The following is a 72,089-nucleotide window of genomic DNA, read 5'->3' as shown; positions in this document are numbered from 1 at the left end:
CTCAATAGATAGTAGTTAAAACATGAATGAATAAATAACCTACTTTACCAGGTAATTGGGAATGGTAATTGTTGTTGATTAAGAGTAGCTGCAAATTTCTTATCATTTTTCCTCCCCTTGAATCTGGACCAGCCCCTTTATTCACATTGGCCAGTGGGATAAAGTGGATATGACACTGTAATTTCTGAGCCCAGACATCAATATATTTGCAATTTCCACTTTTGTATACTTGTAATTCTTCCTGGAATCTAGCACACCTGATGTGAGAAGCCCACACACATGACACAGCCATGTGGAGGAGAGCTGAGGATCCAGGGACCACAAGTCTGGCTGAACTCCCAGCCAACAGCAGAGCCTGATGTGGAGCTTAAATTCATGAACTGTGAGATCATGACCTGAGCTGAAGTCACTCAACCAACTGAGCCACCTAGGTGCCCCTGGATGGCTGGCTTTCTTTGGAGGAGCTACACTGACATTGGTCAAGGCCCATGACCCCAAGGAGCACTGCCTGCAGATCCTCCTATCTGTTAAATGTGACTGCTTTAAAGACATAACAACTGTAAATTTTATGCACCTAATGTGGAAGCACCCACATACATAAAACAGTTAATAACAAAATCTACAGTAATACAATAATAGCAGGGGACTTTAACATCCTACTTACATCAATGGACAGGTCATACAAACAGAAAAATCAGTAAGGAAACAGTGGCTTTGAATGACATATTGGACCAGATGGATTTATCAGACATATTTGCAACATCCTATTCTAAAACAACAGAAATACACATTCTTTTCAAGTGCACAGGGAATGATCTCCAGAATAGATCATATATTAGGCCACAAAACACAAAACACTTTCTGGACACAACGCTATGAAACTAGAAGTCAACCACAAGAAAAAAATCTGGAAAGACCACAAATATATGGAGGTTCAATAACATGCTACTAAGCAATGAATGAGTCAACCAAGAAATCAAAGAAGAAATCAAAAAATACATGGAGATAAATGAAAATGAAAACACAATGGTCCAAAACTTTGGGATGCATCAAAATCAGTTCTAAGAGGCAAGTTTATATCAATAAAGGCCTACCTGAAGAAGCAATAAAAACCTCAAATAAACAACCTAACCTTATACCTAAAGGATCTAGGGAAAGAAAAATAACAAACATAACTCCAAAACAGCAGAAGGAAAGAAGTAATAAAGATTGAAGCAGAGATAAATGACATAGAAACTAAAAGAAACACAATAGAACAGATCAATGAAACCAGGAGCTGGTTCTTTGAAAACATCAACAAAATTGATAAACCTTTAAAAAGAGAGAGACAGAAAGAGACAGAGACAAAGACAGGACTCAAATAAACAAAATTCAAAATGAAAGAGGAGAAATAACAACCAACCCCACAGAAATACAAAGGGTTGTAAAAGAGTATTATGAAAAACTATATGCCAACAAGTTGGACAACCTAGGAAAAATAGATAAATTCCTATAAACATATAACCTCCCAAAATGTCAACAGCATTGTTCACAGAACTAGACCAATCCTAAAATTTGTACAGAAACACAAAAACCCCTTGTAGCCAAATCAATCATGAAAAAGAAAAACAAAACTGAGAGTATCACAATTCCAGACTTGAAGTTACACTACAAATCTGTTGCGATCAAAACAGTATGGTACTGGACAAAAGTAGACACATAGATCGATAGAACAAAATAGAAACCTCAGAAGTAAACCCACAGTTACATGGTAAATTAATCTTTGATAAAGCAGGAAAGAATATATAATATATAAGCAGTCTCTTTAACAAATGGTGTTAAGAACACTGGACAACAACATACAAAAGAATGAAACTGGGCCACTTTCTTACACTACACACAAAAATAAGCTCAAAATGGATTAAGGACCTAAATGTGAGACCTAAAACCATAAAAATCCTAGAGGAGAGCACAGGCAGTAATGTCTCCAGATGTGTCTTCTGAGGCAAGGGAAACAAAAACAAAACTCAGTTATTGGGACTTTATCAAAATAAAAAGGTTCTGCACAGCAAAGGAAATAACCAACAAAACTAAAAGGCAATTACTAAGTGGGAGAAGGTATTTGTAAACTAATTATAGGGTAAAGGGTTAGTATCAAAATATATAAAGAACTTCTACAACTCAATACAAAATAACCAAATAATCCAATTCAAAAATGGGCAGAAGATGGGGCGCCTGGGTGGCTCAGTCGGCTAAGCATCTGACTTCTGCTCAGGTCATGGTCTCATGGTTTGTGAGTTCAAGCCCCACATCGGGTTCTGTGCTGACAGCTCAGAGCTTAGAGCCTGCTTCTGGTTCTGTGTCTCCCTCTCTCTGCTCCTCCTTTGCTCACTCTCTGTCTCTCTCAAAAATAAATAAATAAATTAATTAATTAATTAATTAAATAAAAATGGGCAGAAGATATGAACAAGACATTTCTCCAAAGAAGACATACAGATGGCCAACAGACACATGAAAAGATGCTCAGTATGACTCATCATTAGGGAAATGTAAATCAAAACCACAATGAGATATCACCTCACACCTGTCAGAATGGCTAAAATCAACAACACAAGAAATAACAGGTGGTGGTGAAGGTGTAGAGAAAATGGAATCCTTGTGCCTTATTGGTGGGAATGTAAACTAGTGCAGCCACTGTGGAAAAGAGTATGAAGGTTCCTCAAAAACTTCAAAATAGAAACTACTCTATGATGCAGTATTTGTACTACTGGGTATTTACTCAAAGAATATGAAAGCACTAATTCAAAGGGATATATGCAGCCCTATGTTTATTGCAGCATTATTTACAATAGCCAAATTATGGAAGTAGTGCAAGTGTCCATTGATAGATGAATGGATAAAGAAGATATGCTACAGGGGAGCTTGGGTGGCTGGGTGGCTCAGTCAGTTAAGCATTGGACTCTTGACTCCAGCTTAGGTCATCACCTCACAGTCACGAGACTGGGCCCCAAGTTAGGCTCCGGGCTGGGGGTGGACCCTGCTTAGGATTCTCTCTCTCCCTCTTTGTCGGCCTCTCCCCCAATTGCATGTGCTCTTTCTCTCTCTCGCTCAAAACATTTTAAAAAAAAAGAAGATCTGGTGTATATACACAATAGAATATTATTCAGCCGTAAGAAAGAATGAAATCTTGCCATTTGCAACAATATGGATGGATCTAGAGAGTATAACATTAAGTATAAATCAGTTAGAGAAAGACAAATACCATATGATTTCATTCATATGTGGAATTTAAGAAACAAAACAAAGAAAAAGGAACAAAAGGAGAGAAACCAAAAAACAGACTCTTAGCAAACTGGTGGATGCCAGAGGGGAGGTCAGTGGGGGGATGGGTGAAATAGGTGAAGGGGATTAAGAGTATACTTATCATGATGAGCACTGAGTGATGTACACAATTGTTGAATCATTACTTTGTACACCTGAAACTCATGTAACACTGTATGTCAACCACACTGGAATTAATTTTTTTTTTTAATGTGATTGCTTTAGTCTCATGTATAGCTCCTTGAGGGAAGTGACCAGAGCACTCAACACTCTCTTTAGCTCATAGTCAGTGTCCACAAGTACTTTGTCTTCTATTTGGCAGGCTTCCCCAGGAAAGGATTATCTGGTGACCTGAGGATAAAAGCACTGAACTCAAAGTGGTTTCATCAGAAACCTGAGGTCAGTGAATCAATGCTAGTTTGTTTCTTGGACCTTAATCTCTCACACTTCCCACATTGACCCCATGCTGGGAAGGATAAAGCAACCATGAGCTCACGTACCAGAAACCTGCAAGGTCTGGATAAATCCACAAACAGATCAAACTAGAGTAACCAGGGTGGTCTGCGTTGTCAAGCCTTTTCCTCACACTGCTCTAGAACAGTACAGAAGGTCATCTTTACTCCTGCCCTGTGTCAAGAGCCTGAGGCACTGATGAAGGTTGAAGTCAACTGCCACAATTTTTCCTGAATAGGTAACAAACACTTTTATTAGAACTTTCTGATATTCTCGGGGTGCCTGGGTGGCTCAGTCAGTTAAGCATCCAATTTTGGCTTAGGTCATGATCTCAGTTTGTGAGTTCGAGCCCTGTGTCAGGCTCTGTGCTGACAGCTCAGAGCCTAGAGCCTGCTTCAGATTCTGTGTCTCCTTCTCTACTCCTCCTCCACTCGCACTCTGTCTCTTAAAAATAAAATGGAAACATTAAAAAAAAGTAAAAAAAAAAAAAGGAATTTTCTGACATTCTTTTTTGAACTTCGTGTAAATTTGAAGTCACCGAGTATCTTTATTACAGTTCATGTTGGACCCACAGTGGCTGTGGGTGCTGAAGTCTCAAGGAACCTACCACTCTGCCTCATTTTGTCAGCGCTTTTGACCTATGCCCCTTCTCCTAGACTGTCCAGCGCTGGACTGGAGTGCTCTGGTGGGTTCTAACACACCCACGGGCTTCCCTGGCAGTTCTTCCCACCTAAAACATGTATCTTTCTTCCTAAAATAATTGGTTCCTTGCCATATGTCAAACATGCTGGATATTGTGGATACATAGAGGAAAAGACATAGTTTCTGTCACTAAGGAGCTTTAGTCTGGTGGGAAGGCATACATGCCCAAAATAGTATGAAATAGGGGCAGTTTTCGCCTAAGAATGCCAGGGCTGCAATGTCTAAGTGGTACGTACAGGACCATGAGATGGAACCAGAGTCTCCCCTCTTTTGCTTATAACTGACTCCAAGCCAGCCTGGCATCCTCTCAAATACAGGTGTCCAATCCCAGACACAGGGAAGGCTGTGGCCAGGGTGGGGATCTGAAAGCCAGGAACCAGAGTGATTGCTGAATCACTGAATCTCATGTGTACTCACTCAATTTATTTTTTTTTTTTTGGAAAAAACATTTTTTTAAATTTTTTAACATTTATTTATTTTTGAGAGAGAGAGAGAGAGAGACAGAGCATGGGCAGAGAGGGGCAGAGACACAGAATCAGAAGCAGGCTCCAGGCTCTGAGCTGTCGGCACAGAGCCTGATGTAGGGCTCAAACTCACAAGCTGTGAGATCATGACCTGAGCCGAAGTCGGATGCTCAACCAACTGAGCCACCCAGATGCCCCTGAAAAAATGTTTTAATGTTTATTTTTGAGACAGGGAGAGAGAGACAGAGCATGAGTGGGGAAGGGGCAGAGAGAGAGGGAGACTCAGAGTCCGAAGCAGGCTCCAGGCTCCGAGCTGCCAGCATAGAGCCTGACGTGGGGCTCAAACCCACAAACTGGGAGATCATGACCTGAGCTGAAGTTCAGTGCTTAACTGACTGAGCCACTCAGGTGCCCTGTATTCACTCAATTTAAATAGGGACCCTGGGGCACCGGTGGCTCAGTCAGTTAAGTGTGGGACTCTTGGTTTTGAATCAGGTCATGATCTCACGATTTTGTGAGTTCGAGCCCTGCATTTGGGCTCTGTGCTCACAGCAGAGAGCCAGCTTGGGATTCTCTCTCTCTCTCTCTCTCTCTCTCTCTCTCTCTCTCTCCCCCTCTCCCTCTCTCTGCCCCTCCCGTGCTCACGCTGTCTCTGTCTCTCTCAAAAATAAATAAATAAACTTAAAAAAACTCAATAGGGACCCTAACAGGAACTGATGAAGTTGAGAGCATTCCAGCTCACGTGTGTACATTAAGTGATGCAGAGCACGGGGTACTGAGGACCGGCTCAAGGACTCGGCCTCCCCCATGCCAGCATAAGTAGGGCAGACCAACGTCCTTAGGTGAAGCTGGTCCAGGACCACTCTTTCCCTTTGGTCCTACACTTGAGTGTGGAGAGGATTTGACAAAGCCCTACCCCTCAGGGGCGGGGCCTCATATTTCAGTCCAGATGGAAACTTAACTGCATAGCCCTGAGAACTAAGAGTCTGATTTTCTACTTTTGTTTGTTTCAGTTTCCTCTCTTACGGATTATGACGCATTTACTTTTTGCCATTATTTTATTATGCACTTTTACTAGGCAGGAAATAAACAGATAAACAGAGAAGGAGGGAGGGAGCTATGACGGACATACAGACAGATGTTGATAGATAAATGGATGGATGGAAGAAAGATAGCTTCAAGCTGGCATGCAGAGAAGAGGGTGAGGGATGAGCAGAAGAAAACAAGAGAGACTCAACATGTCAACATGACAACTTTGTGAGCTTGTATTCACCCCCAGCTCTGCCCTCAGGAACTTTCCTGAGCATTCAGCTCTTGAAGGCAGCTGAAGCCGCCCACTGCTGCGTGCCAGGGCTTGGCCTTTCCATTCCCCATGTGCAGGCAGCCAAAAGCTATGCTCACAATGGAGGCAAACGAGTAGCCAGCCAAGGTGTCCTAAGTGCTCATCAGGTGGGGCAGCTCCTGGAAGTGCGGCAGGTACTGTCAAATTGGTTTCAGGACAGGCTCACAGCAACCCCACCGGTGGAAGTGGAGAGCTGGCAGATATCACTAAAGCTGACACCAAAATTTGAAGGTGATTCCCCAGAATCATAGAACCTCAGAGCTCCATGGTCACGCGTCCCAGGGAGATGGTATGATTTTGCCTGGGTCAGGATACATGCTACTATTTCATACTTCGCTATTTTGGTCACACACATGCACAAATCTGGATGGTTTTGTGATGATGTCCTGAATGGCCAAGGAAATTGTACAAGAGTGAGTCCTGGTTTTGAGTCTTGAACTAATGTTTTATCCTGTGTTTAATGAATGCTTATTGGGTGAATGAGTGCCTGGATATATACAATAATATACACACCTCTGCATTCCAAAATCCTGAACAAATTAGACTTTTGATTTTATAAAGTCACAGTAGAATTGGTTTTTAATATTTCAAAATCTGGGTTTCAATATCTCAGAACTTCCCATATTGACACCCTGTCCTCTCTCACACCCTACCCCTTCCTCTTCTGAGGAGTCTCATCCCCCCACTCCCTAAGTCTCTGTAGTTTGTAACATTTCTTACCAAACACTTACTTAAAATTATTATTTTCATGGACTCCATGATTTGAAAGTTTTTGTGTGACAAATTATATTTATTAAGAAATAATTTCTTTCCTGAGATTGAGGGGTAAAAATGGTCCCCAAATTCCTTTTCCATCCCTTGGATGGGTGGGTTGATTTGACCACTAGGATAGAGTGAAAGAGAACTTTTGAAATTTCTAGATAAGACCTCAAAAAGCCTTGAAGTCTTTTTGTCTTGGAATATTGCTGTCCTTATAAGAAGCCCAGGTTCTCCTTCTGGAGAGCCTATGAATAGCTCCAACTAACCAGCAGATGTGGGAGTGAGGCCATCTTTAACCAGCCTGAGCAGACCCTCCAGACGGCCACAGCCACATGAGTGACCCCAGACAAGACTAGAAGAACAGCCTAGCTGAGCCCAGACCAAATGGCAAAATCTTAAGCAAGTATGCAACTGTTGCTTTATGGTACTGAATTTTGGGCAGACATGTTATGCTGCCTTAATAGATAATAGATAGTGAAATTATTACCAGAAATGAGGTACCTGCATAATAAAAACCACAAGTATATGGTGTCATCTTTGGGACCAGACCGAGTCTGGAAAAAAAATGAGGTAACACATGTTATGTAGTGGTGGAACAATGGGGGGAAATGTCATGTGTAGCAACTTAGAAAATAGAAAATGTATTTAATAAGCTTGTAGCTCTGGGCAAGAACATCTCTACATAGAGTGCTGAAATTCAGTTGAGTGTTTTTGCTGAGTAGAAAAACATACTGCGAAAGCGAGGTGAGCTGAAAGAAATCGTGAGTTTGCAAGCAGAATTCACAAAGAATATGGAGGGCCCAGGACTTACAAGGTGGGAAAATCAAAGTCAGCCAAACAAAAAGGCATTGTCCCAGAGCAGCCTGACCCAGTAGCAGATCTGTCTCAGGACACATGGACAGGTGTGGCTTAAGAATATCAGAATCATGGGGGCACCTAGGTGGGCCAGTCGGTTAAGTGTCTGACTTTGGCTCAGGTCACGATCTCATGGTTTGTGGATTCAAGTCCCATGTCAGGCTCTGTGTTGACAGCTCAGATCCTGGAGCCTGCTTTGGATTCTGTGTCTTCCTCTCCTGCTGCCCCTCCCGCACTTGTGCTTTCTCTGTCTCCCAAAAAATGAATAAATGTTAAAAAAATTTTTTTTAAAGGAATATTGGATTCATTGGAAGCCCACAGAGTCTCTAAGAGAGTTGTACTGAAAAAGCACCAACAGCTCAAACAGACAATGGCTGAGACGGGGCAAACGCAAGAGATCTCTAGATGCCCAACTTTCTATGGGCAGGAATCAGACTGAGAGAGGGGCTGAGCTACCACCATGGACACTTGCTATGGAAAAGGAAGGACTTCTCAGTGAGTTATAGTGAGTCCAGAGGGCTGAGCCAAAAGGCCAGAGAACAGTGGCCATCAGATCCACTCCCAAGGAGCAGAACTAGGCCCAAAACACAAAACATGCCCAACCCCCACTCCCAGCTGGACTTCAGAACTTCTGTGTGTACCCAACTGCCATGTGCCCCAACCCTCCCCCTTTTAATGTGAGGGCCCTGTTTCCCCATTATATATTGGGTAGTAAGGGGTAGGGGATTCAGTTTTTACCTCATAACTGTCCAGATCAAAAGAAACCGCACCTGACAAGCTGCCTCCAGGGAGGCTCACGTGTATCTGGACCTGCTCCAGAGCACGAGATGATAGGTTCTAAGCCCAGTGCCCTGTGGGGTGAGCCTTCAGGGACTCTCAGGCTGAGTGAGTGCTTTTTGGGTGTGGGGACAATGTAAATAATTGTGGCCAAAGAGCTGAATGGGTGGATTAAAAATAGCCACAAATTCTTTGCAGCTCTTCCCATCAAGAGATGGAGTTTGTGTCCCTGCCCCTTGATTTTGGCCTGGCCTTACCACCAGCTTCAATTAATAGAAAGTGCTGGAAGTGACACTGGACAACTTCTAGGAGCGGCTGTAAGAGACCTTAGACCCTGCACTCCTGCTCCCGTGGAATCTGCAGCTGCTGCCTCCACGTAGGAAAACCACTTTCACCTGGCCGCATGTGGTGGCACCAAGGCTCCCCAGACAACATGGCAGCTGACTGCCAGACCTGAGGCCATTGCAGACCACCCACCCAATGGCCACCACTGCGAGAGTGACCCCAGTGAGACTATCAGAAGAAACTCCCAGCCAATTCCAGCCCAAATGGCTGAACCACAATGGTTCAAATAAATAGTGGAATTTGAGCAAATAAATTGTGATTTATGTGAGCAATAAGTAGTTGTTATTTAAACAAACAGTTATTATTTTAAGCTACTAAATGAGGGAACGCTTTGTTACATGACAAAAGATCATGAAGACACAAGAAAATAACCCCTGTTGTCACAATGGTAATCTATTTTCACTGAATCCAAAGAACCATGGTACTGCTGTCAACACTTGCAGGATTTCACTTCAGCCCCCATTTCTATCCCTGCGGATGTGGGAACTCTGGGAAGCCTTGGAGGGAATCATCACCCTCATTCTGATACCTCAGTTTCCCAAGGTGTTGCTTAAGGGGCTTAAGGCACCATCCTTCTCCAGGTCTGGCAGTGTGAGCATGCTGTGAGTCTCAAATGTTGAGGCATACTAGAAGTAGCCATCCAAAGCCATGCTTCTGGAACTTTACTATCCAAGTGAGTCACCCAGTGCCCTCAGTTAACATGCAGATTCCTACTGAGAGTCTGCCTTTCTAACTGGCCCCCAGGTGGTGCCGGGTGCTGTAGGGCCACAGTCAATGACCAGAAGTCTCAGCCCCGTCGTGTATTAGAATTGCTTGCAGAACTTCACAAAACACGGGTGCCTTGCCCCCATCCCCAGAATTTCTGACTTAATTGGCCCAAGGTGTAGACCAGGATGGGATTTTTGAACATTCCTTGTTCACTGCACTGTGCAGCCGAGGTTGAGGATGGATTGGTCCTGGCACCTGGGGAAGGGGGTGCCACCCATACAGCCAGCCACTGCCACTTCTGTGAACACTGTCTGACCCCTCCCCTGCAAAGGAGCTACATTCATCCCTTACACGTAGTTGGAACGAGCCAGAAGGCTGCCAGAAGCAGCAGGCTGTCATGGCCAAACCATGTGCCAGAGTGAAGTGCTGCTCAGGGCTTAGAACACAGATGTGCTGTGCACAGCTGTGTGACCTTGGTCCCAGCTCTGAGCCTCTCTGTCTCACCTCTTCACCTGTGAAGAGAGTCTTCAGGCCATCTTTTGGAGTCAGTAGGTTGGTGAGAGGCAACGTATGCCAAGCACTTGGCTCTGTGACAGACTCAGTAAATGGGAGCTCCTATTCATAGATACAGAAGCAAGAGCCTAAACAACCAGGGACAGAGTAATTGAGAGGGGCTGATAGCTGGGGTCAGTGTCTGCCAATGGGAAATAGCCAGATTGGAAGAGATCCCTCTTGGTAAATGCCAGGCCCTTCCATTATCTGTGATCAGTTCAGTATATTAGCTCTGCCCTGCCAGGGAGCCCAGGACCTGAATGACTTCCTTTGAAAGACTCCAAATGTGAAAAAAAATGAACTATTTCAGAGTTTCAGGTCCTCTTTGGAATGTACTTTTTCTGTGTTTGGGGTAAAAGAAACGCATTTTTAAAAACAAAACAACCTTCATTAGATAGGGGGGAATGTGGAATAAACTCCACATCAACAGGAAGATCCCAGATGGCAGATTTATTTGTTCATGTTAAAAAGGCAACTTTGTAAACAATTCTTGTGAGGTTTGGCTTTGCTCTGCTGCTCACGAAATATTAAGGTCTGTCACTTGAGCAAGACAAACAATTCCAGAACCCGGGACCTTCCAGACACTGGTCTGGGGTTGCTTTTGGTTTTGCAGGGGGTGTATCATGATAATGTTTGCTTTGGTGGTGGTGACTATATTGAAGGAGATGGAGAGAGGGGGGAGAGGGGTGGGGGAGAGAGAGGTGGGGAGAGAGGGAGAGGGGGAGAGAGAGAGAGAATGGCAAGGAAAAGTAGACTAAAGAAGATAAGAAGAAGATTTTAAATGGGACTATCCCATTTGGGAGATGGGGCTCCTGTACCTAAGCCCTGCTTCCTCCCCATACTTTTTCCTGCTTTCCCTCCACTCCTGTCTTCCCTCATACCGCTAAATTGCAAAAGTATCCAATATTGTGTATGTCTAAAAGTAGAAGGTGAACATTCTCATCCTACCCAGTTCCTTGAACGATGGTTCTCGTCTTTTAGTATGTATAAGGACCACCTTGGTTAAAAACCCAGGTTGAAAAGCACATATTCCTGGGACCCACCCCCAGAGGGTCTGATTTACCAGATCTGGAGCAAGTCTGAAATCTTCACTTAGAGCAAGCCCCCAGCCCACCCCAGTGATTCTGACGCTAGTGGCGATTGAACTCTGCATGAAGATGAGGTGCTTCAAGCTAACTAGTGCTGACTGCTGTCGGGAACTTGGTGTATGCCTTTGACACACAAGTTTGCAGGAATGTACACGTGACATGTGGCATGGAAAATGCACTCACAACACAGACACACAGACACAGGACTATACTACATATGGTATACGCTTTTCCCTGCCAGCCCACACAGCCATGAGCCAGGGCCCCCATCTGTCATAAAACCAGCATTTTACTAGACAAATTAAGAGAAGGTTTAGAACATGCTTGTAGACTGCTGTCTGCAGTTCCAGACCTATTGCTCTATCTACCTTGCAAAACCTGCCCACGCAGAGTCAAATAAAGCCACGCCTTGTTGCCAGTGACATTCTAGAGCTGCTGGCTGGTCTTTATCTGCAGCTGGCAACAGATAAGGCTTTCTGCTGCCCTACAAATAGCCTTTAACCTATTCCCTGTGGTCATGAATATTTTCTGGTGAGCAAATACTCTGATGAGTGTTCTCTGTGCCTTGCTGGTCAGAGTATCATGACTGGTTTTTGATGGAACAAACTGTATCACCCCCTGAGGACTGTGGAAAGAGCAAAGATCTTGATGTCAAACAGGACTGAGTTCAATTCCATGCTCCCTTTTATCAGTGGTATATGTTTGGGCAAGTCAATTAACCTCTGAACCTCAATTTTCTCATCTGTTAAATGGACATAACAATGCTTGACTCACAATAGTGTCATGAGGGTTTCAATCACATGACACAGAGAGAACGTGACCCACAGTAATCTTTCCGCAAATTCATTCCTTCAGCTAGTATTTATTTTATGCCTGTTTATTGCACCCTGATGCATTGCTTAGCCAGACCTTCTTTCCTCTGCCACAACCAGTGTTAGATGCAGCCGTGGGAGCTGGCACGGAGGCAGAGTGAACACACAAACGTGCCTGCCTTGATGGAACTCATATTCTGGTGGTGGCTGTCATTATCATCATTATTATTTCATGGCCATCTACCACAATAATGCTGTAAATTAATTTTGTCTTTGTGATGGAAGTAAATGATGAGTTGGATGTATAGGCGAGATATCCAGGCAACTTCTCTAGGGACCAGGCTGTAGATGTGTCTAAACCCTATTGGAATAAATCACAAATAATTCAGGTTTACATGTATGACCCTTCAGCTAAATGGCTGTATATAAATTAGTCTTATACCCACCAAAGTGGCTGATTCCTTCAAGTGGAAAGCAAGACAACACCCCTTGAATATGCTCATCTTTCTTGGTTAAGGGACTATAGCCAAACTCAAAACCAGCCAGCTGAATTGTCTACCTGGTCAACTGAAACCAAATAATGCACACTATGGGGATATTTCTTGGGACTGAGTGGTTTGTTTTATTGCATAAATTTTAGACTGTTTAGTATGTATTCAAGAAGTTGTTGTGTCCAGAAAATTTCAAAAGAAAACCCAAGAGAGAATCAAAACCCCAGAAAAATGAGGAATGTTTTTGGGGTAATGAAAGCCAGGAAAAATAATTTTTAAAGCTGTTTTGAATAAGACTCTGTGTTATTTCAATTCTTTGCGTGTGTGAATGACTAATTGTAATTCAGTCACAAGTGACAGAAAAAGTGAAAGACAATTCCGAGCACAGTAAGTTTAGATGCTATGTTATATGCAATGCATCTAACAAACCCCTTGCTGGAAAGAAAGACATTTACAATTTTTACCCAAGGAAAATCTGTTTCTGGGGTACCTGAGTGGCTCAGTTATTAAGTGTCCAACTTCTGCTCAGGTCATGATCTCACAGTTTGTGGGTTTGAGCCCTGCCTCTGTGCTGACAACTCAGAGCCTGGAGCCTGCTTCAGATTCTGTGTCTCCCTCTCTCTCTGCCCCTCCCCCACTCACACACTGTCTCTCTCTCTCTCTCTCTCAAAAATAAACATTTAAAAAAAAAAGAAAATCTGTTTCTTCCCACTAAATAAACACGGAATAAACATTAAAAGAATATTGGCCTGGAGGTGCCAGCGTGGCTCAGTTGGTTCAGCGTCCATCTCTTGATTTCAGCTCAGGTCATGATCTCTTGGTTCATGGGACCAAGCCATATGTTGAGCTCTTGTTGATGGCACAGAGTCTGTCTGGGATTCTCTCTCCATCTTTCTCTGCCCTTCCCCTGCTCACTCTCTCTCTCAAAATAAGTAAATAAACTTAAAAAAAAAAAAAGAATATTGGCTTGAAGGAGGGGTACATTTGTAGTTTCCCAAAAACCCTCATGCCTGGGTCTAGTACTGTTGGAATGAGGTTCTGTCTTTGTGGGATAAGGGTCTCATCAGATGGGATTAGGTCCTCATTTATTTATTAATTAAAGAATGTTAACCCAGGGGCACCTGGGTTGCTCAGTCAGTTGAGCATCTGACTTTGGCTCAGGTCATGATCTCACTGTTCGTTAGTTCAAGCCCGGCATTGGGCTCTGTGCTGACAGCTCAAAGCCTGAAGCCTGCTTCAGACTCTGTGTCTCACTTGCTCTCTGCCCCTCTCCCACTTGCATTCTGTGTCTGTCTCTCAAAAATAAATAAACATTAAAATAAAATGTTAACCCATTGTTTGTGCACTTCTTTATTAATTAAAATCAATTTTTTGAGCCCTTATTTTAACGTAGGTACTAGGAATGCAAAAGTGAGTTAGCCTCACCCGGCCCTCACCTAGCTCAGAGACTCAGGAAGTGAGAACTACAGAACAGTGTGGTACTACAGGATTCGTGAAAACCTAGCCCAGCTGCAATGCCCAGCAGAGGCTGGCAGAAAACTGAGAGCGCAGCCCAGGCGATGCATTATTTAGCCAGACCTCCCTTCCCGCTGCCATCAGTCAAGTGTCATGTTCTGCCAAGGAGAAGAGCCAGCAGGGTGGCCACAGTGTGAGAGAGTAGAAAGCTCTTAGGGTCTGTAACAGGGGGGCACTGACACGAGAGGGGACTTCCCTCTCCCGGCAGCTCTCCTGTTTTAGGCCAGGGGTTGGTAAACTTTTTCTGTAGAGGGCCGGATAGTAAACATTTTTACCTTTGTGGGCCATGTGGTCTCTGTACCAACCACTCAACTCTGCCTTTGTAACATGAAAGCAGGTCACCTAATGGATATGGCTGTGTTTTGGTGGAACAGCATTTACAAAAGCAGGGCTGGCCCAGGCCTACGGGCTGTGGCTTTCACACTCCTGCTCTGGCCTCTGACTCACAGTTACCAAGTGGCTTCACTGTCCCCTGCTCCAGGCCTGTTTATTTGCTCACACAGACACTCTAGGGCCCCACAGGCTTGTGAAGGAAGAAAGCAGCATTTCCTCCATCTATCTGCCAGATTTATGTGCACAGCATGTATCTCGAGAGTCCCCTTCTGTTTGGCCTTCAATTCTGACATCAACTTTCACTAGCCGTCTAACTTTGGGCAAAGCACGAACCCTGTGAACCTTGTTCCTCCTCTGTGAATGGAGATAAAAATACCATCTGCTCCAAGTCAGACGGCAAAGGCTCACGTCAGCTTTTCTTCCTTCCTCTGACAGCACCCCACCTTCTCTCCTCCATAAGAAGTATGCCCAGGGGTGCCTGGTGGCTCAGCGGGTTAAACATCAGACTCCTGATTTCGGCTCAGGTCATGATCTCACGGTTCATGGGTTCGAACCCCGTGTCGGACTCTCCACTGACAGTGTGGAGCCTGCTTGGATTCTGTCTCTCCCTCTCTTCCTGCCCCTCCTCTGCTCTCTCTCTCTCTCAAAATAAATAAATAACATCAAAAAATGTGTCCAGAAGATGCCAGTTCTCAGGCTGTGAGGTCAAATTACCATTTGCCCTGGAGTAGCCCTTTATTCAGGAGGAACTTTATAAACATCAAGAAACTATTTTTCCAAAACCCATCTTAAAAAAATCCCAGGCACAATAAAAGCACATTGTGCTCTTCAACGTTTGCTTTGAAGAAGTGTTTTTCCACTGGTGTTTTAACTGAAGGGTTTTGTTGCTTCCTTCATTTCTCCTAGTGGTGCTTGGAGACAGAGCCCACATACTGACTTGTCACCCTTGACTTGCTCTCATGGATAAGACTTCATTGCCCTTGGGAGTCGGCCAAGCAACCAAATAGCTTCTGTCTCCTGTGTCTCAAAATCCTCAAGGCGGTGCAAGCTGCATTTTTCCAGGACCGGGACAGGATGCCAAAGTGATGATGTCACAGCCCCGGCAGCCGGCCCCTCCGTTTCCTGTTTCTTTCCTCCTGACAGACTCATGAATCATATCAGCTTTATCATTTGACTCCGAGCTCATTTCCCTGTTCCACAAACGTTGGACTTCGAGGAGGTGGGAGCCAAGTGTAATCAAAACATGAAGTCCCAAGTTGCTTTTTCCTTGCAAAACTGGAACCCATGTTCTCCGTCTTGAAAGAAAGCACAGCATCTGGCTTAATTTGGAGTTTTCCAGCCAAGTACTCAGCTCCCTGGGTCAGACGGTGGTGATCTCATCTGCAAAGCTGGCCGCTCACTGTGCCAGAGGCGGGCAAGGTCCCGGGCAAGGTGGCAGCGGGGACCTCGTGCATGGCACTTGGCGGGTGTGTACGCGATGGGGAAGGTCTTCACAAAAGTAAATCCGGGAGTAGGTAATAAGACTTTTACAAATGCAGACACAATCTGTGATCATGGTTTGCCCTTCTCCCGGTAACATTTCTCCTCTGTGTCTGCACCGTGGTGCCTCCACATCCCTGCCCTCAGATAAATGTGTTGGTAGGAAAGAGAAGTCTACCCATGAGTTTGAAACTGACACACCAATGTCTTGTAAATTTGAGGATGGTCTAGGGAGGGTCAGAGGCAGGAGTTACTCAGGTACTCAGCTCCCTGGAAGGTGCTAACCTGTTTGCAGGTCATTTATCCTGTAGTGTTTAATTTATTCAGCATGTATATTGTGTGAGCCTCAGGCTCCGTTCTGAGGGTTTTACTTCAATTTGTTTCGTCTTTGTAAATAACCCTACAAGGTGGATTCAGTTGTGGTTGCCATATTGCAGAGGAGGAAACTGAGGAACCGAGAGGTAACTTGACGAAGATCACGTCCCGGAGTCTGTCTTGATGTGGAGGATCCTGAACACTGTCGGTGGATGTGTGCCATGGTGTAAGATTATAAGAACATCAGTTTCTAAAATGCGTGTACATAGCTCAGAAATTCCATGTATATTTTAATAAAATAACATTTGGTATCATGAGAGTTGCCATTTATGTTTACTGGAGCCACATTGATGTGGCATGAAAGTATACAACTTAGTACATAGACAATGTAAATATGCCTTATGCAAATAATATTACTGCTTAGCACTCCAGGAGCCTCTATGTCCCAGGCTGGGGCCTGCATCCTTGACTGGTTCCAGAACGGACCCCTCAGCAAATGCAGCAGTTGCATGTGAAGAGGGAGTGAAATCTTTTATTCCTAGTTATGATTCCACAAGCTGCTCCTCCTGGGCTGCAAAGGGACTTTGACCGAATAATGCTATTTTTTGCAAACGTTGGTGAGGCCAGGCTTGTACCCATTTAATTGGCTTTCTCAAATCTTCTTTGGAGTATAGCGATTTTGAGAAAGCTTGTGACTACTGAATTCTGATTCACCCTGCACCTAAGAGGAGGAGGGATTTACTGGCCAGGAAGCTTGTGGAAATCAGACACTAGCTTACTTTAACTAAGGGACTGTGAGTCGCCTTCAAGTGACCAAGTGACCAAGCTCAGTGAACCCTGCCTTTCAGCTCCCTATTCCCCCCACAACCCCTCCATTCTGACATCTATGCCTCATCTTCCAAAAGGAAGCAAGCTGAATTTAATTTTGACTTTAAATGAGAAGCTGCAGATCCTAAGTGTATGTTTTGTGTTTATTTCTTGTGTTTATTTGAACATATAACATTAAATTTACCCTCTTCATCACTTTTAAATTTACAGTTCTGTGCATTGTGTACATTCACACCACTGTGCAATCATCACCACCACTCCAGAACTTTTACGTCTTCCCAAACTGAAACTCTGTCCCTATTAAATACGAAATCCCCCCACCCCAGCCCCTGACACCCCCCACTCTACTTTCTGGCTCTATGAATTTGACTGCTCTAGGGACCTCATATAAGTGAGATCATCCAGTATTTGTCCTTTTGTGACTGGCCTATTTCATGGAGCATAATGCCCTAAAGATTCATCCCTGTCTTGGCATGTGTCAGAATCTCCTTCCTTTTAAGGCTGGATAATGTCCAACTGCATGCATATATCACATTTTGTTTATTAATTTCTCTCTTGATGGACACTTGGGTTGCTTTCACATTTTAGTTATTATGGATAATGCAGCTGTGAGCACTGGTGTACAAATATCTCTTCAGAATTCTTCTGAGTATATACTCAGAAGTGGAATTGCTGGATCATACGGTCATTCTATGTCTCATTTTTTGAGGAATCCCATTGTGTGTATTTTTTAAAAAGGCTACGGAAGATGGATACATGACTTCTCACATTCCTATCATCAAAAATTTTTTAAAAAGCACAATAAAGCTCAGTTTCATTAATTACCTCAAATCTGAAGTAAATCACTGGTAGGGCTGCAGTTTTGTCTTTTCTTCCTCATCCACTTCTGTGAGATATTTTATAAGCTTCTTCTCTTACCATACTGTCTACATTAGCATATACTCAGCATTATAATATAAAATAAATAATAAGAGCTCTACTAGACTTACTCCTTAAAGAATATTCTAAGCAGTGGATTATTGCTTTGCTTTCTATCCCCACAACACTGTTTACTAAGACACAGTGTAGGCTTTCATTTTCCTGGTCATTTACTCACTCAACAAATGTTAGGCCCTTTGCCATCTGTTGTGGGCACCATTAGTCACCATTGAGTGTCTTAATCTGTGAGGACCCATGCCTGTGCATTATTGCTCTAAACCCATACGTTGCCTATGCAAATGGCCCCAGAAATTGGAGCAGGATGAAGATGGGCCTAAGAGCTGGGGAGGCCATGGAGACTTAGAGAGCCTGTGTCTTATTGGAGGGACAGCCACTTGTTTATTCTGTGGGAACGCAGACCCAGTTTTCCAAATTCTTCTAACTTCCAGGAGTGGCAAGAAATCTAGATTTTAAACGGTTTAATTTTTTTTAACATTTATTTATTTTTGAGAGAAAAGGACAGAGCATGAGGGGGAGAGGGACAGAGAAAGAGAAGCAGGCTCCAGGCTCTGAGCTGTCAGCACAGGGTCCAACACGGGGCTCAAACTCACAAACCATGAGATCATGACCTGAGCTAAAGTCGGTTGTTCAACCGACTGAGCCACCCAGGCACCCATAGATTTTAAATGTTTTAAAATGCTAACCACTTACTCAGGAAAAAAAGTTAACACACTGCACAGGCCAAATAAAAACAATTTGCAGGTCAAATGAAGCTCATGAGTCACTAACTTTGAACTCTCTCTCAGCTGAAATGCTTTCCTACATCACAAAGGCCATATATGAGGAACATCTTGTTTTCCCAGAAGGTATGAATGAACCAAGAAATGAAAATAGAGGTGGACTTCCATGAAGCTAATGGAGCTCTACTTCTCTCAGCCCTGTACTTGCCTGGGCCCCTTCTCTGGGGCTATGTATTTAGTGTTGTCCAAAGAAATTTCTACCACAAGAACTGCTCTTTCCATTCTGACTTCCCCTGTCACATTTCCCCTCATCTTAGGTGGCACTGGACTGGCCAAGGAGATGCTTGAGAAACTAGCAAGGGGAAGTTGAGTTGAAGGTACATTTAGAGTTAAGAGGGATGTATTTGTGTGGTGAGGACAATGCCCATGGGCCACAGCAACACTTCCCCACTCTGACCTTTGGCCCTAGGGTGAGAAGTCTGCAGGACCAAGTCATTAGACCCGCCCCTGGGCCCAAGCCCCAGATTCTATACCATACCTTGGATCCTGCAATTTCCTGCTAACACCTGGGGTTTGCTTTGGCCTCTCATCTGAATCTACCCTCTTATGGATGGTCAACCATCACTGAGTGTGCTCTCCTGGGAAGAAGGGCTATGAGGTGGCTGTTTCCAGGGTGTATGAATGGAACATGAGCATACATATGTGTGAGGCCCTGAAAGGTGTTGCATAGAGTCTGAGGTGGGTGAGGAAAGACAGGAACCAGCCTTCAATGGGAATCCTAAATCCAAATCTAGTTTTCCCAGTCACTATGAAGGTATATTTTTCAAAGAAGAAGAAAACATATCTATTCAATAGTGTATTAGTGTGATTTCTAATATTTAACCTTTCTAATATAAAACCTTTAAATATTTAAACATTTAGACCTCCATTTGTACTCAAGCCCGGGACCCCACAATATTAGGAGTGTACCTGGATCACAGTAACTTTTATCCATAGTTGTTTGGGTCATTACTGTTGTGCAACTATTGTTCTAAAACTTAGTGTCATAAAACAATCATCTTATTATGCTCATGGATTCTGAGGGACAGAAATTTAGACAGGGCACAGCTTGTCTCTGCTCCACAATGTCTGGAACCTCATCTGAGGACACTCCATGGTAGAAGTGACTCTGGAATAGGGTCTGCTGGTTGGTGCTGGCCGTCAGCTATGGTCTCAGCTGTGCTGTGAACTACAGCATCTAATGTGGCCTAGGTTTCTTCAAAGGATGGCAGCCACAGTAGAATCAAACTTCTTGTATGGTAGATCAGGGCTAGAATCTACCCTGGGGTGCCAGGGTGGCTCAGTTGGTTAAGCGTCTGACTTCGGCTCAGGTCATGATCTCTTCATTCCCAGGTTCTAGGACCACACTGGGCTCTGTGCTAGCAGCTCAGAGCCTGGAGTCTGTTTTGGATTCTGTGTCTGCTTCTCTCCCTCTGCCCCTCCCCTGCTCACACTCTGTCTCACTCTCTCGCTGTCTCAAAAATGAACATTAAAAAAAATTAAAAAACAAAAAGGCAAGAATCCCTGAGAATAAAATGGTAGATATAGAAGTATTATTCTGTTGGTTACAACCAAATCACAAGCCCACCAAGATTCAAGGGGAGGAGACATAGACTCCATCTCTCAGTGGGTAAGTATCAAAGAATCTGGGGGCTGTGTTTTAAAATGATCACTCAGGTTGGGGCACATGGGTGGTTCAGTTGGTTAAGCATCCACTTTCATTTCAGATCTGATCTCAGTTTGTGATTTCGAGCCCTGGGTGGGGCTCTGAGTTGACAGTGCAGAGCCTGCTTCGGCTTCTCTAGGCTTCTCTAACTCCCTCTCTCTCTGCCCCTCCCCCGCTCACTCTCTCTCTCTCTCTCTCAAATAAATAAATCAACATTAAAAAAAACCCACAAAAACTTTTAAAACTACCACTCAGGTTAAAATATCATTAGCCATTCTGGTGTTGCAATGTCTACCAAGAATATATCTACTGGCAATTGAAAGAGCATTCCAAGGACACTTGATATCTCTTTGAAATCTTATCTCAAAGTAAAGGAAATATAGTACAGTTTTTCCTCATTTCCTCATTTCAACAGAAATCCTAAAAATTTGTGTATCGGTCATGAATTTTTGAAGCTAAAAGAAATTTTTCTAAAGTATCAATGATAAAAAAAATGCTTTTGGTAAACTATGTTATAGGAAAGAATGAATTATATCTTTCTACTCTCTATATCAAAAACATCATGAAATTTTACCATCCGAAGAGACAATAAAGAATGTGCTGCCCAAAAAGTGCAGGTGTTTTACACTGTTACATCATTAGCACATTTTTAAGAATATTCAGGACACAAAGTGGTAATTAATCCCAAGGAAGGAAAGACCAACATAAGTTAAGTGTAGTCCAGGATAACTTCAGGGAAAATGAGGGAAAGATAGGATTTCAATAGGTAGAAGAAAAATGGAGGCTGAGGGCAGAGCTGAGTCAGCTGGCCAACCCATATTGTCAGTTACACCTGACATCAGGTCTGATTGGCTCAGTCTCCACTCTGATTGGTCAGTGACTGCTACAGCAGTTGGTAAATGTTTTGCACATCATCCCTGTCAGTTAGAAGGGACAATATTAACAAAGACACAGAGAAGAATAATCTCGGCCTATTTATAAAACGGTAAGGAAATTAGACCAGCTTGAGTCCAGCTGGGATAGTTATGGGGAGGACAGCTGTTTAATTACGGTAAAACCAATTGTGAAGAATATTGAATGTCAGTCAAAGGTTTTGTACATAATTCTGCAACCAGTGGAGGGTAGTGAATGATTCTGTAAAGTAAGGACAAAAATGGAGACTATTTTTTGTATTTTAGGAAGATTGCAGCAGTAGTTGAATGAGGGGAAAACTAAGGAAATCTTTTTAGGAGGTAGTTATAATAATTCAGGCATGAACTTATCAGATGTTAACTAGGGAACTAGTAATTTGGGCCTGTTTGTGTATCACTTCTTTAACTTAAGTTTTATATTATTGGCTTAAAATGGATTATGTATTGAAGACCTCTACTTAAAATGCCTCACTTAGGGGCGCCTGGGTGGCTCAGTCGGTTGAGCGTCCGACTTCGGCTCAGGTCACTATCTCACGGTCCGTGAGTTCGAGCCCCGCGTCGGGCTCTGGGCTGATAGCTCAGAGCCTGGAGCCTGCTTCTGATTCTGTGTCTCCCTCTCTCTCTGCTCCTCCCCCGTTCATGCTCTGTCTCTCTCTGTCTCAAAAATAAATAAACGTTAAAAAAAAAATTAAAAAAAATAAAAAAAATAAAATGCCTCACTTAAAATCCTCTGGTCCCACCTCCTTCCAGCCACTGATGCTGATGCAGTGAGCAGTTCTGTTCAACCAGCTTTATGCTGAAGCACCTTTTGAGTGCATCTTTTCTCTTCCTGTCCTTGGCTTCTCTGATGCAGTGGCAAACTGGGGTGTCCAGCCAAGCTACTGGGCACTCACTTATGTACAACTAAGAAATGCAGGGTTATTAACATCTTATGGGTCAACCATCAACCACTGGGGATGTGTGCCGTAGGGTAAATGCTTTCCCTTTTCTCCCCACCCCACAGTGATATATTTCATGGAGCTTCCCAAAGTTCCTGTGGGGTCAAATAGTCACTCTAGAGATGGCTACCTGGATTATACTGGCTTTCCTTCTAACTCTCCCACCTCGTTCTAACACTCCCCTCCTGCTCCCTGTGAACACGTCCCCAAATAAATCACCCATGCCCATGCATAAGCCTTTGTATCATGCTCTTCTTTGGGGACGCCTAGGCTGAACCAGAACAGGATCTTTACTTCTGGTTCTTTTGAAACCACCATGGTGGAACCTCACATCATGTTCTGCTCCCATTAGAAACGTCAATATGGCCAATAGCTAATATCTCCTTTTGACCTTTTAAATTTAAAACGTGAGCTTGTAGAGCCGATTCAGTCCCATATACTAAGCAGCAGTTTTGTTTGTTGTTGTTTTGAGAGAGAGAGCATGAGCAGGAGAGGGGCAGAGAGAGGGGGAGGGAGAGAATCTTAAGTAGGCTCCATGCTGAACTTGGAGCCCAATGCAGGGCTCAATCCCATGACCCTGGGATCATGACTTGAGCTGAAATCAAGAGTTGGATGCTTGACCCACTGAGCCACCCAGGCACCCTGTAAGCAGTGGTTTTAAGCAGACAGGGAGGTAACTTAGAGTCCTGGGAAAAGCAGAGAATCTCGAGTTATGAGATCTGGATTTAAGCTTTGCTACGTACTAGGTGAATGAGTGAGGCAAATTATATAATTCTTCTAGTTTTCAGTATCTCCATCTATAAAATAGGAACTTTAGTAACTACTTACCTTCTTAGGGTTCCTATAAGTACCAAACAGGAACAAGGTATGTGTGCTACACTTTTGCTAATTTGAGTGCTCAACTTATATTCTCCCTTCCTCTTGGGTATGTGATCCCAATTTCGTTTGGATGAATATTCACCATTTCCCAACACATCCCATGTTTCACACCTCCCACCTTTGTGCCCTGCACTAGGGTAGGCTCTGATTGACTAAATACCAAGAGATTATTTGTCATTTTCCTGGAAATGATTGGAAAAAAGCAAGACATGAGATTTGGGAGAGAAACTCCCTCACTCTTCTGAGAGAGTAATCAAAAAAAAAAAAAAATCTCTCCTTGCCCTGAATATGAATGAGACAGCACATAACTCCTAGAAATCTGTAGACATCATCTAGTGGCCTTAATGAGGGTAAACCTAAAGATGAAACAGAAAGGAGCTGTGGTGAGATTACTGAACTTCTGAACCAAGCCACATCCAAAGCCTACATGATCTTTGGTCATTTCAGATAAGTGAATCATTTTTTTTTTTAAATAAGTGAGTCAAATATTTTATTTAAGCCAGTTTGAGTCAGGTTTTTCTCTTACCAGGAATAAAAGAATTCCCAACTCATAGAGTATGTAAATAAGCTTTATAACTTGCAACTCACTATAAAAACATTAGTTTGTACTGTTTTTATTATTACTAGTTAGCAAGAATACCTATAGTCCATGCAGCAGGTTGAGAAAAATTCCTTTCCTGTTTTCATTTTAATCTAGTACAAACTTTTGGGAAGAAATTTAAATGACTGCCTTATAGTGATTTCAGAAATAGATCCCAGCTAGGATAACTATATATATAGAAAGAAACAAATTTAAAAACAAAAAAACAAAAAAAAAAAACAAAAAAAACAACGCTATAAAACTGACTGAATTTTAAAAAATATATTAAACTCACAAGTCATAAAAGACTGTCAGAATTAGCTACATAAAAATACAAAAACTTCTATAATTCAGGGGAAAAAATTACTATAAACAAAGTTAAAATGCAAAGACAACCTGGGGGAGATGTTATACAGTAGATAAACTCCCAATATATAAAGAGTTCTTATAAATCAATAAAAGGAAACTGCCTCAATAGAAAGATAAGTAAAAGGCTTCATCATGAAATTTAAAGACCATAAGAAAAGATGCTAAACTTAAGATCAAAGAAAGTCAAGGGTAATCTTTAAAAGATATTACTAATAATTGTGATAACTAACACATATTAAGCACCAGGCACTATAAGAATTCTTTCACAGAAATTTAGGTATAAGAATAATCATTATAGAGTTAAACAAATGAAAACAACTTAAATGTCAAGCAATAGAAAACTGGTAAAATACGTTATGATACATTCCTATACTGAAATACATTGGTGCCATTAAAAGGGATCCAATAAGCTCTTAAGTGTTAACATGGAAAAAAGTATAATACATTGTTGAGTTCATCAAACAGAATGATCCCATTATATTAAAGTACATATTTACATATACATTTATGGTCTAGAAGTAAATGGCAACTATTAATAATGGTTATCTCTCAGGGTTACCTGGGTGGTTCAGTCGGTTAAGCTCCAGTTGGGCTCAGGTCATGATCTCACAGCTCGTGGGTTCAAGCCCTGTGTTGGGCTCTGTGCTGACAGCTTGGAGCCTAGAGTCTGCTTCAGATGCTATGTTTCCCTCTCTCTCTGCCCTTCCCCTGCTCACCCTCTGTCTCTCTCTTTCAAACATAAATAAACGTTAAAACAAAACAAAACAAATAATGGCTATCTCTCAAGTATAAGATTACCCAGGGACCATTTTGTGTAGTTTTTATAAAATGTATGTAGTACAAAAATATTTTTATTTTAAAATAATTAAATGAGCATGAATCAGAAAGAAATCTGGGTTGGGTAATATGTGGCCACCTTGATGGCTGAATGCATTCCTCTTGTCATCAGCCTTGAATGCTGATGAAGCATCTGGCAGATGATAGTGACTATCATGTTTAGAAAGAGTGGAAGGCAAGAGGAGGGGCAGCATTAAGAGCTACACTCCACTGTCCCAAAGTTGTGCATACAGCACCACTGGTGGGTTGAAGAGGGCATGGGGAATGGCTTCCCAGGGAGGTATGAGCGAAGAAAACAGAGCTTTCCCAACCAAGAAACTAGGAATGAAGAAATTTCACAATCAGCTCCAGGTGAAGGAAGGGATTTAGTTTTTTTATGTTCGTTCTCCTAAATGCCCACCTACAGCATACAGAATTGGCTCCTTGAAAACTATGAGAAGTAGTCATTTTCCAGGTTCTGGCTGTGAAGGCCAGAGGCTGTCCCATCTCCTCTGCTACCAAACCAGGAATTTCTTGTACCTGATCTCATCCCTTCCTGGTTCTTTGGAGTTGCCTTTGGACTAATTTTGATAACATGTCAGTACTGCTATGAACAGCCAAAGCCTGGTATGATCCAATGAGGTAAGGCCCTTGTCTGAGTTGACATCTCCCTGCCCCTGTAGTAGGATTCTCACACAGAGTCATGATACCAAGACTTTTCTTTCTAGGAAGCAACTTTATTTGTGCCAGCACTGACTCAGTTGGGTTCATACCCAACACCCCCGAACACCAAGTGGCATAGTTTTTTATATATTTTCAACTTTCTTTTGTCTCCCATATATGGTAACACACAAACATGCAATCTGATTAAGTGGTCTCATGTTACAGGGTCATGAGGGATATCACGTAGGAATATAGCCAGGTTGCCTTGAGGTTTTTTTAGTTTACATTCCTTAGGGAGTGGACCCTACCACACCTCCACCTCCAGAACCTGGAGTCTGGAGTTCTAGATAACAAGCACAAGGAGGAATTACACAAACAAATAAGCGTTATGCTCTCTTAATCCATGCCTTGTCACTGACTTAGATGAATTAGAGAAAGTTCTTTGGTTGAATCCTAGGCCTTATAACTCAAAAGGATCGGACAGTATCAGTGTGTAATTTTTTAGATGAAAAAACTGAAAACTTAAATGTTACCTAATTCTTCCAAGGCCATGACAAACTTTAGAGCTGATGGGAGAATCCAGTTCTCCTCTCGTAGCATGATTTCCACTCTGCCATGCCACATTTTTGGCTGCCACATTTCCAGCAGCAGAGTTTCAGAGTTTCAGGGATTTATAAAGAGTGATCTTTTACATCTTCACTCAAAATAGTGAATTGGAAATGAAATTGTAGGACTGAACACTTTTACTGTAATGCCTGGAGTTGTTAATAACGAGAGTACTTAAGTGTAATACAGTCAAACAATGTGACATTTGTTTATTCATCCATTTATGAAACATTTATTCAGCATATACAACATGCCAGGCCCTGCTGCAGGAAAAATGAAAACTTACAGCAGTAGCAAGGAACCACATAACCTGGCAATAATTTTAAGCCATACATCCTTATCCAGTCAGTCCGGTCCTGCCCATTAGATCCCTGACCATTGGTCTTGGCCACCCTTGAACAAAGAATTAGTACATCAGTGCAAAACACTCAGTTTCCTGAAGACCCTCTGGCAACATTCACTTACAATAAACTCTTGGATACGGTCCCTGTGGATGGTAGTCCTATGGAAATCTCTGAAAGTCAGGACATACAGAAGTTTTTATTTTTACATTTCATCTATCACTGGGATTTCTGCATCCTTTACAACGTTTACAGGAAGTCCTGCCAGGTAGGACAAGCTGCATCATCAATTAAACAACAAGACCCAGTCCTAACCCCTGGAATGATTCTAGACAATTGCAGTGGCTCAGCAAAGACTCCAGCTAGTAAATTTTGGTTACAAAATAAGCATGGCTATATGTTAGTAAACTCATAAACCACCACATCTTATGAACAGTTGTCTGAGAATGGGCTTTCCTTGTATCAGAATGGCTACCTGTACATTTCCTGAAATGTGTGAAGAAGCACCAAGGCAGGCTGACCATTGACATCACTGACAGCTGGTTGTGTTGCAAGTGTCTCAACATGTGCCAAAGAGTCTGTGTCTACTGAAAGAAAGTGTGCATTGAAGTCAACGACAGCAGGAAGCATCCTGTGGGAAGCTCTCTCATCTGTTACCTGCAGTCCCTAAAATCACCTTCAACATACTAAAGGCAAAAATCCTGTCTCCACCACAGATTCACATTACAGAAAAGTTACACACTGATTTTTTCTTAAAATCTAGGTGACAAATTGGTCACTTATAACCAAGAATGAAGAAAGTTCTTTACATAAAAGGGAAATGACGCCAGAAGGAAAATTTTAACTTTAGGAATGAAGGAAAAGAAATGGAAATGGAAAATATTTGGGTAAATATAATCTATTGAGTTCTTTTCCTGAATTCTTTAAACTATGGGTGATGGTTGAAGGCAATAATTGTAACATTATCTAATGGGTTTTCAATTCATGTAGATGCAATGTACACAATAACTACAGGGAAGAGTAAAGGGACATATAGAGTGGTGAAGTTTTTGTATTCCTCTTAAAGTAACAAAGTATTAATTCAAATAAACTGAAAAATAAAGGATATATGTCATAATCCCCAGTATAACCACTAAAAATCCATAAAAAGATATAGTAAAAGCCTCAAAAAAAGATATGTTAAAGCTTCAATAGATAAACTGAAATTGAATACTAAAAAGTAATCAAATAATTTAAAAGAAGGAGTAAAGGGAAAACAGAGGAATGAAAACAGGTGGAAACAAGAGAAAAATAACAAAATGATAGACCTAAATCTTAACACTTCAGTAATAAATACAAATGGCTCCAAAAAGACAAGGAACACCAGAGTGGTTAAAGAAAAAGAATCAACTATATGCTGTCCATGAGAAAATCACTTTAAATGTACTGACATAAGTTAAAAGAAAAAGATGGAAAAAGAAATTACATGAAAACACTAATCAGAAGAAATCCAGAATTACTAGAATAATATAAGACAAAGTAGACTTTAAAGAAAGGAAAATTACTGGGACATTTGATAAATGGGTCATCCTACCAATAAGACATAACAATCCTAAGTGTATATGTACCTAAAAACAGGACTTTAAAATACATTATTTAAAAATAGGTAAAACAGAAAGGAAAAGTAGAAAAACACACAATTATAATTGGAGCCTTCAATACTTCTCTTTCAGGAGTTGATAAAACAAGTGTATAAAATAGAAAATCAGCAAGATATAGAACTGAACCAACTGATCTACTGACATTTTTAGAACGCCTCCAAGGAACAACAGAAGAACACACATTCATTTCAAGTGTACATGGGACATTCACTAACACAGATCATATTCTGGGTTATGAGAAAATCCTTATAAGTGTAAGAGAATAAAAATCACACAAAGTATGTTTTCTGATCACAACAGAATTAAACTAGAGATCAATAACAAAAAGATGACTAGAGTATCTCCAAATCTTTGTAAATGAAAACACACACACTTCTAAATAAATAATCCATGAGTCACAAAGACTCTCAAAAGAAATTAGAAAATAGTTCTTGGGGGGTTTTTGGGATTTTTTTAGAGAGTGCACATGCACACATGCATGTATGAGTGAGTAGGAGAGAGGCAGAAGGAGAGGGAGAGAGGAATCTTAAGCAGGTCCCATGTTTAGCATGGAGCCCAACACAGGGCTCCAACTCATGACTGTGAGATCATGACCTGAGCCGAAATCCAGAGTTGGATGCCTAACCGACTGAGCCACCTGGGTGCCCCTAGAAAATATTTTGAATTGAATGAAAATGAAAACACAACATATCAATATTTGAGGAATCCAGTTACCACAGTGCTTCGAGAGAGATTTATAGGTTTAAATACTTAAATCAAAAAAGAAGAAAGATTTTGAATAAGTAATCTAAGCTTCTACCTTAGGAAAAAGGGCAGGTCAGCAAATAGAGGGAAGGAAAAAATAAAGATAAGAGCAGAAATTAGTGAAACTAAAAAGAGTAACAAGAGAAAATAAAAGAAAAAATTTGTTTCTCAAATAGATCAATAAAATTGATGCAATGGACCAAGTCCTCAAAGGCCACAAAGTATCAAGACTCACCTAAGGAAAAAATAGGCATCCTAAATAGTTCTATCTATATCTGTTAAATAAATTGTAGTTTAAATCTTGCCAAAAAAGAAAAATCTAGGCCAAGATGGTTATATTAACAAATCTTGCCAAATGTTTAAAGAAAAACAACCAATTCTGCACAATCAGCATCATACAGGAAATTCTAGTCAATGCAACAAGGGAAAAAGAAAGAAAGAAAGAAAGAAAGAAAGAAAGAAAGAAAGAAAGAAAGAAAGAAGAAAGAAAGAAAGAAGAAAGAAAGAAAGAAATGACATACAGATTGAAAAGGAAGAAATTAAATTGTCTCGGTCCTCACACCATAGCTGTTGTTTCAGGAAACATGATGTCTATACGGAAATCCCAAGGAATCTATAAAAAATTTGTAGAATTAGCACATGAGTTTAGCAAGATGGAAAGATACAAGGTCAACAGAAAAAAATCAATTTTATTTATATATATTGGCAATGAGTAATTTGAAATCAGTTTTTTTTAAATGTTTATTTATTTTTGAGAGAGAGAGACAGAGTGCAAGCAGGGGAGGAACAGAGAGAGGGAGACACAGAATCTGAAGCCGTCAGCACAGAGCCTGGCGTGAGGTTCAAACTCACGAACCATGAGATCATGACTTGAGCCAACGTAGGAAACTTAACTGACTGAGCCACCCAGGCACCCCTGAAATCAGTTTTTTAAAATGACATTTATAATAGCTCTAAAAAAAAGATAAGCCGTTGAGTATAAAGCCAACATGCAGAATCTATGTGCTAAAAACTACAAAGTGCCAATGAAAGAAATGAAAGGAGACCTAAATAAATAGAGAGCCACACAATGTATGTAGCCATACAACGTTCATCTCAACAATACAGTTAAGATGGCAAATATCCCCCAAATTGATCTATAAATTTAATGCAATTCCAATAAAAATCCAAGAAGGGCTGTTTATATAGACTAGGTGATTCTACAACTTATATAAAAAGGCAAAAGGACTAGAATACCAGAAAGTTCTTGAAAAAGGATTAAGCAATTTTAAGACTTGCTATAAAGTTGCAGTATTCTAAAATAGTGTGATATTAACAAAGGAATAGACACATAGTTCAACAGAACAGAACAGAGTCCATAAATAGACCCACACAATATAGTTAATTGATTTTTGACAAAGGTACAAAAAATATTAAAAAGAATAGTCTTTTAACAAATTGTGTTGGAACAATTAGATGCCAATATGCATACAAATTAACTCTGACCTAAACATTGTATCTTAAACAAAAAAATTAACTAAAAACTAGACTATATGGGTCCTTTCCATAATTTGGCTATTGTTGATAATGCTGCTATAAAACCAAAAAACAGACTCTTAACTATAGAGAACAAACTTATGTTACCAGAGGGGAGGAGGTGGGGGAAGGGTAAAATAGGTGACTGGGATTAAAGAGTGAACTTGCTGTGATGAGCACCAGGTGTTGTATGTAAGTGCTGAATCACTAAATTGTACACCTGAAACTAATATTACACTATATGTTAACTAACAGGAATTTAAATTAAAACTTGGAAGAAAAAATATATAAAATGGGTTTCACAACCAGGTAAAAAAATTATTAAAGTGGGTTTCCTGTAAAAAATTTAAAATAAAAAATAGACCATAGATCTAAATGGAAAATGTAAAACTATGAAATTTTGGGAAAAAGCTTAGGAAAAAATCTTTGTGACCTTAGATTAGGCAAAGAACTCCTAAATAAGACATCAAAAGCATGATTCATAAATGAACAACCGACAATTTTGACTTCATCAAAATAAAAAACTTATGCTCTGCAACAGTCACTTAAAAATGAAAAGAGAATCTACACTTGTAGAAACTACTACAAATCACATATGTGATAAAAAATTTGTATCCAGAACCCAACAAAACTTAATACTCAATAGTAAGAGAACAACTCAATTAAAAAATGAGACCAATTAGGCAAGAAAAAGAAATAAAGGACACACAAATAAAAAGAAAGAAGTCGGGGCGCCTGGGTGGCGCAGTCGGTTAAGCGTCCGACTTCAGCCAGGTCACGATCTCACGGTCCGTGAGTTCGAGCCCCGCGTCAGGCTCTGGGCTGGTGGCTCGGAGCCTGGAGCCTGTTTCCGATTCTGTGTCTCCCTCTCTCTCTGCCCCTCCCCTGTTCATGCTCTGTCTCTCTCTGTCCCAAAAATAAATAAACGTTGAAAAAAAAAAAATTTAAAAAAAAAAAAAAAAAAAAAAGAAAGAAGTAAAACTGTCACTATTTGCAGATGACATAATATTATATGTAGAAAATCCTAAAGAATCCTCTAAAAATATTAGAATAAACAAATTCAGTAGAGTTTCAGGATACACAATCAAAATAAAGAAAAATCTGTTGTGTTTCCATACATAAATAACAAACTAGCAAAAAAAGATACTAAGAAAACAATTCCATTTATAATTCTGTCAAAAAAATAAAATACTTAGAAATAAATTTCACCAAGGAAGTGAAAGATCTGTATACTGAAAACTGTAAGACACTGATGAAAGAAATTGAAGAAGACACAAATGAAAAGATATACTGCGCTCATAATTGGAAGAATTAATATTGTTAAAATATCCATGCTTCCCACAGCAAATTTGGGAACAAACAAATTCAATGCAATCCTATCAAACTTCCAATAGCATTTCTCACAAAAATAAAACAATCCTAAAATTTGAGTGGAACTGTGAAAGACCCAAAATAGCCAAAGCAAGCCTGAAAAAGAAGAACAAAGCTGGAAGCATCTCACTCCCTGATTTCAAACTATATTTCAAAGCTGTATTGGCAAAACAAACAAACAAACAAAACAAAACAAAACAAAACAAAACAAAAATAAGAAACAGAGACACATAGACCAATGGAACCGAGTAGGGAACCCAGAAATAACCCAGAAATAAGCTCATGCATATATGGCAAGTTCATTTACAACAAAAGAGCCAAGAATATAAGATAATGGTGCCAGGAATAAATGGTGCTGGGAAAACTGGATGGCCACATGTAAAAGAATGAAATTGGACCAATATCTTACACCATACACAAAAATTAACTAAAAAGGGATTAAAGATTTGAATGTAAGATCTGATACCATAAAACCCCTAGTACAAAACACAGGTGGTAAGCTTGACACTTGTCTTGTGAGAATATTTTGGATTTGGTAAAAAAAAAATTAAAAAAATAAATTAAAAATAAATAAATAAATAAATAAATAAATAAATAAGTGGGGCTACATCAAACTAAAAACCTTCTACACAGCAAAGAAAACCATCAGCAAGATGAAAAGGCAACCTAATGAATGGAAAACAATATTTGCAAATCATATGTCTGATAAGGGGTTAATATCCAAAATTTTTAACGAATTCCTATAATTCAATAGCAAACTAAGAAACCAATTAAGAAATGGGCAGAGGACTGTTATTCAACATAGTATTGGAAGTCTTAGCCTCTGCAATCAGACAACACAAAGAAATAAAAGGCATCCAAATCGGCCCGGAGGAGGTCAAACTTTCCCTCTTCGAAGATGACATGACACTCTATATGGAAAACCCAAAAGATTCCACCAAAAAATGCTAGAATTGATTAATGAATTCAGCAAAGTTGCAGGATATAAAATCAATGCACAGGAATCAGTTGCATTCCTATAAACGAACAATGAAGCCACAGAAAGAGAAGTCAAGGAATCGATCCCATTTACAATTGCACAAAAAACCACAAAGTACCTAGGAATAAATCTAACCAAAGAGGTGAAAAATCTATATGCTGAAAACTATAGAAAGCTTATAAAAGAAATTGAAGAAGACACAAAAAAATGGAAAAAGATTCCATGCTCCTGGATAGGAAGAACAAATATTGTTAAAATGTCGATACTACCCAAAAGAATTTACATATTCAATGCAATCCCTGTCAAAATAACACCAGCATTCTTCACAGAGCTAAAACAAATAATCCTAAAATTTGTATGGAACCAGAAAAGACCCCAAATAGCCAAAACAATCTTGAAAAAGAAAACCAAAGCAGGAGGCATCACAATCCCAGACTTCAAGCTATACTACAAAGCTGTAATCATCATGACAGTATGGTACTGACACAAGAACAGACACTCAGATCAATGAAACAGAATGGAGAACCCATAAATGGACCCACAAACATATGGCCAACTAATCTTTGACAAAGCAGTAAAGAATATCCAATGGAATAAAGACAGTCTCGTCAGCAAGTGGCGCTGGGAAAACTGGACAGCGACATGCAGAAGAATGAACCTGGGCCACTTTCTTACACCATACACAAAAATAAACTCAAAATGGATGAAAGACCTCAACGTAAGACAGGAAGCCATCAAAATCTTTGAGGAGAAAGCAGGCAAAAACCTCTTTGATCTTGGCCGCAGCAACTTCTTACTCAACACGTCTCCAGAGGCAAGGGAAACAAAAGCAAAAATGAACTACTGAGACCTCCTCAAAATAAAAAGCTTCTGCACAGTGAAGGAAACAATCAGCAAAACTAGAAGGCAACTGACAGAATGGGAGAAGATATTTGCAAGCGACATATTGGATAAAGGGTTAGTATCCAAAATCTGCAAAGAACTTATCAAACTCAACACCCAAAAACAAATAATCCAGTGAAGAAATGGGCAAAAGACATGAATAGACACTTCTCCAAAGGAGACATCCAGATGGCCAACCAACACATGAACTAATGCTCAACATCACTCATTATCAGGGAAATACAAATCAAAACCACAATGAGATACCACCTCACACCTGTCAGAATGGCTAACATTAACCACTCAGGCAACAACAGATGTTGGCGAGGATGCGGAGAAAGAGGATCTTTTTTGCATTGTTGGTGGCAATGGAAGCTGGTGCAGCCACTCTGGAAAACAGTATGGAGGTTCCTCAAAAACTAAAAATAGAACTATCATACGACCCAGCAATTGCACTAGTAGGCATTTATCCAAGGGATACGGGTGTGTTGTTTCAAAGGGACACATGCACCCCCATGTTTATAGCAGCACTATCAACAATAGCCAAAGTATGGAAAGAGCCCAAATGTCCATCAATGGATGAATGGATAAAGAAGATATGGTGTGTATATATATATATATATATATATATATATATATATATATATATATATACATATATATATACACACACAACGGAGTATTACTCGGCAATCAAAAAGAATGAAATCTTGCTATTTGCAGCTACGTGGATGGAACTGGAGGGTATTACACTAAGTGAAATTAGTCAGAGAAAGACAAAAATCATGATTTCACTTATATGAGGACTTTAAGGGACAAAACAGATGAATATAAGGGAAGGGAAACAAAAATAATGTAAAAACAGGGAGGGGGACAAAACAGAAGAGACTCATAAATATGGAGAACAAACTGAGGGTTACTGGAGGGGTTGTGGGTGGGGGGATGGGCCAAATGGGTAAGGGGCACTAAGGAATCTACTCCTGAAATCATTGTTGCATGCTATGCTAACTAATTTGGATGTAAATTTTAAAAAATAAAAAATAAAATAAAATGATAAAAAAAAAATAAAAGAAGAAAAAAAAAAAAGAAATGGGCAGAGAATGTGAATAGACATTATCCCAAAGAATATATAAAGATGGACAATAGGTACATGAAAAGATGTTTAACATTACTATACGTCAGGTAAATGCAAATCAAAACTACCGAGATAACACATCACATCTGTTAGAATGGCTATTATCAAAAAGACAAGAAATAACTGTTGACAAGGGTGTGAAGAAAAAGGAACCCTGCACACTGGAGGTGGTAATGTAAATTGGTATAGCCACTGTAGAAAACAGTATGTAGCTTCCTCCAAAAATTAAAAATAGAACCACTATATGATACAGCAATTCCACTTCTATGTATTTATCCAAAGAAAACAAAAATATTGACTTAAAAAGATGTATGTGTGCCGTGCTTATTGCAGCCTTATTTATAATAGCCAAGATATAGAATCAACCTAAGTGTCCACTGATGGATAGATGACTGAATACCACATTTTCTACATATATGTATATGTATATACATATATATACATCCTGGAATTTATTCAGTCATTAAAAAGAATGAAATATTGCTATTTGCTACAACATGGATGGACCTTGAGGGCATTATGTTAAGTGAAATACATCATGTAGAGAAAGAAATACCATATAATCTTACTTATATGTAGAATCTAAAACAAAAAACAAAACAATAAAGCAGTAAGCTCATGGAAACAGAGAACAGACTGGTGGTTACCAGAGGTGGAGAATGGAGGGGTGAGGGTGTGAAGGAGGCTAAATGGGTGAAGAGAGTTAAAAAGTACAAATTCCTAGCTACAAATAGGTCATGGGGATATAATATATAGCATGGGGGACAAAAAGGGGAAAAAAATGAGCAAAAGATTTCAAAGAACACTTTATTGAAGAAAATCCATAATGGCAAATAAACATGTGAAAACATGATTTTAACACCATTTTCTGCTTTGTGAAATGCAAATTAAAACCTAACGGCATACCATTTACATACCCCTATTAATTAGAATAGCTAAAATTAAAAAATAAATAAGAACACAATACCTACCTGGCAATCCTATACTTAGGGAGAGAAATGAAAACTTTTGTTCACATAAAAACCTCTACATGAATATTTATAGCAGCTGCATTCATAATAACAACTGGAAGCAACCCAAATGCCCAAATGCCTTTAATCCAAATGGCTTAATAGATAAAGAAATGGTGGTGCATCCACAGGATGGAATACTACTCAACAATAAAATGGAATGAACTATTGATACACACAACAACATGGGTGAATCTCAAAAGCATTACAATGGATGAAAGAACTCTGACTCAAAGCTTACATATTGTCTGAATCTATGTGACATTTTGGAAAAGGCAAAAATGTAAGAATGAAGATCAGTGGTTGTAAGGGGTAGAGATGGAGGTGGGAGTGTAACTACAAACGGATGGGACAGGGAGTTTTCTGAGGTGATAGTTTTCTGTTCCTGACTGTAATGGTGATTGCGTAAGTGTGTTAAAACTAAGAGAACTGGTATACAACATTCAACTTCTCTATGCTATGCTTACCACCAATGTAGGTATCACTCGTCAACATGCAAAGGCTAGTACAATACCATTGACTATATTCTATACCCGAAACTAATGTAACATCATGTGTCTACTATATGCAAATTAAAAAAATAAAATAAAATAGTCATGGGGATGAACAGTACAACATAGAGAATAATCATAAAATTATAATGGCTTTGTACAATGATGGTAACTTACACTTAATATGGTGGTATTTTGTAATGTAGATGATTGTTGAAGCTCTATGTTGTACACTTGAAACTAATATAATATTATGTGTCAACTATACTTCAATTAAAAATTTAAAAAATAGGGGTGCCTAAGTGGCTCAGTAGGTTAAAGCGTCTGACTCCTGATTTTGGCTCAGGTCACGATCTCACGGTTTCTGAAATCAAGCCCTTCATCGGGCTCTGTGCTGACAGCGTGGAGCCTGCTTGAGATTCTTTCTCTCTCTCTCTCTCCTGCCCCTCTCCCCCTCTCATGCTCTCTTTCTCTCTCTCTCTCCAAAATAAATAATAAATAAATTAAAAAAAAATTTTTAAATAAAAAAATAAAACAACTCAGAGAACTGTATAAGCAAAAAACAGAGTAAATTTACAGTTTTTAAGTTAAAAAAAATTAAAAACAACTTTGGAAAGAGTACCTTATAGCAGGGCTTCAGCAGTGTCTCACATATATTCCCGTAGTTAAGCAACAACAGTTATTAACAAAATATCCTCCTTCCCTCCCCACCCCTGCCCCCACAGAAGGTTAAACTATCAACCAAGACATTGGGACAATGCTTGGGTCAATAGTTTCTTCTAAATAATAAGTCTTGGGCCAAGAGTTTCTTCTAAGTAAGTGCTAACTCAATAACAAAATGTGGCATTATGGCCAGGGCTATGGTATCACAATATGTGAAGACCAAAAAGTCTAAGATCTAATCAGCTCATGTGCGCACCTCCCCTACCCCAAGGGACAGAGTCAAAAACCATGTTCTATGGACCTTAGCACGCTGTGTGTCTCACATTTTATCATCAGGAAATCAGTCCAGTGGGGACTTCTGAAGCTCGTGCCAACTATAATTAATAACACAGATTTTCTACCACATGTGCCCTGACTAGTGTCTCTGGAAAAGAAAAATGTTATTTAGAATTTGTGAAAATTTGTAGGCATTAGGTATTTGTCAAAACTCATATAACGGCACACCAAAAAGAGCAAGTTGTATTTTGTGTAAATTAAAAAAAAAAAAAATGTTAACCTTTGGGAAAAGCCTATCTCAAACTGTAACTTAAGACACATTTTAAGCAACTATTTCACGTCTTTTTGTTTATTAGAGCTCAAATTAAAGTGATAGGTGGTAAGAATGTTTACCATGAGGTTGGTTCTTCTTTTGTGGTTTAGTTTATTACCGGAAACAGAAAATACAAGTCAGCAGAGAGGTCAAAAATGGAGGGTGGGGAGAGTCTGACCTGTTAGGAACCTAACAGGAATTAGGAATTGTTAGGAATTGTCCTGTTTATGTATTTCACAACCATCCTATTAATAGGGTAGTATCTTCCATGTTTATAAGCTGTTTAAGGACTAAATCCTAATAGTGATAGATCAAGTGAACTACATAATGGTGATCACAGGTGATACCAAAACTCCTCTGGGGCTGCTGGAACCCGGGAAGATCAAAATGGCTTTAGGAAAATTATTAACCAGTCTGGCTTTCCATGAGATCTACACCCACCAAGTGGTTAGCACGTTTGGAGTGTGAGTGCATTTTACAGAAAGCTCCAAGGTGCTCCAGGGTGGTGGTTCCCTGGGAAGCAGGGTGGATATCCAGGAGCTTTGGCTGGTATGAAGGAGTTCTCCAGAAAATGACTAAGAAAACAAGTTCACATAGAGTTAAACAGTACATTCTGTCAGCTATAATGATGTTGTCAAGGACACCATAAATAATCCAATGAATATATTAACACCATAAGTGAGATTTCTTGGTTTCTGGTTTGCATTTACTTCAGCATTCCTTAAGGGTGTGGTCCTTCCCTGTTCACCCAAAGTCAACACTAGGTTCAGATATTTTCTTACCTCAAAGTTTCACTTTCTGAATTTATTGAGCAATCATTCCCCATTCACCTCCAGTGCCAAGAAGTGGGTATCTCAGGGTAATCTCCCCTCAACTAGCTTCATTATCTATGAATCCTCTAAACTATCTTAGAAGCAACCCCAGGAACAGGTTTAAACCTGTTGTAAACCCAGTGTCCCCCAACATGCTGGACCCCATGGCACTAGTGGGTGTTCAGTGTTGGCTCGGAACAGTGTCAATTATGGCTGTCATTGAGCTCCAGCCAAAGGTCCCGCAAAGTGACAGGTGCTGCTCTGAATGATGAATTCTTCATCCCATGATCACTCCCAGTTGGGAGAAAATAAATGGTTTTTCATTTTTTAAAATTTTTTAAATATTTATTTTTGAGAGAGAGAGAAAGGACAAGTCAGGGAGGGGCAGAGAGAGAGAAGGGAACAGAGGATCCCAAGCAGGCTCTGTGCCATAGACAGCAGAGAGCCTGATGTGGGTTCAAATTCATGAACTGTGAGATCATGACCTGAGCTGAAGTTGGACACTTAACTAACTGAGCCATGCAGGCACCCCCAAAATAAAGGTTTTGAGAGAATTAACCAATCTCACTATTGTCTCTTCACTATAATCTGAACCACCCATTTTCAGCAAAGCAAGAAGAATGGGGTGGTGTTTAGATACCAATAATCTTCATTGACAACATTATAAAAAGCAAAAGGGGACACTGACCAAGGACCAGAGTTGGCTCTAACACCCACATGGATGGTGATGGAACTAGGCCTACCTCTGATTTGGAGCTGTCTTCTGAGGTCAATGTAAAAAGCCACATTCACTGCACTTTCAAGAAAAAAAAAATCCTTGGAAAAACTGTGAGCGACAGTGTAGTATTGTAATGCATTCTACATGTTTCTACACAAAATAACACTTCCCTTTACTACTTTTCCTCTAAGTGTTCAGTGGGAGAAGACACAATCCTGATTAGTTTAGAGTATTTTCCCTTCTGAGTAGACAACTGACTTTTTATTTTTCACTGACTTTTTTCTATAGGTATGAGCTTCTTGCCACCCCTCCCTTACCCCTGTTATCTGTCATGTCCCTTCACTTCTCTGGCGATACTTCTAAAAGCTGTGTTTCAAGTGACACTTTGCAATCTTAAACAAAAGATGTGTACCTTTTGAAAAAAAAGAGAATCAGAGCTTCATCTCCTATTTGCCCTTCACCCCAGTTTGCCTCCACCCAGCCTGCAGCCATGGAGGTACAGGCCAAAACTCACCACAATTCCATTGCTGATTAAACTGTAAGGAACATAGGGGTGCCTGGATGCCTCAGTTGGTGGAGCGTGGGACTCTTGATCTTGGGGTCATGAGTGTGTGGAGATTACTTCAAAGTAAATCTTCAAAAAAAGCTGTAAAAAACATACAAGTATACTATTACATATGATATTTGCCATAGGTTTCTCAAAAATGCCTTTTATCAAGTTCAGGAAATTCCCTTCCACGTCTAATTTGCTAATTTTCATTTAGTTTTATCTGCAGGTATTGGAGATGTTATTACCATGGTTATTACATAGGTAGATATTTTAGTATCAAACTAACTTTGAATAGGGCCTACTTTCATATGCATGTGTTCATAAACTGCTGGATTCAATTTGTTAATATTTTGTTTGAGATTTAAGATTACCATATAATTTAATTCCTTGCATTTTTAAAATCTGGTTTAAATATTAACAATTTCCATAATAATGCCTTCTTTCTCCATGAGTTGGTCAGATACTTCAATTTATTGTAGGGAAAAATTAAATATTAATCCACCATATGAAGAAGTCAATAGATAAAGTAAAATTGATTAGCCACAAAATAGCAATGTAAGAATTACTGAAGAATAAGAAAGTAAATATGAGAAGAAACATCTGATGGGATTGGAAGGAGTTGCTTCTAGAGAAAAGAGCGATAAAACTGGGCACTGCTTGATTTGCTTTTGTTTTATTTTATTTTGTTTGTTAAAATAATCATTCTAGGGGTGCCTGGGCACCTCAGTTGGTTAAGCGTCCGACTTTGGCTCAGGTCATGATCTCACAGTTCCTGGGTTCAAGTCCTGTGTCAGGCTCTGTCCTGACAGCCTGCTTCAGATTCTGTCTCCTTTTCTCTCTGCCCCTCCCCCACTTGTGCTCGGTCTCTGTCTCTGTCTCTGTCTCTCTCTCTCTCTCAAAAATAAACATTAAAAAAATTTTAATAAAAAAAAATAAGCCTTTTAGGGGTGCTTGGGTGGATCGGCTGGTTAAGCTTTTTACTTCGGCTCAGGTCATGATCCTGTGGTTCATGAGTTTGAGCCCCACATTGGGCCCTCTGCTGTCAGCACAGAGCCTGCTTCAGATCCTCTGTCCCCCTCTCCCTCTGCCCCTCCACTGCTTGCTCTCTCTCTCTCTCAAAAATGAATGAACATTAAAAAAAAAGTAATAATCCTTTTAATATTACTTTTCTTTTAAAACCATGAATATGTATTACTTTGATAAAAACTAAGGAGCAGATTTAGTTTCACAAAACTCAGAGACATTTATGGTGCAGAATCTATTTTGAGATCTGTGACGCCTTCTTCCTTTTCTCTAGTGAACATATATTAAAGTTGTGGCTTGTTTCTCCAAGCTCTTTCCAGCCAGTACATTTTGCATTTCCCTCTCTCTGAACATGTGAAACTTCTTCCCTCCACCTTGCAACATCCCCAAATATTGGATTTCTTCCAAGCAAACGTTGGAAGACATTTTTAACCCCCTCCCCCTATTAGAAAGCATGCAATAAAATCATTTTTATATTCATTTAAAATATCCTACAAAGGACTTCTGGTCTGGTGACAGAATTCTGTAGAGGTCAGGCACTGGTTGGTTGGAGGGTTTTTTTTTTTTTTTTGGCATCTGGTTGAATGATAGGTGCTGTGGCTTTGGTTGGACAACAAATTCAGTATACACTGATGGATGCTGGAGGGATCCTTGAGTGATGATGCTGTCAGGAAGTACTTCCTAGACCCAATTTGGGCTGATTGGGAAGTGTTGCCCTTTACAGACGCTGGTCCACCAACCAGTTTCATGGTAAGGCTGACTCTGGAGATGAGCTTATACACGCCACTTGTTGGATGATCATTTTAAATCAGAATTAAGACTGATGAGAGGTAAACTGAAAACCAATCATGACAAAAGGTATTCCTTTGTTGATTTGTTCTTTTTGTTTGTGATGGAAACTGATTATCTTTTTTTTCTGTTAAAACAATTAAAGCAGTAGTTTTGAGTTTTGTGGGATTTTTAAAAATTGCCGCCATTGGTTTGCATATTTGCTTTACCTCGTCGCTAAGTGGGAAGGAGGTGACATTTTCTTTAAATTAAAATTTGCATATTTAATCAGCATTTCAGATTCCTTGGAGCAGACTGTTGCTCCCTTCCATCTATTTGTGTTATTGTCATTGTTAATACAGTGGAAGAGTTGAAAACAGTAGACTTTAGCTTGCTGGGGTACTTTTCATTGAGGATTGAGATCACAAGCAACTATCATCTTGGGACCCGTGGGGTGGGGGGAGTTCTTAAAATCAGGACTTCAGACTCTAAGGATAAAACTGCTTCCTTCTGTTTTTCTTGTCAACCTTTTCGAAGAATTTAAGACTAACTGTCTTAATTCTGGAGGCTGATTGGCTATGGTATTTGAAGACTGTGATTGAGTTAAGACAATGGATGCTAGATAACAGGAAGAGGAAAGATGAGGTTTGGGGACTATATTGACATTTAGATTCTGATTAGATTGGAAAAGGGCAATTATAGTTGATGTGGTCATATTATATTTGATTGGATTAAAGTGTGGCTGGTTGGATTATCTAATTGAAAAAGGAGGTGGCCAAACAATCTGATTTATGTTATATCTAATAAAGGTAATCACACAGGGATCCTGGAAAGAAGAGGGTATCAGTAACTTTGTATATCTGGGGGTGGCAGGGGTGGGGTCACTGGAGGCTGATAGAGGTTTTCCATAGGGGATGACCCTGAAGATGATCTTGAAGGCTGGCACAGTGGACAGCAGGCTTCTAGGAAGGGTATGTCCAAAGGAAACAGTTATGAAAGGGCATCTTGTACTTAAGAACACTAAAATGTTCCAGGTGGCCACTGTATGGTGTGGAGTGTTGGGAAATGGGTGGATGGGTTTGGTGATTAGGGACCTGGTAGGAAAAAATTTAACATTCCAGTTTTATCTCAAAATAGAGAGTTGGAGGAGATTTTCAAGAAAGGGAGTGACATTTTCAGATGTATTTTTTATGAGGACCACTGGATTATTTATAGAAGATAGACAAGAATGAGAATACACTGAGGCACCTGGGTGGCTCAGTCAGGTAAGCCTCCGACTTTGGCTCAGGTCATGATCTCACGGTTCATGGGTTCCAGCCCAGCATTGGTCTCTGGGCTGACAGCTCAGAGCATGTAGCCTGCTTCAAATTCTATGTTTCTCTCTCTCTCTCTCTCTGTCCCTCCCCCGCTCATCCTCTGTCTCTCTGTCTCTCTCTCAAAAATAAATAAACATCGAAAAAGTCAAAGAAAAAGCAAAGCAAAGCAAAGCAAAGAAAAGAATGAGAATATACTGATGATAGGGCACTGATGAGGAGGCTTCAGGTGGAAAAAAAAGCACAATTGTTATCTTAAGGCCAGTGGTAGGAAAGGAGAGAAAAGAAAACCTATGAAATATTTTCTTTTAATTGGTTATGTGTGAAGGACAGTAGTCCAGGAAAATGCTTAGAATTCTTGTTTGGCCAATTTGGTGAGTGGTAACACCACAATATTTTCTCCTTGGCACATAGGTGCCATATTTTACTATCATATAAGAAAAGGTTTCTTCTTGAGGTTGTGCTCACAGGCATCACTGCTTTTAGAAGGATGCGATGAAAGTCTGGCATATATTTCACAGCCAGTTTTTCTAAACGTGGTTCCTTGAGGCACTGGTTTTGAGAAAAGTAAACAGATACTCTGTAGAGGAAGAAATGTTGAATAATCCAAAAAACTTTTGGGAAACATGAAATATTACACGCCCCCTTGGAAAGTCACAGTGGAAACATATCAGAGACTCACAGTAAAGAGACTCTTAAACTTTCTTTGACTCTGACTTTCCCATATTTATTTGAGTTTAGAACTCCTTTTTCACAGAACACATATTTGGGGGGATTTAAGTAGACCAAATGCAGTGTTTGTGTTATGAAATTTGGGTAGGATTCGATTATCCACAAATAACTGTGTTTGAATCAGAAGACAGAACTGTATCCAGTGGTGTGCTGCTAAATGTTTACTGGCCAAACTAGGGGAGGTGGGGGAGGTAGGAGAGAGTGGAGGTGTGAGAGATACAGAAGGAAGCACAAAATAGTTGTCTTGGAGAGCAAGACAGCAGACTCCCTGAGGCAGCATGATAGAATTACCAGGCAGTTTTGAATCCCCATTGGAAGGTTGAGGTCATGAACTTCAAGTGAGGCTAGCCAACAATAGCAGTGCTGTTTTCCTCAGCCCTGCCGTTTAGGAGTTATGAAGACAGGGGCTACGTTTAACCAGGATTAGAGCTTTTCCAGGCAAGAATAACAGGAAGGAAAGAAGCATGAGAGATGAGAATCCATGCAATGTCTGGGGGGTAAGGAAGGAGCAAGCAGAGGGGGGTATGATGGAGAAGTGCTTTGGATCAGAGGTCTCGAACTATCAGAGGACAGTTGGAGTTAGGTTATTTATTCCAAGAGTAAGCAAACTAAAAGGAAAGGAGGTTCTAGAGTTCAGATTTGGGAAATGGGGCACTTGCTCATAGTGATAAGAGCTAGGGCATGGCAAAGGAAGAGGCCATCAGAAGTGAGAAGGTCTAGGTGTCTGGTAGGTTCTGTGGATGACATCCAGGATTATGATGAATGGAGGATGGAGGAGGACGGCAGTTGAGCCAGGTGCTAAACCTCAAGGATTCTGGAGGAAAGGGAATTCCAGAGATGACAGCAACAGCTGGGGTAGTATCACTGGGTTGCATGAGCTTCAAGGAAGCTAGGAGTTCTAAAAATGTAGAAGAAATGTTTTTGAAACTGCAAAGACATCCCACTTTTAGAGTTTGAGATGATGTGGATGTCAGAGGACATGGATGTGGATGCGATGTGGATGTCCTCTACTTTAGGAGAAATGGTCTCCTCAGGGAACAGCAGGCTTCCAGCACGAGACAAGAAGGTAAAGGGAAGGTCCCAGAGGTGGCTGAGGATTTAGGAGTTTGTTGATGAGGAGCATCTTTCCAGATGGCAGAGTGGAAGAGTTTGGGAGGGTGGGGATGGTTGGATGAGACCTTGTCTTGAGTTTGTGGGGGTGAGGCTCCAGAGGATGACGGAGCTGTAGTGCATGAGGCAGGATGGACTGGTCCTAAGGGAAGATGGTTGATTCAAGTTGAGTCCAATAAAAGTAGGGGGAGGCTTCATTCCACTTTGGCTGAAACACCAAGAAGCATCCCTAGATGCCTTGTTTTCCACAGCAAGCAGGGCCATACCAACACTGCTTCTGCACACTTTAGTACTGGGCATAAGGTGGACTCAACAAATACTCACTGCAGAAATTATTCTCAAGGGACAACAACTAATACGGTCCTGCCTCACTTCTAACATATTAATAGGATCTTAGCTAACATTACCACCCTTTAGGAAAGTACTAAAAGATGCTTTTGTCTGACCCTTCTCCCCTCACTCACTTACCTCCTCAAGAAGAGTGGTGTATCTGATTGCGAGGACAGGTGCCTTCTCCTCCAGGGCCAACCTGGACATTTTCCTCTCAGACTCTGCTTTCCTGTGGTCAATACACCCAAATCCAGTCCCAGGCCCATTGCAGGCCTGCTTTCTTGGTTCCCCAACTCTTGCTTGACGGGGGTACCCAGATAGATAAGGGTACCTGGACGGGTGAAAATTTGCTCTGTAAACCAACCCTCTCCACGTATAGCTCTCAAAACCCAGCTTTGCAATGTCCAACATGGGAGCTATTAGTCACATATGGCTATTTAAATTTAAATTAATTAAAATAAAAGTCATTGTCTTGATGGCACTAGCCACATTTCAAGGGCACAATAGCCTCACATGGCTACACATCGATCAGCACAGCTACAGAACACTTCTGTCATTCCAGAAAATTCTAGTAGAATGCACCGCTCTGAAACATTAATCAAACCATTGTTATTGGCCCCTTTCTAACTCAAGTGTTTTTTCATTGCAGCAGAATCCATGAGCTAGCCCGGAAACTCCCCGGCATCAGACAGGAACTGGAAGCGGGAGTGGGCGTGCCGAGCTGCCAGCATGGCGCAGTACAAGGGCACCATGCGGGAGGCCGGCCGGGCCATGCACCTGATCAAGAAGCGGGAAAAGCAGAAGGAGCAGATGGAGGTGCTGAAGCAGCGGATCGCCGAGGAGACCCTCATCAAGTCGAAGGTGGACAAGAAATTCTCGGCTCATTACGACGCCGTGGAGGCCGAGCTGAAGTCGAGCACGGTGGGCCTGGTGACCCTGAACGACATGAAGGCCAAGCAGGAGGCCCTGCTCAAGGAGCGGGAGATGCAGCTGGCCAAGAGGGAGCAGCTGGAGGCGCGGCGGCTGCAGCTGGAGGCACTGCAGGAGAAGGAGCGTAAGCAGGAGCAGAAGCGCAAGATCTGCAGCCTGTCCTTCACGCTCGACGAGGGCGACGAGGGCAACGTGGATGAGGAGGTGGCGGCTAGGGAGCAGCCCACGTCAGCGGGGCTGAGCAAGAAGAAGAACCTGGGGAAGAATCCAGATGTGGACACGAGCTTCCTGCCTGACCGCGACCGCGAGGAGGAGGAGGACCGGCTGCGGGAGCAGCTGCGGCAGGAGTGGGAGGCCAGGCGCGAGAAGGTGAAGCGCGAGGAGATGGAGGTCACGTTCAGCTACTGGGACGGCTCCGGGCACCGGCGCACCTTGCGCATCCACAAGGGTGACACCGTGCAGCAGTTCCTGAAGAGGGCCCTGCAGGGGCTGCGAAAGGACTTCCGTGAGCTGCGGTCGGCGGGCGTGGAGCAGCTCATGTACATCAAGGAGGACCTGATCCTGCCCCACTACCACACCTTCTACGACTTCATCGTCACCAAGGCCCGGGGCAAGAGTGGGCCGCTCTTCAACTTCGACGTGCACGATGACGTGCGGCTGCTGAGCGACGCCACCATGGAAAAGGATGAGTCACACGCGGGCAAGGTGGTGCTGCGGAGCTGGTACGAGAAGAACAAGCACATCTTCCCCGCGAGCCGCTGGGAACCCTACGACCCTGAAAAGAAGTGGGACAAGTACACGATCCGATGACCCCCTTCCCGCTCCTCTGAGGCTCCCTGTCATGTCCCACCCCCACCTTGTCCTGCATATGGAGCCTTGGCCGCCCCCTGGTGACCTCCTGCCCACACCGAGACAGCGACAGCCAGCAGAGGAAACGGTTTTCTGTACCCTGGAAATTCCAACTTAATTTGGTGACCTTCATTTCTTTCCCGAAATTTAATAAAGAGCCGAAAGTTCTCGTGATTCAAGTGTTGTCATTCTGTTGCTGATGGTTACTTTTGGTTTGGTTGTTTTGCAGGGGGTTGGGGGCGATTTTTAATGTTACTGTGTGAATTCATGATATGGCCGCATTGAGCTATATTGGAACCATGACTGGGAATACCGTGGGACACAAGTGAGAGTAAGGGGAGCATTTTTGACCTGGGTCACGGTATTTAAGGAAGTACTCATGGGCATGGACTTTGGAACCAAACTGCCTGTGTTTGATTCCCAATTTAACTTCTTTACCTGCTGTATAATTTGGGACAAATTAATTGAACCTCTGTGCCTCAGTTTCCTCTACTGTAAGTAGGGTAACAATAGCTCTTATGTCATAAGATCTCTTTGGAGATTAAATAAGTAAGTATTTGTAAAGCACTTAGAACTCAGTAAATGTCTGTTATTCTTTGGTCTTGGTTAATTTATTTAAAGAACCACTATGACCCATTTCAGAACCATGTGAGGACAAAAGGTTGACCTGCCCACAACTTTAACCAAGATCAGGGGAGTTGGGAGGGGGCAGTGGCTCACAAACTGGGAGAGCAGATCCCTTCTGAGTGATCCTTAGCTAGACTGTTTAGCCCCAGGGGTTGGGAGTTGGTTAGTATAGCCTAGAGATCAGGATTTCTGTTTGCCTTTTGCCTCAAGCTCCAAGATGGCTCTGCACAGTGCTGTTAAAGATTCTATCTTTATTTGCCTTAAAGTTTTGATACTTGATTCAGTGTGGATTTCCTTTTGTTAATGTTGATTATTTAAAATATTGCATTAGGGGCGCCTGGGTGGCTCAGTTGGTTGAGGGTCAGACTTCAGCTCAGGTCATGATCTCCCAGTTAGTGGGTTCTAGCCCCACATTGGACTCTGTGCTGACAGCTCAGAGCCCAGAGCCTGCTTCAGATTCTGTCTCCCTCTCTCTCTGCACCTCTCCAGCTCACACTCTGTCTCTCTCCCTCTCTCTCAAAAATAAATATTTAAAAAATCTTTAAATATTGCATTAAAATATTTATCTTCATTACAGAGTTTTTGAGTGTTTCCACTCCCCACCTCCAACATTTGCCTTAATGCCCAAGGGAGATGCCTCACTCACTTTACCCCAGTCCCAGCTTGGAGTGTAGGAGGGACCCTTCTTTTCTCAGAGTTCTTGACTCAACCCATAAACAAGAACTTCTGCCAGAATGTTGGCCCTCTGGGCTGTGGGTCCCAGCATTGGGACTATTAGGATCATTGGGGAAGCTTTTAAACCTTCCAATTCCCAGGTCATATCCAGAGTCAGGATCTCAGTGGGACATAGACATTAGCATGTTTTGAAGCTCCCCAGGATTCAACATGCAGTCAGTTTTGAGAAGGAATGTGTTAGGTTTGCCTTCTCTCTACCTCTTACTAACTCCTTCCCTGAGATTCCAGACCATACGTACACCCAGGCACCCCTCTATAGTCTGCACTTCTAACATCTTAACTCAAGACCTAGACTTAGAGGGTGCTAATAGTAGGACCCCACATCTTCGCTTGCAGGTCCAAGCTACATTTTCTAATCCAGCTTTAATTTGAACATTGATATCCTGGCCACAGTCCAACCCTTGCATCTGTTTCTTAATTGGTTTGGTGTTACTTAGACTCATTTAGTTACTTAATCCTTCCATGCATGACAAAACCCACAAAGTTCACAGTGGCTTAAGCAAGCTTATTTCTTTTCCTGTACAAATCTAGAGATAAATTTGCATAGCATCAATCAAGGACCCAGGCTACTTCCATCTGTTCTTTTACCAAAGTGGTCTCCATACCCGCAGATACCTCATAATCCAAGATGGAAGTTCCAACTCCAACCACCACATACACATACCAGGAAACAGAAAGAAGGTAAGGGGAGAAGGAAAGCCCAAAGGCATAAAATGACTGTCTCTTAAGGATACGTGTAAACTGACAAATAATACTTTGATTTAGATCCCTTTTGCCAGAGCTTGGTTCTTTGGCACACTTTGCTGCAAGGAAAGCTGGGAGATGTAGTCTTTTTTTTTTTTTTAATTTTTTTTTTTTTTTGAACGTTTATTTATTTTTGGGACAGAGAGAGACAGAGCATGAACGGGGGAGGGGCAGAGAGAGAGGGAGACACAGAATCGGAAACAGGCTCCAGGCTCTGAGCCATCAGCCCAGAGCCCGACGCGGGGCTCGAACTCACGGACCGCGAGATCGTGACCTGGCTGAAGTCGGACGCTTAACCGACTGCGCCACCCAGGCGCCCCAGTCTTTTTTTTTTTTAATTTTGAAGAAAAAATTATTTATTTTTTAATTCCAGTATAGTTAAGATAGAGTGTTATATTAGTTTCAGGTGTACAATATAATGGTTCAACAATTCTAACATTACTCAACGCTCATCATGATAAGTGTACTCTTTAATCCCCTTTAACTATTTCATCCATCCCCCTATCCACCTGCCCTCTGGTAACCATCAGTTTGTACTCTGTGGTTAAGATTATGTTTTTTGGTTTGTCTATTTTAATTGTTCATTTGTTTCTAAGATTCCACATAGGAATGAACTCATTATGGTATTTTTCTTTCTCTGACTTATTTTACTTAGCGTTATACTCTCTAGCTCCATCCATGTTGTTGCAAATGGCAAGATTTCATTCTTTTTCATGACTAATATCTATATCTATCTATATCTATCTATCTATCTATCTATCTATCTACCTATCTACATACATATTACCATATCTTCTTTATCCATTCATCTATTGATGGACACTTAGGTTGTTTCCATAATTTGACTATTGTAAATAATGATGCAATAAACATAGGGCTACATATATCTTTTTGAACTAGTTTTTTCATATTCTTTATAAAAAATTTTTTTTGTTTTCTTATTATTTTTTTAAATATGAAATTTATTGTCAAATTGGTTTCCATACAACACCCAGTGCTCATCCCAACAGGTGCTTTCCTCAATACCCATCACTCACCCTCCCCTCCATCCCACCCCCCATCAACCCTCGGTTTGTTCTCAGTTTTTAAGAGTCTCTTGTGTTTTGGCTCCCTCCCTCTCTATCCTTTTTTTTTTTTCTTTCCTTTTCCTCCCCCATGGACTTCTGTTACGTTTCTCAGGATCCACATAAGAGTGAAAACATATGGTATCGTTCTCCGTATGACTTATCTCACTTAGCATAACACTCTCCAGTTCTATCCACGTTGCTACAAATGGTCAGATTTCATTCTTTCTCCTTGCCAAGTAGTATTCCATTACGTATATAAACCACAACTTCTTTATCCATTCGTCAGTTGATGGGCATTTAGGCTCTTTCCATAATTTGGCTATTGTTGAAAGTGCTGCTATAAACATTGGGGTACAAGTGCCCTTATGCATCAGCACTCCTGTATCCCTTGGGTAAATTCCTAGCAGTGTTATTCCTGGGTCATAGGGTAGATCTATTTTTAATTTTTTGAGGAACCTCCACACTGTTTTCCAGAGCGGCTGCACCAGTTTGCATTCCCACCAACAGTGCAAGAGGGTTCCCGTTTCTCCACATCCTCCCCAGCATCTATAGTCTCCTGATTTATTCGTTTTAGCCACTCTGACTGGCGTGAGGTGGTATCTGAGTGTGGTTTTGATTTGTATTTCCCTGATGAGGAGCGACATTGAGCATCTTTTCATGTGCCTGTTGGCCATCCGGATGTCTTCTTTAGAGAAGTGTCTATTCATGTTTTCTGCCCATTTCTTCACTGGGTTATTTGTTTTTCGGGTGTGGAGTTTGGTGAGCTCTTTATAGATTTAGATTTATGTCATTTGCAAATATCTTTTCCCATTCCGTTGGTTGCCTTTTAGTTTCGTTGATTGTTTCCTTTCCTGTGCAGAAGCTTTTTATCTTCATAAGGTCCCAGTAGTTCATTTTTGCTTTTAACTCCCTTGCCTTTGGGGATGTGTCAAGTAAGAAATTTCTGTGGCTGAGGTCAGAGAGGTCTTTTCGTGCTTTCTCCTCTAGGGTTTTGATGGTTTTCTGTCTCACATTCAAGTCTTTCATCCATTTTGAGTTTATTTTTGTGAATGATGTGAGAAAGTGGTCTAGTTTAATTCTTCTGCATATTGCTGTCCAGTTCTCCCAGCACCATTTGTTAAAGAGACTGTCTTTTTTCCATTGGATATTCTTTCCTGCTTTGTCAAAGATTAGTTGGCCATACTTTTGTAGGTCTAATTCTGGGGTTTCTATTCTATTCCATTGGTCTATGTGTCTGTTTTTGTGCCAATACCATGCTGTCTTGATGATTACAGCTTTGTAGTAGAGGCTAAAGTCTGGGATTGTGATGCCTCCTGCTTTGGTCTTTTTCAAAATTACTTTGGCTATTCGGGGTCTTTTGTGGTTCCATACAAATTTTAGGATTGCTTGTTCTAGCTTTGGGAAGAATGCTGGTGCAATTTTGATTGGGATTTCATTGAATGTGTAGATAGCTTTGGGTAGTGTTGACAATTTAACAATATTTATTCTTTCAATCCATGAGGATGGGATGTTTTTCCATTTCTTTATATCTTCTTCAATTTCCTTCATAAGCTTTCTATAGTTTTCAGCATACAGATCTTTTAAATCTTTGGTTAGATTTATTCCTAGGTATTTTATGCTTGTTGGTGCAATTGTGAATGGGATCAGTTTCTTTATTTGTCTTTCTGTCACTTCATTATTAGTGTATAAGAATGCAACTGATTTCTGTACATTGATTTTGTATCCTGCGACTTTGCTGAATTCATGTATCAGTTTTAGCAGACTTCTGGTGGAGTCTGTCGGGTTATCCATGTATAATATCATGTCATCTGCAAAAAGTGGAAGCTTGATTTCATCTTTGCCAATTTTGATGCCTTTGATTTCCTTTTGCTGTGTGATTGCTAATGCTAGAACTTCCAACACTATGTTAAACAACAGCGGTGAGAGTGGACATCCCTGTCATGTTCCTGATCTCAGGGGAAAAGCTCAGTTTTTCCCCATTGAGGATATTAGCTGTTAGCTTTTCATAAATGGCTTTTATGATGTTTAAGTATTTTCCTTCTATCCTGACTTTCTTGAGGGTTTTTATTCAGAAAGGATGCTGAATTTTGTCAAATGCTTTTTCTGCATCAATTGACAGGATCATATGATTCTTATCTTTTCTTTTATTAATGTGATGTATCATGTTGATTGATTTGCGAATGTTGAACCAGCCCTGCATCCCAGGAATGAATCCCACTTGATCATGGTGAATAATTCTTTTTATATTCTGTTGAGTTTGATTTGCTAATATCTTGTTGAAAATTTTTGCATCCATATTCATCAGGGATATTGGTCTTTAGTTCTCTTTTTTTGCTGGGTCTCTGTCTCATTTAGGAATCAAAGTAATGCTGGCTTCATAGAATGAGTCTGGAAGTTTTCCTTCCCTTTCTATTTTTTTGAACAGCTTGAGAAGGATGGGTATTATCTCTGCTTATTTAAATGTCTGGTAGTATTTCCCTGGGAAGTCATCTGGTCCTGGACTCTTATTTGTTGGGAGATTTTTGATGACTGACTCAATTTCTTTGCTGGTTATGGGTCTGTTCAAGTTTTCTATTTCTTCCTGTTTGAGTTTGGAAGTGTGTGGGTATTTAGTAATTTGTCCATTTCTTCCAGGTTGTCCATTCTGTTGGCATATAATTTTTTATAGTATTCCCTGATACTTGCTTGTATTTCTGAGGGATTGGTTGTAATAATTCCATTTTCATTCATGATTTTATCTATTTGGGTCATCTCCCTTTTCTTTTTGAGAAGCCTGGCTAGCGGTTTATCAATTTTGCTTATTTTTTCAAAAAGCCAACTCTTGGTTTCATTGATCTGCTTTACAGTTTTCTTAGATTTTATATTGTTTATTTCTGTTCTGATCTTTATTATTTCTCTTCTTCTTCTGCGTTTGGGGTATGTTTGCTGTTCTGCTTCTATTTCCTTTAGGTGTGCTGTTAGATTTTGTATTTGGGATTTTTCTTGTTTCTTGAGATAGTCCTGGATTGCAATGTATTTTCCTCTCAGGACTGCTTTTGATGAATCCCAAAGCGTTTGGATTGTTGTATTTTCATTTTCATTTGTTTCCATATATTTTTTAATTTCTTCTCTAATTGTCTGGTTGACCCATTCATTCTTTAGTAGGGTGTTCTTTAACCTCCACACTTTTGGATGTTTTCCAGACTTTTTCCTGTCGTTAATTTCAAGCTTCATAGCATTGTGGTCTGAAAGTATGCATGGTATGATCTCAATTCTTGTATACTTATGAAGGGCTGTTTTGTGACCCAGTATGTGATCTATCTTGGAGAATGTTCCATGTGCACTCGAGAAGAAAGTATATTCTGTTGCTTTGGGATGCAGTTCTAAATATAAATCTGTCAAGTCCATCTGATCCAATGTATCATTCAGGGCCCTTGTTTCTTTATTGATCCTGTGTCTAGATGATCTATCCATTGTGGAGTATTAAAGTCCCCTGCAATTACCACATTCTTATCAATAAGGTTGCTTATGTTTGTGATTAATTGTTTTATATATTTGGGGGTTCCCGTATTTGGCGCATAGACTTTTATAATTGTTAGCTTTTCCTGATGAATAGCCCCTGTAATTATTATATAATGCCCTTCTTCATCTCTTCTTACAACCTTTAAAGTCTAGTGTGTCTGATATAAGTATGGCTACTCCAGCTTCTTTTGACTTCCAGTAACAGGATAGTTTTCCATCCCCTCACTTTCAATCTGAAGGTGTCCTCAGGTCTAAAATGAGTCTCTTGTAGACAGCAAATAGATGGGTCTTGTTTTTTTATCCATTCTGATACCCTATGTCTTTTGGTTGGCGCATTTAGTCCATTTACATTCAGTGTTATTATAGAAAGATATGGGTTTAGAATCATTGTGATGTCTGTAGGTTTCATGCTTGTAGTGATGTCTCTGGTACTTTGTGGTCCTTGCAACATTTCACTCACAGAGTCCCCTTAGGATCTCTTGTAGGGCTGGTTTAGTGGTGATGAATTCCTTCAGTTTTTGTTTGTTTGGGAAGACCTTTATCTCTCCTTCTATTCTGATTGACAGACTTGCTGGATAAAGGATTCTCGGCTACATATTTTTTTCTGTTCATCACATTGAAGATTTCCTGCCATTCCTTTCTGGCCTGCCAAGTTTCAGTAGACAGGTCTGCCACTAGTTTTATGGGTCTCCTTTTATAATTTAGAGCATGTTTATCACTAGCTGCTTTCAGAATTTTCTCTTTATCCTTATATTTTGCCAGTTTCACTATGATAGGTCGTGCAGAAGATGGATTCAAGTTACGTGTGAAGAGAGTTCTCTGTGCCTCTTGGGTTTCAATGCCTTTTTCCTTCCGCAGATCAGGGAAGTTGTCAGCTATGATTTGTTCAAGTACATCTTCAGCCCCTTTCTCTCTCTCTTCCTCTTCTGGAATTCCTATTATATGGATATTATTCCATTATATGCATCACTTAGTTCTCTAATTCTCCCCTCATAGTCCTAGATTTTTTTATCTCTCTTTTTCTAAGCCTCCTCTTTTTCCATATTTTTTTTTACATTTTCTTTCCTTTTTTATTTTTTTTTTTCAGTATATGAAGTTTATTGTCAAATTGGTTTCCATACAACACCCACTGTTCATCCCAAAAGGTGCCCTCCTCAATACCCATCACCCACCCTCCCCTCCATCCCACCCCCCATCAACCCTGTTTATTCTCAGTTTTTAAGAGTCTCTTATGCTTTGGCCCTCTCCCACTCTAACCTCTTTTTTTTTTCCCTTCCCCTCCCCCATGGGTTTCTGTTAAGTTTCTCAGGATCCACATAAGAGTGAAAACATATGGTATCTGTCTTTCTCTGTATGGCTTATTTCACCTAGCATAACACTCTCCAGTTCCATCCATGTTGCTACAAAGAGCCATATTTCATTTTTTCTCATTGCCACATAGTACTCCATTGTGTATATAAACCACAATTTCTTTATCCATTCATCAGTTGATGGACATTTAGGCTCTTTCCATTATTTGGCTATTGTTGAGAGTGCTGCTATAAACATTGGGGTACAAGTGCCCCTATGCATCAGCACTCCTGTATCCCTTGGGTAAATTCCTAGCAGTGCTATTGCTGGGTCATAGGGTAGGTCTATTTTTAATTTTTTGAGGAACCTCCACACTGTTTTCCATAGTGGCTGCACCAGTTTGCATTCCCACCAACAGTGCAAGAGGGTTCCCGTTTCTCCACATCCTCCCCAGCATCTGTAGTCTCCTGATTTGTTCGTTTTAGCCACTCTGACTGGCGTGAGGTGGTATCTGAGTGTGGTTTTGATTTGTATTTCCCTGATGAGGAGTGACGTTGAGCATCTTTTTATGTGCCTGTTGGCCATCCAGATGTCTTCTTTAGAGAAGTGTCTATTCATGTTTTCTGCCCATTTCTTCACTGGGTTATTTGTTTTTCGGGTGTGGAGTTTGGTGAGCTCTTTATAGATTTTAGATACTAGCCCTTTGTCCGATATGCCATTTGCAAATATCTTTTCCCATTCTGTCTGTTGCCTTTTAGTTTTGTTGGTTGTTTCCTTTGCTGTGCAGAAGCTTTTTATCTTCATAAGGTCCCAGTAGTTCATTTTTGCTTTTAATTCCCTTGCCTTTGGGGATGTGTCAAGTAAGAAATTGCTACGGCTGAGGTCAGAGAGGTCTTTTCGTGCTTTCTCCTCTAGGGTTTTGATGGTTTCCTGTCTCACATTCAGGTCCTTTATCCATTTTGAGTTTATTTTTGTGAATGGTGTGAGAAAGTGGTCTAGTTTCAACCTTCTGCATGTTGCTGTCCAGTTCTCCCAGCACCATTTGTTAAAGAGACTGTCTTTTTTCCATTGGATGTTCTTTCCAGCTTTGTCAAAGATGAGTTGGCCATACGTTTGTGGGTCTAGTTCTGGGGTTTCTATTCTATTCCATTGGTCTATGTGTCTGTTTTTGTGCCAATACCATGCTGTCTTGATGATGACAGCTTTGTAGTAGAGGCTAAAGTCTGGGATTGTGATGCCTCCTGCTTTGATCTTCTTCTTCAAAATTACTTTGGCTATTCGGGGCCTTTTGTGGTTCCATACGAATTTTAGGATTGCTTGTTCTAGTTTCGAGAAGAATGCTCTTTTTCCATAATTTTATCTTCTAATTCACCTTCTATCCTCTGCCTCTTCAATCTGAGCTGTGGTCGCCTCCTTTTTATTTTGCACATCATTTATAGCATTTTTTAGCTCCTCATCACTCTTTCTTCATTCCTTGATCTCTGTAGCAATAGATTCTCTGCTGTCCTCTATACTTTTTTTCAAGCAGTGATTAATTTTATGACTATTATTCTTAATTCTTGTTCTGTTATATTGCTTAAATCATTTTTGATCAATTTGTTAGCTGTTGCTACTGCCTGGAGTTTCTTTTGAAGAGAATTCTTCCGTTTCATCATTTTGGATAGTCCCTGGGATGGCTCAGAACTGCAGGGCACTTCCCCTGTGCTGTCTGGAGTAACTTGTGTTTGTGGGCGGGGCTGCAGTCAGACCTGATGTCTGTCCCAGCCCGCGCTGGGGCCACAGTCAGACTGGTGTGTACCTTATCTTCCCCTCTCCCAGGGGCAGGACTCACTGTGGAGTGGTGTGGGCCCTGTCTGGGCTACTTGCACACTGCCAGGCTTGTGGTGCTGCTTTGATGGGATCTGGCATATTAGCCAGGGTGGATCCACAAGGTGCACAGGGGCAGGAGGGACAGGCTTAGCTCACTTTGCCGTTGGTGGTCTGCTTCAGGAGGGGCCCTGCAGCACGGGGAGGGAGGCAGGCAGACCCGTCAGAGGGATGGATCCACAGAAGCACAGCATTGGGTTTTTGTGCAGTGCAAGCAAGTTTGGTGACAGAAACTGGTTTCCTTTGGGATTCCGGCTGGGGGATGGGAGAGGGAGATGGTGCTGGCCAGTGCCTTTGTTCCTCCGAGCTGAGCTCTGTCTTCCAGGGCTCAACACCTCTCCCTCCCAGTGTCCTCTCACCCTCCCTCTCTCTGAGCAGAGCTGTTGACTTCTAACATTCCAGATGTTAAGTCCCACTGGCTGTCAGAACTCACACATCTGGCCCCTCCGCTTTTGCAAGCCAGACTCAGGGATTCCGCCTTGCTGGGGAAGGGGGGCTGCCCCTCCACCACCCCGGTTCCCTCCCGCCAGTCTGTGTAGCGCTCACCACCTCTCTGCCCTTCCTACCCTCTTCCATGGACCTCTTGTCTGTACTAGGCTCCAGAGAGTCTGTTCTGCTAGTCTTCTGGCAGTTTTCTGGGTTATTTAGACAGACATGGGTGGAATCTAAGTGATCAGCAGGGCGAGATGAGCCCAGTGTCCTCTTATGCCACCATCTTCCCTGTTTTCTCCTCTTTCTTTTTCCAATGGAACTGTCTGTGGCCACCTTGTTCCCAGCAGACCCTGAAGCTATAGTTGCTAATTCCGCCTCCCTAAAAAAATTTTTTTAATGTTTATTTATTTTTGAGAGAGAGAGAGAGATAGAGAGGACCAGTGGGGGAGGGACAGAGAGAGAGGGAGACACAGAACCCGAAGCAGGCTCTAGGATCTGAGCTGTCAACACAGAGCCTGACACAGGGCTTGAATCCATGAACCATGAGATCATGACATAAGCCAAAGTCGGACTCTTAACCCACTGAGTCACCCAGGTGCCCCATGAACTAGTATTTTCATATTCTTTAGATAAATACCCAGTAGTGGGATTATTAGGTCATATGTTAATTCTAATTTTTTTTTGAGGAACCTCCATATTGTTTTCCACACTGACTGCACCTGTTTGCATTTCCACCAACAGTGCACTAGGGTTCCCCTTTCTCCACATCCTCACCAATACATGTTGTTTCTCATGTTGTTGACTTTAGCCATTCTGACAGGTGTGAGGTGGTATCTCTTTGTGGTTTTGATTTGCATTTCCCTGATAATGAGCTATGTTGTGCATCTTTTCATGGGTCTGTTGGCCATCTCTATGTCTTCTTTGAAAAAATGTCTGTTCATGTCTTCCACCCACTTTTAAATTGGATTATTTGTTTTTCTGGTGTTGTGTTGAATGGGAGATGTAGTCTTGAGTTCAGCTATGTCCTTACTGAATTTCTGCCTTCTGGATCTGTCCATTTCTGATAGAGGGTTGTAGAAGTCTCCAACCATGATATTGAGGTAAGCGTGATGACCACTATACTATGGAAGCAGAATTCCAACTGTGATAATGGAGTAATCTATCTCTGAAGTTCTCTCAGTTTTTGCCTCATCTAATTTGATGCTCTTTTGTTAGAAACATACATGTTAAGGATTGTTGTGTCTTCTTGAAGAACTGACATTTTATCATTATTTAATGCCATTCTTTATCCCTGATAATGTTTCTTGCTTTGGAATCTGCTCTGTCTGAAATTGATGTATCTACTCCTGCTTTCTTTTGATTAGAATGGTATGTTTTTTTCTCCAACCATTGACCTTAAATCTATTTGTATCTATATTTAAAATGGGTATCTTGTAGACAATCTATAGGTGGGTCATATTTTTGTTTTTTTATCCACTCTGACAATCTGTCTTTTAATTGTTGCATTTGGACCACTGATGTTCAACCTGATTTTTTATATAGTTGGTTGAATGTCTACATATTTTTTATTATTTTCTATTTTTTGCCCCTATTTTTGCCTTCCACTGTTTTCTTGATTTTTATGGTTTTAACTGAACATGTAATATGATTCCATTTTCTCTCCTTTCTTGGCATATCAGTTATACTTAAAAAAAAAAAAAAGACTCTTCTTAGTGGTTGCCCAGAGTTTGCAATATACATTTACAGCCAATACAAGCCCATTTTCAGATAACATTATACCACTTCACAGCTAGTGTAGGTACCTTATAATAACAAAGTAATCCCAATTCCCCTCTCCAGTCCCCTGTATTAACTTCTATATAAGCACATGTAAGCATATATATATATATATATATATATATATACACACACACACATAAGCAAACATTTTTAAATGCATGGTTATTATTTTAAAAAAATATTTTCTGTTAGGTCAATTAAGAATAAGAAAAATAAAATACTTAATTTTACCTTCATCTATTCTTTCTTCAAAACTCTTCCTTTTTTTTATGTAGATCTGATTTTCTGTCCTATAGCATTTTACTTCTCTCTAAAGAACTTCTTTTAACATTTCTTTTAACAAGGCAGGTCTACTGGCAAAAAAAAAAAGATCCCTCAATTTTTGTTTGTCTGAGAAAATCTATTTCTCCTTCATTTTTGAAAGATAATTTTGCAGACTAAAAAATTGTAGGTTGGTGTGGGTTTTTTCTCTCAATACTTTAAATATTTCACTCTACTCTTTTCTCAACTTCATGGTTTATGAGAAGTCAGATGCACTTCTTGTCTTTTTTCCTCTATAGATAGTGTTTTTTTTCCCTTTGGCTTGTTTTGGGATTTTTTTTCTTTGTCTATGATTTTCTGTATTTTGATTTTCTTTGTCTTTGATTTTCTGTATTTTGAAATTTCTTTATCTTTGATTGTCTGTATTTTGAATTTTCTTTATCTTTGATTTTCTGTATTTTGAAGGCTGGGGACATACATGTGTATATATAGATGTTTATCCTTCTTGGTATTCTCTGAGCTTGCTAGATCTGTGGCTTCATGTCTGACATCAATTTGGAGAAATTCTCAGTAATTATTGTTTCAAATATTTCTTCTGTTCCTTTTACTCTTTCTTCTCCTTATGGTATTTCCATTGTGCACATGTTACACCTTTTGTAGTTGTCCCACAGCCCTTGGCTATTTTATTCTTTTTTTTTTCTTTGTTCCCTTTGCTTTTAAGTTTGGGAGGTTTCTACTGAGATGTCTTCAAGATCAGAAATCCTTTCCTCAGCTGTGTCCAGTCTGTTTGCAAGCCCATCAAAGTCATTCTTCATTGTTGTTACAGTGCTCTTGATATTTAGCATTTCTTTTTGGGTCTTAAGATTTCCATCTCTCTGCTTACATTGGTCATTTGTTCTCCCATGCTGCTTACTTTATCAGAGTCTTTAGCATATTTATTTATTTATAATGTTTATTTATTTATTTTTGAGAGAGACAGAGACAGAATGTGAGTGGGTTAGGGACAGAGAGAGAGGGAGACACAGAATCCGAAGCAGGCTCCAGGCTCTGAGCTGTCAGCACAGAGCCCAATGCGGGGCTCAAATTCACGAGCTGTGAGATCATGACCTGAGCTGAAGTTGGACTCTCAACTGACTGAGCCACCCAGGTGCCCCGAGTCTTTAGCATATTTAAATTCCCAGTTCTGATCATTCTAACAGCCCTGCCATATCTGGTTCTGATGCTTCCTCTGTATTTTCAAATTGTATTTTTTCTGCCTTTTGGTATGTCTTGTAATTTTTCTTGATATCTAGACATGATATAACAGGTAAAAGTCTTTTAGTGAGCCTGTGTTACTGGACTGTGAACATCAGAAGTGTTTCCCAATTTTTCCCCCTCCACCCTTAAGTGAAACAGGATGGCAAAAGTTAGCTGGAATTGGGTACTTTCTTTCAAGTCACTTAGGCTCTGATAATACCCCAGCAGATTAGGCTCTAGTTAACTAGTTACTTCTGAGGTCAGACCTTGTTAAAAAGGACAGAGTCCTCTAGGACATTCAGGATGGCTTCCTGCCCCTCCCCTTGCAGAAGCAGGAATAAATTTTTCTCTTGTATTTTCTGTGGGAACCTGATTGACCTCCTAAAGGTAAAACAAAAACATGGAGTCCCGTGGAGTTCTTACATCGCAAGAGTTGACTACAGTGAGCCTGAAGCAATTGTCAGTTATAGTTCAGGTTTCTGTATTCCAACAAGGTTACTGCATTCTGGTACTGGTTCCTACAGAGGTTTCTGCTCATGGGTTTCTGCTGTGGTAAGCTGTAATTTTTATTTGTCTGTCTCTCTGGTTCCAGGGCAGCAGTCTGTTCTGTGACCCTACTTCTCTTTCTCTGATGGTTCTGATGACAGTTGTTGATTGTTCAGTTTATTTGACTTTTCATTTGTTTGTTGAGATGGAATGGAGACTTCTAAGTTCTTTATATGCGTAAACCAGAAACCGGAAGTACTCTTACCCTTCAATATTAGGAAGCATTGAGAATTTTAATAATTTAAGCTTCTTGAAAAGAGATCTTCTGGTGTCTTCTGATGTGTTCCAGTCTGGATTGGTTTCTCTTGTGGTTCATGGTTGACATTCTGGAACCTCCCTGCACCATTATCATGGAAATACCCTCCACTTGCCTTATATGTTAAATTCCATGTTTCCTATATCTTGGGCCTTCTTGTTTTTGTTCTTGATTTACTTCCTCTTTTTGATGAAGTACATCCTCCCATTGTTTGATGATGAAAGATGTTTGAGGAGTATTTGGTTTTAGAGCTTGAATATTTAAAATTTTCTGCATTTTACCCTACTACATGATTGAAACTTTGGCAGCTAGAGCTCACTTTCTATCAAAAGGTTAAAGTCATTGTTCCATAGTCCCCAAGTTTGATTTCTTGACTATTCCATTTAATACATTTAGCAGAAGCTCAAGTGTAGGGGTGGTCACGCAAAATCCAGGAAAGCCATCTGAGACCCTCCATGGAGGAGTGACTGAGATGAGGCTTTCTCCATCTTCTTGTCTGTCACTTTGTATGTTCAAGATGCTCTGCTCTGCCTGTCAAAAGAGAACTTCTTCTCAAAGGAAGAAACCTCTCCTTTTGTCAGGTCATCTGATTTCCTAGTCCCCTCACTGGAAAGTTTTCACCCAGATGTAAGTCCCCCTCACTTTATTGTCTATATTACTTTGTACTTGTCAAATGTTGTATATTGTGCTATGCTTTCCTCCCTCATTTCCATGTATTCCTTTGTAAACTCCTTAAGCCGAGGGGTCAAGTCTTTATGATTCCTGTCTCCCCAGAGTGGCTAGACCACAAAAACTGTTTACTTTACTTGGATGGAAATGAAATTTATTTCAGGATAGTCTAACCATAATGACAAATGTACATGCAAAGACATACTTTGGCCCAATTCTTTCTGGATGGACTTCGAGATTGAAGTAGACAGGTTGCATTATTTTTGAGGTTCCCCTCCAAATGAATTCAAGGGGAAGTTGTTACCTCCTTTAGTGGTACTAATGGCTCCACACAACACAAGACACAACCCATCTCCCTTCTGCTCTGCTGCTGACCCCAAGCTAACACCATGGGGACACACTTGTCATTGTAGCACCTCTAAGATGAAATCTGTATTTTGACCAAAGTGCTGCATTTCAGCATCTATTATTATTGGTGTATGCATTATTAGCCAACAGGCTATTCTTCAGCTTGAAAAACCTTGTAGAAGACTATCCATACTACGAGATAGCATTTAGTATATGCTATTATACTAGAACTTGTTCTAAGCACTTCAGCTATATTAACTAATTTAATTTTTATAAGGATCTTATGAGACAGGTTCTGTTATTCCCACTTTACAGATGAGGAACAGAGAGGTTTAAGTAATTTTCTCAAAGTTAAACAACAGTGATAGCAGAGTTGGGCACTGCTGTGTTTCTTCCCTTTGCTAACTAGAAAGCACTTGATTTATTTTCACATGCTTTTGGGGATAGACAAGACAATCCTCATGTAATGAGAGCAAAAATGCTTTAATACTGATCAGTGTGAAGAACACTCAACCTTGAATATATCCCTATAAAATCACATGGGAGAAAGCCTGTGTACAGATGAGCTCTTGGGGATCATCACAAGATCTCCCATTTTCTTCAAACACCCTAATTAATTGAGTTACTTAGGAAAGTATTAATAGATGAACAGGACAGAACTTAAACTAGCTCGACACAAGAAAGTGCCAAGCAGGTATATTAATTTGAAAGCCATCACAGGGGTATCAGGGTCAGGGTCTCATTTGTGTTTTTCATTATTTCTCAGAATAAAGGAAAGGTATTTCTGCATTCCTAACTGAAAGATTGCAGCAAGGAAAAGCATTTTCTTATGGATTCATATATTTTTGCCAACTAAATATAATAATAAATGATATTAAAATGAAAAAGAAAAATCAGATGAAGAAAAAACAATTCAATGCTAGAAATTTATAAATTTTTTGAGAAATAGCATATATTTATATTTATGTGTGTGTATGTATGTATGTATATGCATGTGTATGGTGTGCGTGTGTGCGTGTGTATGTAGTGTGTGCATGTGTGTGTATTTATTTGAATTGCCAGCAGAAACCTGAAATGCTCCTTCACAGGCCTCAGAGATCACAAGATACTGAGTATTTCATTAGAGCAGTGTTGAGTAGTAGTTATGGCTAATGAGCTAGAGAAGCTGAGGTCACTAAGGAGGCAAAGGGGTTTTAATCCTCACTTGTGGGAACCAGTCTCCAACAGAGTCCCCAGTGTTTGTTTTCCTTTTGGTTTCATGCTCTTGTGTAACCAGTAGGATTTTGTTAAAATGACAGCGTGTTTTAAAATATTTAAAATGACACTTAAGACTAGGTATAAAAGACATTATACATTTCCACCTTGCTTTTTCGAATAACTCACTCTGGGGGAAACCAACTGTCACTTTGTGACACTTAGGCACCCATAGAGACAGGTGCGCCTGGCACAAAATAAGGAACCAAGGCTTTCTGCCAACAGCCAACAAAAACAAAGCATCCAACTTAGAGTCAGATCTTCCAGCCCCAGTCAAACTTTCAGATGACTGAAGCCCAGGCCAACAATGTGACTGATCACATGAGAGATCCTGAGCCATACATAACTAATAGGTGTATATTAATGGAGACATATTTTTACATACCATAAAATATATTCATTTAAAGTACACAATTCAGTGATTTTTAGTATATTCACACAGCTGTGCAAATGTTACCATAATATAATTTTGGAACATTTTCATCACTCCAAAAGCAAACCCTGTACTAATGATCTCCCTCTTCCCCAACCCTAAGCATGTACTAATTATCTTCTGTTTCTATAGATTTGCCTATTCTGGACATATCATATCAATGGAATTATATACTATGTGGCCTTTTGTGTCTGACTTCTGTCACTTAGCATAATATTTTCAAGATTTACCCATGTGGTAGCATGTATCAGTACTTCATTCCCTTTTACGGTCAAATAACATTTCAACATATGGATATATAACATTTCCTTTATCCATTTCTTAGTTGATGGACATTTGTGTTGTTTTCATTTTTTGGATTTTATGAATAATGTTACTGTGAACATTTGTGTACATGATTTTGTGTGGGCATATGTTTTCATTTTTATTGGGTATATACCTAGGAGCAGAATTACTGGATCTCTTGGTGACTATATGTGTAAACTGCTGAGGAAATTCCAGTCTGTTTTCCAAAGTACCTGCACCATTTTATGTTCCCATCAGTAATGTATGAGGGTTTTTAATTCTCCAATCCTCACCAACACTTATTATTATCCATCTTTTTTATTAAAGCCGTCCTTTTAGTTGTGAAATGGTGTCTTAGTTGTGAAATGATGTCTTGTTGTGGGTATAATTTGCATTTGCGTGATGGCTTTTGATGTGAACATCTTTTCTTATGCTTATTAACCACTTGTATATTTTCCTTGGAAAATTTTCTATTCAGATCCTTGGCCCATTTTTAATAGGCTTACTTGTCTTTTTATTATTGAGTCTTAAGACTTCTTTACACAGCAATAATACAAGTGCTGTGTCAGGTATAAGATTTGTAAATATATTTTCCATTATGTGAGTTGTCATTGTATACTCTTGATAGTATTATTTGAGCACAAAAGTTTTTAGCTTTACCTTAGTTCAATTTATCTATTTTTAAAAATTTTTTTTTGCTGGTTCCTTTGGCATCATATCTAAAAAACTATTGCCTAACCCAGGCTTATAAAAATTTACTCCTGTTTTCCTTTAAGAGTTTTATAGTTTTACCTCTTACATTTATGTCTTTTGACCCATTTTAAGTTAATTTTTATATATGATGTGAGGTAAGGGCACAAATTTATTATTTTGCATGTGGCTATCCAGTCCCAGAACCATTTGTTGAACAGGCTATTCTTCACTGGATTATTTGTTTTTCAGGTGTGGAGTTTGGTGAGTTCTTTATAGATTTTGGATACTAGCCCTTTATCCAATATGTCATTTGCAAATATCTTTTCCCATTCTGTCTGTTGCCTTTTAGTTTTGTTGATTGTTTCCTTTGCAGTGCAGAAGCTTTTTATCTTCATGAGGTCCCATTAGTTCATTTTTGCTTTTAATTCCCTTGCCTTTGGAGATGTGTCAAGTAAGAAATTGCTGCAGCTGAGGTCAGAGAGGTTTTTTCTTGCTTTCTCCTCTAGGGTTTTGGTGGTTTCTTGTCTCACATTCAGGTCCTTCATCCATTTTGAGTTTATTTTTGTGAATGGTGTAAGAAAGGGGTCTAATTTAATTCTTATGCATGTTGCTGTCCAGTTCTCCCAGCACCATTTGTTAAAGAGACTGTCTTTTTTCCATTGGATTTTCTTTCTTGCTTTGTCAAAGATTAGGTGGCCATACATTTGTGGGTCCAGTTCTGGAGTCCCTATTCTATTCCACAATGTCTATGTGTCTGGTTTTTTTTTTTTTTTTTTTTTTTTTTGCCAATACCATACTGTCTTGATTATCACAGCTTTGTAGTAGAGGCTAAAGTCTGGGATTGTGATGCCTCCCGCTTTGGTTTTCTTCTTCAAAATTACTTTGGCTATTTGATGTCTTTTGTGATTCCATACAAATTTTAGGATTGCTCGTTCTAGCTTCCAGAAGAATGCTGGTGCAATTTTGATTGGGACTGCATTGAATGTGTAGATTGCTTTGGGTAGTATGACATTTTAACAACATTTATTCTTCCAACCCATGAGCATGGAATGTTTTTCCATTTCTTTGTATCTTTTTCAATTTCCTTCATAAGCTTCCTATAGTTTTTAGCATACAGATCTTTTACATCTTTGGTTAGGTTTACAGAAGACATGAATAGACACCTCTTTAAAGAAGACAACCAGGTGGCCAACAGGCACATGAAAAGATGCTCAACGTCGCTCCTCATCAGGGAAATACAAATCAAAACCACACTCAGATACCACCTCATGTCAGTCAGAGTGGCTAAAACGAACAAATCAGGAGACTATAGATGCTGGTGAGGATGTGGAGAAACGGGAATCCTCATGCACTGTTGGTGGGAATGCAAACTGGTGCAGCCGCTCTGGAAAACAATGTGGAGGTTCCTCAGAAAATTAAAAATAGATCTACCCTATGACCCAGGAATAGCACTGCTAGGAATTTACCCAAGGGATACAGGAGTGCTGATGCATAGGGGCACTTGTACCCCAATGTTTATAGCAGCACTTTCAACAATAGCCAAATTATGGAAAGGGCCTAAATGTCCATAAACTGATGAATGGTAAAAGAAATTGTGATTTATATACACAATGGAATACTACATGGCAAGGAGAAAGAATGAAATATGGCCTTTTGTAGCAATGTGGATGGAACTGGAGAGTGTTATGCTAGGTGAAATAAGTCATACAGAGAAAGATACCATATGTTTTCACTCTTATGTGGATCCTGAGAAATGTAACAGAAGACCATGGGGGAGGGGAAGGAAAGAAATAAAAAGGTTAGAGAGGGAGGGAGCCAAAACACAAGAGACTCTTAAAAACTGAGAACAAACTGAGGGTTGATGGGGGGTGGGAAGGAGAGGAGGGTAAGTGATGGGTATTGAGAATGGCACCTGTTGGGATGAGCACTGGGTGTTGTATGGAAACCAATTTGACAATAAATTAGAAAAGAAAAGAAAAGAAAAGAAAAGAAAAGAGAAAGGGAAAGGAAAGGAAAGGAAAGGAAAGGCTATTCTTTCCCCTTATATCTAGACTCTCAGTTCCATCCCATTCATCTATGTGTCTATCATTATGCCAATACTGCACTGTCTTGACTACTGTTGCTTTTAGATAGTTTTGAAATAGAGAAGTATGTGTCCTCCAATTTTTTCTTCTTTTCAAAGCAATGAAATTTTTCTGTTTTTAGTTTATCTGGTAATGCCTTAATTTCAACTTTATTTTTTAAAAGATAGTTTTGCTGAACATAAGCTTCTTGATTCACAGGTTGGTTGGTTGGTTGGTTTTTCCATTATATTGAATATGGCCTTTGGCCACTGTTATTTTGATAAGTCAGTTTATTGAGGGTTCAGTCAATGTTATTAGGATTCCCTTGCATATGATGAGTCATTTTTCTCTTGTGGCTTTTAAGATTGTCTGTTTATTGCTGTCTTTCAACATTTTAAGTGCGATGTGTCTGGGTGTGGCTTTGTTCTTTAATCCTACTGAGAATTAATTGAGCTCCTTGGATGTATAGAAGAATTCTTTTCAGCAAATTTGGGACATTACTAGCCATTATGTCTTTTAATACTTTTCTCAGTTCCTTTCTCACTATCCTCTCCTTCAGGTATACCCAGTATGCATATGTTGATGTACTTGAATATGTCCCACATTTCTCTGAGGTTCAATTTATTTCTTTTTTCATTTTTTCCTCTTGTTCTTCCTACTGTATAATCTCCATCTATCTTCCAGTTTGCTTATTCTTTCTTCTGCCAGCTCAAATCTGTGGTTAAGTCCCTCCAGTGAAATTTTCATTTCAGTCATTATATTTTCAACTCTAGAATTTCCATTTGGTTCTATTTTGTAATTTATCTTTTTTTTATATTTTCTAATTGTTGAGACACCGTTATCACACCTTCCTTTAGTTCTTTAAATATGGACTCCTTTAATTTTTCGAACATATTTATAATAGCTGCTTTGAAGTTTCTGTCTCCTATGTCCAACAACTAGACCCCTTATAAGCAACTTTTTTTTTGCCTACTTTTCTTCCTGTGCATGGGTCTCACTTTCCTGTTTCTTTGCATATCCTATTTTCTGTTGAAAACTGGACATTTTAGATAATACATTATAGCAGCTAAAGATACTGATTTTCTCCCTTCTGAGGATAGTTGCTGTTGTTTGTTTAGTGAGTTTGATGGGCTAGTTCAGTGAAATCTATTTTCCCTGCACTGTGAAACATCTCACATCACTACTCAAACTTTTCCCTCTCAATTTTATCTTTAAGCCTAGTTTCCTCCCAGTCTCCCTTGGTCAGAGGTTGTAGTTAAGCCCCTAAACCAATGATTTTCACTTGTTACCATTGGATCTGGATGTGGTTTGGAGACTGCTCACTGTTCAGGGAGCTTATAGGTTGCCCCACTTTCAGCCAGTGTCCAGTAGCTCAGAATTTCTGTCTCCATTTACTCTTTGGAAGACTCAGCCTTGGGCATACACACAGAGTTCCTGATCACAAGGGATGAAGGCAGATTTAGCTGACTGTCTGACAGACCTGACTGTCTCTTTCCTTGATCGTCTCATTAAGCTTCTGGCTAGTCTGTCTGTATGCATCATACAAAATTATTAGCCTTTACTAATTGTTGGTTAATTGCTTCATTGTTTTCACTGATGACTTGGAACACAAATTGCTCCACAGTCTGATCCAGTGAAAGTATAGCCCCTTAATAGGGTCAAGGTATTACCAGTCTTAAGGCTTGCTCCAACTTTTTCCTGGGCAGGATCTCTGTGCTTTGCATGAGGAGTTAGGGAGGTGAGGAGATGGGGAACTCTTCATCTACTGCACCATCTGGATCCTCCTTACCAAGCAAGAGCTGTATATGGGGAAGGTAGGAACTGGTGCCATTGGCTAACTGCCACCACTGTCCAGTAAGATTTTCCACAGCCCAGATGTGAGGTTTGGGGCTGGGGTGGGAGATGGAATTTGCCCAATATTCACCAGCTGCCAAATCTTCCTGAAATAGCTCCTCTACCTCAGGAAGCTGGAGGAGATGGGAGCTGCCCTTAGCTGTTAGCCTTGACCTGACTGTTGGGAAGGTCTCTTTAGTTAGATATAAATGGTCTGTTTCCATTTCAAAGAGAGTCACAATAATATCTCTCATCTTATACACTCTTCTGCAATGTGACCTTGTACCTTCTCCATCAAAAAGTGAAGTTTATTTCCCTACCTCCTTAGGTGAGCCCTTTGTCTGCTTTGACTAGTGCAATATAGGGGAAGCAATGTTGTTCCTGTGGATGGATGGTCTGACACTTTCTCTTCCGCCTCTCAAAATACTTGCTCCCAAGACATACCCTCCTAAGAATAGCTACCATACTGTGAGAAGCCAATCCACATGCAGAGGCCAGGTGGAGGCACTTAAGTTGGTACTCCAAACTGAATATCCAGCCTATAGTCATCACCAACTGCCAGCCATATGAGTGACCCATCTTAGATATTCTAGCCTAGATGAGGCCCCAAATGACTTCAGCCCTTACAGATAGCATATACAGAAAATCCACCCACGTAAGGCCAGTAGATCTGCAGAATCATAAGAAGTAATAAAACAGCTGTTAAATATTGTTTTAAGGCACGAAATTTGACTCAATGTGTTCACCAACCTGGAAGTTCCCCCAAACCCCATTGTTTAGGGGGTTTTATAGATGTTTCATTGCATAGGCATGATTGATTAATTCACTGGCCATTGGTAATTGAAAATCTTCAGCCCTTCTTCTCTCCCCAAAGGGCAGAGAATGGAGAAGAAAGTTTCAACCCTCTAATCACATGGTTGATTCCTCTGGGTGCCAGCCTCCGTCCTAAAGTTGTGTAGGAGACTACCTCATTATATAAACTCAGGTATAGTCTAAGGGGCTCATTATAAATAGCATACACTTTTATCACTCAGGAAATTCCAAGGGTCTTAGGAACTGTGTGTTCTAGGAACAAAGACCAAATATATATTTTTTCTTATACCACAACCCTATATAAGCAACATCTACCTAAACCACTGACTTCCAAACTTGTTTGGCTATGACCCTTAAATACATCTTACATCCTAACTATGCAAACAGCACACATATATGTATGTGCATAAACACCCAAAATTTTTATACAATTTCTAGGAAATCATATTCACCCTCACTATATGCAATATACTCTGATATTTTCAATTCAGTTCAATTCATTCCTGTTCTATTCTGTTTCTCCTTTTTGCTTTCAAATGCTGGCTCCAACCCATGAGATGAATTTCTTGACCCACTAATGTGACTCAAGCCATAGTTTCAAATACACTGTGCTCTCAAGACTTACTAAATCTCTTCTCTGAGACTTTACAGAGAAGACAGAAATGAAGTCACCCTTTGCAAAGGAGAGTGACCTCCTGGATCAGCAGGTAAACATACTAGCATGCCGAGTAAGAAAACAGAGCTCAGTGAATGTCAACTGTCTAGCTATAAAGAAGAATGAGAACAGGTGATGGCAGAGGAAAGACTTAATCTCTTACAGACAGCTCTCTCCCATGCAGCTACTAAATACATGTTTTTCAGTCACTTGTTTCAGAAACCCAAAGTGGTCTCCCAGGATACCCTTAGCCCCATATCTGCCCTCAAGTTTGTATTTAAGTCCTTGTGTCCCCCACCGCCAGTTACACCTCTGCCCTGAACCTTCCTACTAGTTCTGAGAAGGCTGACTTCACAGAGTCTGGGTGACCTCACTACCTGACACCAACAGATGGTAGATTGACCATATAGAGATGTTTTCCAAAGCTGTGGATATAGTCAGAAAGGGGGCTCTAGCCCAGCACTGGAAAAAGGATCCTGGCTAGAAGAAACAAGTATGTCCCAAAAAGGGTGGCAAAGGGCTTTGTTTTTAGAGATGTCATACCCAGCTCTGTGAGTTTAAAGACAGATGTTCTTTGTTATTCTAGAGAAGCATATGGTTTTTTACGCTTTCTTTAGTCTTCCCTGGGTTAAATTGCTATAGCATTGTCTCACTTCTAATGGGCCATGTCTAACATCTGTGCAGTTACAAATGGGGCATGCTCATTTGTGGGTTTATGGAGCTTGAATAACCTCAAGTCTGCCAGGGACCTGCTGCCCCACACAGGACAGAGAGAAGCAGGGGGCACTGCTGGAGTGTGAATTAGGTCAATTCACAGAGCAAGGGAAATTAATGAAGCAATAGGTATTAAGGACAAAAAAAATCCTAACCTCACTGTCCTGGAGTATTGTTTAACTTAGATTCATTTGCCTTTTCTAAAACTTGTTTGTGATATTTAAATGACATTTATTGGATTTTATTTTTTATATTATAAATGTAACACATGCATATTACACAGAATTTTTTAAATATAAATAAGAAAACAAATCAGTCATAGTTGTACTACTCAGAGAAGACCACTGTTATTGTTTTTACATTTTTTCTTTATTTCATTTTATCTCAGCCATGTGTAAACTTGAGATACATTTTAATAATGAAGCTGTATATGCAATTTTGTAATATGTTTTTTAAATTTACCATTATATTGAAGCATTTTCCCCATGTTGTCCTCAAAAGCATCCTACAAAATATTTTATCTCAATTTCTCTTTCATTCTTATAAAAAATATATGTGTACTCCATAGGTATCTTCAAAGATATGTGGATTTAGAATGTGCAATATTTCAGTGTTCTAGATTTTAAAAATTATCCTCAGTAATGACAGGCCAAAGTAAAGAAAATAGAGGCCTCTTTTATTTTTTTGCAATTGCTTTGAATTAGGCTTTCTCTGTATGGTGGCCATACCTCCAATTCATTCATTTGTGGTAATATAGATGTGCATTTGTATATCCTGGGAAAGAGACCTAGAACTCTTTTTAGAAGGACTAAAATCCTACTTTTTAAAAAGTTGGAGATATACTAACCTAAACACTGAATTTTTTAGAAGAGAGAAAGTAACAAAGTCTGTCTTCAAATCAAGTAATTATGGGGCTAAGCTTCTCTCTAGGACCTTAAAACACCATTTGTAGTGCCCTAATCTTGGGGCACAGCCTTTTCAAACTTGCAGACAGAGGGCTCTAGAACCCTCCATAATTACTGTGAAATGGGCATTCTTCTGAATTCAATGGATTTTATTGGAAGAAAATATTTCATTTCAATTGGGGCATAGAAAGCAGGAGAGGGGAAGAAACTTTTTAAAAATTATAAAACTGTTTCCTTGTCCCCACCAAGCTCCCTTTGTGCACTTATATTGTTCTAATTTTTTTTAGAGGATTTAAGCCCACTCTCCCCAAGCCACACCTCCTTTGCTTTTCCCAAGAGCCCATTA

The 72,089-nt window shown here is 40.3% G+C and overlaps 1 protein-coding gene across 2 annotated transcripts; it reads left to right on the top strand.

Annotated features, from left to right (window-relative positions):
• Positions 1-21,379: 21,379 nt before the first annotated feature.
• Positions 21,380-46,912, top strand: FAM50B (family with sequence similarity 50 member B). 2 transcript variants are annotated; one of them, XM_045497567.1, is made up of 2 exons: positions 21,380-21,466; positions 45,612-46,912. In XM_045497567.1, the coding sequence occupies exon 2, from the start codon at positions 45,689-45,691 to the stop codon at positions 46,697-46,699; it is 1,011 nt and encodes a 336-aa protein (XP_045353523.1). In that variant the 5' UTR covers positions 21,380-21,466; positions 45,612-45,688; the 3' UTR covers positions 46,700-46,912. The 2 variants fall into 2 exon arrangements, with proteins under 2 accessions (XP_045353523.1, XP_045353522.1); XM_045497566.1 differs by having other exon boundaries at positions 21,388-21,466; positions 45,609-46,912.
• Positions 46,913-72,089: the final 25,177 nt, after the last annotated feature.

This window comes from Leopardus geoffroyi, chromosome B2 (assembly GCF_018350155.1).
Source record: "Leopardus geoffroyi isolate Oge1 chromosome B2, O.geoffroyi_Oge1_pat1.0, whole genome shotgun sequence".
NCBI lineage: Eukaryota > Metazoa > Chordata > Mammalia > Carnivora > Felidae > Leopardus > Leopardus geoffroyi.
This window is presented reverse-complemented; position numbering and strand designations above follow the sequence as displayed.

Bases quoted from the DNA above. Each gene is read 5' to 3' on its own strand.
- FAM50B (XM_045497567.1), top strand. From the start codon at position 45,689: ATGGCGCAGTACAAGGGCACCATGCGGGAGGCCGGCCGGGCCATGCAC.